The sequence below is a fragment of the Cervus canadensis genome, chromosome 1 (genome assembly GCF_019320065.1).
Source record: "Cervus canadensis isolate Bull #8, Minnesota chromosome 1, ASM1932006v1, whole genome shotgun sequence".
Classification (NCBI taxonomy): domain Eukaryota; kingdom Metazoa; phylum Chordata; class Mammalia; order Artiodactyla; family Cervidae; genus Cervus; species Cervus canadensis.
Window position 1 is genome coordinate 52241230 of NC_057386.1, and position 53623 is coordinate 52294852.

At 44.6% G+C, this 53623-nt stretch overlaps 1 protein-coding gene and 1 pseudogene across 1 annotated transcript; one reads left to right on the forward strand and one right to left on the reverse strand.

The window, feature by feature from the left end:
• Positions 1-3726: 3726 nt before the first annotated feature.
• LOC122436851 lies at positions 3727-4626 on the forward strand (annotated as a pseudogene).
• Positions 4627-19262: 14636 nt separating this feature from the next.
• SCPEP1 (serine carboxypeptidase 1) lies at positions 19263-50379 on the reverse strand. Its single transcript, XM_043483442.1, has 13 exons — positions 50252-50379; positions 47471-47619; positions 38068-38157; positions 35900-36055; positions 35433-35507; positions 31226-31298; positions 26023-26060; positions 25389-25517; positions 24685-24778; positions 23835-23948; positions 21769-21906; positions 20811-20974; positions 19263-19861 (listed from the first exon to the last, which is right to left on the reverse strand). Exons 1-13 carry the CDS (start codon positions 50313-50315, stop codon positions 19799-19801), a joined length of 1347 nt encoding a protein of 448 aa, XP_043339377.1. The 5' UTR covers positions 50316-50379; the 3' UTR covers positions 19263-19798.
• Positions 50380-53623: the final 3244 nt, after the last annotated feature.

Consider the following 53623-nt stretch of genomic DNA (forward strand, 5'->3'; position numbering starts at 1 on the left):
CAGGCTTGTCATTGCAGTGTCTTCTTTTTTTTTTTTCATTTATTTTTATTAGTTGGAGGCTAATTACTTTACAATATTGTAATGGTTTTTGTCATACATTGACATGAATCAGCCATGGATTTACATGTATTCCCCATCCCAATCCCCCCTCCCACCTCCCTCTCCACCCGATTCCTCTGGGTCTTCCCAGTGCAGAATTTTGGACTCTGCAGTGTCTTCTCTTGTGGAGCATGGGCTCTAGGCACATTCGCTTCAGTAGTTGCAGTGTGTGGGCTCAGAAGTTGCGGCTCAAGGGTTCTAGAACTCTGGTTCAGCAGTTGTGGCACATGGGCTTAGTTGTTCCATGGCAAGTGGACTCTTCCTGGGCCAGGGATTGAACCCACGTCCCCTTCATTGACAGGCAGATTCTTTACCACTGAGCCACCAGGGAAGCCCAGCAGCTGGTTCTTTGAGAAGATAAACAAAATTGATAAATCTTTAGCCAGACTCATCAAGAAAGAAATAGAGAAGGCCCAAATTAATAAAACCAGAAATGAAAAATGAAAAGTTAAAACCAACACCACAGAAACATAAAGGATCATATTATTAACAAAATTACTATGAACAATTATACAACAATAAAATGGACAACCTAGAAGAAATGGACAAACTTCTAGAAATGTACAACCTCTCAAGATTGAATCAAGAAGAAATAGAAAATATGGACAAACCAATTACCAGTAATGAAGTTGAATCAGTAATATTAAAACTTCCAATAAACAAAAGTCCAGGAGCAGATGGCTTCATAGGTGAATTTTACCAAATGCTTGGAGAAGAGTTAACATCTATCTTCCTCAAATAATTCCAAACAATTGCAGAGGAAGAAATGTTTCTGAACCCAATCAACAAGGCCAGCATCACCCTGATACCAAAACCAGATAAAGCTATCACACACAAAAAGATTAAAGGCCAATACCACTGATGAACATAGATGAAAAATTCCTCAACAAAATATTAGCAAATTGAATTCAACAATACATTAAAAAGATCACAGACAATGATCTAGTGGGATTTACCCCAGGGATGTAAGGATGGATCAATATTCACAAGTCAATGTGACACATCATATTAACAAACTGAAGAACAAAAATCATATACTCTTCTCAAAAAAAAAAAAAAATCCTATACTCTTCTCAACAGAAACACAAAAATTTTATAAAAAAGCTTTTGTAAGTTCATAATTTATGATTTAAATTTATGATTAAAACTCTCCAGAAAGTGGGTATACAGGGAACATACCTCAAGATCATAAAGGTGATATATGACAAGCCTACAGCTTAACACCATACTGAACAGTGAAAAGCTGGGACTTCCTTGGTGGTCCAGTGGTTAAGAATCTGCCTGCCAAGGCAAGGGGCATGGGTTTGATCCCTGATCCAGGAAGATCCCATATGCCATGGAGCAACTAAGCCCATGCAGCACAATTACTGAAGCCTGTGCACCCTAGAGCTCTGCAACAAGAGAAACCACCACAGTGAGAAGCCCACATACTGCAATTACAGAGCAGCCCCAACTCACTACAACTAGAGAAAGCCCATGCACAGCATTGAAGACCCAGAACAGCCATAAATAAATAATAAAATTTAAATGGTCAAAAGCTGAAAGCTCCTCTAAGATCAGAAACAAGGCAAAGATATCCCCTCTCTCCACTTTTATTGAACATAGCACTGGAACTCCTAGTCATAGAAATCAGACAAGAAAAAGAAAGAAAAGGAATCCAAACTGGAAAAGAATAAGTAAAACTGTCACAGTTTGCAGATGACATGATACTATACTTAGAAAATTCTAAAGATGCCATCAAAAAACTAATAGAACTCATCAATGAATTTGGTAAATTCCCAGGATATAAAATGAATATACATAAATCTGTTGTGCTTCTAAAAACTAATAGTTTATTTAGCTATTAGAAAAAGAAGTTAAGAAAATAGTCTCATTTAAAATCCCATCAAAAGGGCTTCTCAGGTGGCTCATTGGTAAAGAATTTGCCTGCCAATGCAGGGGTTTAATCCCTGATTTGGGAAGATTCCCACATGCTTCAGAGAAACTAAGCTTGTAGGCCATAAGTATTGAGCCCGGCTGTGCCCGGTCATCTTGGCCTCCATCGTGGACAGCTACGAGCGATGCAAAGAGGGAGCTGCCAGAGTTGTCTGGACCCTGTGGGACCCGTTGACACGCACTCAGGGGAAGTCATCAATTGCCTTTCAGGGCCACACAGTGAGCCTGTGGCCTGGGAGCCACAACTATTGAGCCCACATGCTGTAACTACTGAAGCCCCCACGGCCTAGAGCCCATGCTCCACAACCAAAGAAGCCACCGCAATAAGAAACCTGTGCACCTCAACTAGAGAGTAGCCCCTGCTCAGCACAACTAGAGAAAAGCCCAGGCAGAACAAAGACCAAGCACAACCAAAACTTAACTAAATAAATAAATGAAATCTTTAAAAAGTAAAACTGCATCAAAAAATAATAAAATACCTAGAAATAAATCTAATTAAGAAAGTAAAAGACCTATAGTTGGAAACTAGAAGATGCTGATGAAAGAAATTAAAGATGACACAAACAGATGGATGGATATACTGTGCTTATGGACTGGAAGAATTAATATTGTTAAAATGACCATATTACCCAAAGCAAGCTACCAATACAATGCAATACTTATCAAAATTACAATGGCGTTATTTATTTTTTACAGAACTAGAACAAATAATTCTATAATTTGTAGGGAAACACAAAAGATCTTGAATAGTCAAAACAATCTTGAGAAAGAACAAAGCTGGAGGTATCATGCACCCTGATTTCAAACTATACTACAAAGCTAAAGTGATCAAAACAGTATCATACTCTCACAAAAATAGACACGTAGATCAATGAACAGAATATAGATCCAGAAATCAGCCTACATTTATATGGGCAATTAATCTCTGACAAAAGAGGCAAGAATATATCATGGGAGAAAGACAGCCTCTTCAATAAATGGTGTTGAAAAACTTGACAGCTACATGCTGAATATGTTCTCACACCACAGACAAAAATAAATTCAAAAATGGGTTAAAGACTTAAAGGTAAGATCTGAGACCATAAAATTCCTAGAAGAAAACATAACCCATACACTTTTACATGAATCTTAATAATATTTTTAATATATAATCTCCTTGGGCAAGAGAGAAGGCAATGGCAACCCACTCCAGTACTCTTGCCTGGAAAATCCCACAGATGCAGAAGCCTGGTAGGCTGCAGTCCATGGGGTCACGAAGAGTCGGAGACGACTGAGCGACTTCACTTTCACTTTTCACTTTCATGCACTGGAGAAGGAAATGGCAACCCACTCCAGTGGTCTTGCCTGGAGAATCCCAGGGATGCGGGAGCCTGGTGGGCTGCCGTCTATGGGGTCGCACAGAGTCGGACACAACTGAAGTTACTTAGCAGCAGCAGCAGCAGCAGCAGCAGCTTCTTGGGCAAAAAACAGCAAAAATAAATAAATTAGGCTACATCAATAAAAAAGCTTTTCACAGTGAAGGAAACTGCCAACAAAATGAAGAGACCACCTATTGAGGGGAAGAAAAATCTTTGCAAACAGTATTTCCTATATGGGGTTAATATCCAAAATATACAAAGAATACACCCAACTCAACAACAAAAACGCAAAAAACAGCGCAATTAAAAAGTGAGCAAATACTCTCTCGACAAGATGGCCACACACCAGCAGTGCTGGCGAGCGCGCCTCCCGCCGCCCCACCCAAAGCCCTGGCTGCGGCCTCATCCCTGGCCCCAGCGCAGACCCCCCGCGCTGTCGCTGTCGGGCCCTGCCCTCCCAGGCCCCTTCCCCGGCGGCGCGTGGTCCGGCTTTGCCTGGTCATCTTGGCCTCCATCGTGGACAGCTACGAGCGATGCTACGAGAGAACTGCCCGAGTAGTCTGGACCCTGCTGGGACCCGTTGACATGCACTCAGGGGAAGTCACCAATTGCCTTTCAGGGCCACACAGTGAGTGTGATGAGGTGACTGCTGACGTGGAATCTAAGAACACGTGTCAAGTGCGCAGGAAAGTCTCTCCAGAGGAGCTCATCGTGGGCTGGTACGCTTCGGCCCACGACATCACGGAGCACTCCGAGCCGATCCACGAGGACTACAGCCCAGAAGCCCCCAACCCCATCCACCTCACCAGCGTCCAGAACGGCCGTGTGAGCGACAAGGCCTCGTCAGCACTTTAATGCGTGTTCCTCGGAGGCCGTGGGGGATGGTCACCCCTCTGATGGTGAAAGGCCCACGTTACACACCGCACGCGCTGGAGTTGACCTGGCCTGTTTTAGCCCCGACCGGGTGGTCGGCCTCTCCAGTGGCCTGCGGCGAGTCGGCGGCGCCCCGCGCACTGTGCTGCAGTAGGCGGAGGACTCGCTGTCAGGAATGGTGTCAGCCCACAGTACTTTGGGTCACTTCTTGATGAGTCTGGTTAGCCAAGTACCCAAAATAGTTCCCGAGGACTTCCAGACCATGCTCAACAGCAACATCAAAGACCTGCTGATGGTGGCCTATCTGGTCAGCCTCACACAGTCACAAATTGCCTGCAACGAGGAACTTGTGAATCTGTGAAGGCGCCACCGGCAGGCCCCCTGCCATGCTGGGCCCCAGCCAACCCTGGGACCCGGAATGGAGTGAGGGAGAAACGGTGTCTTTGTGGTGTGAGTCACACTGGGTCAGTCAACTGCTTGTGACTCTAAATAAACATAGACTACCTTTTGTAAGTGGGGGAAAAAAAAGTGAGCAAATAATCTAAATATTTTCCCAAAGAAGACATACATATGGCCAACCAGCATATGAAAAGATGCTCAACATCACTAACCATCAGGAAAATGTAAATCAAAACCATAAGCAACAAGGACCTACTGTATACCTTAGGGAACTATATTCAGTGTCTTGTAATAGCTTGTATGGAAAAAGAATCTGAAAAAATATGTATTTAAGTTGAAGTACTTTCAACTTTTCACCATTAAATGTATATGTGCATGTATGTGTGTGTATGTGTGTACACACATATCACTATACTATACACTTGAACACTGTAAATCAACTATACTTCAAAAAAAGTCCACAATGAGATATCACATCATAGCTGTCAGAATGGCTATTATTTGTTTTTTTAAATATAGAATGGCTCTTATTAAAAAGACAACAAACACCAAGTGTGGGTGAGGGTGTGGGGAAATGAGAACTCTTTTTTATAGTCAATTAATTTTTGTTTATTTATTTTTGACCATGTTGGGTTTTCATTGTGGCACATACGTCTTTATTGCTGTGCTTTCTCTAGTTGCTGTGAGTGGGAGCTACTCTCTAGTTGGGGTGCACAAGTTGCTCGTCGTGGTGAGTTCTCTTGTTGTGGAGCACAGGCTCTAGGGCACATGGGCTTAGCCGCCCTGCGGTATGTGGGATCTTAGTTCTCAGACTAGGGATCAAAGTCCCCTGCATTGGCAGGTGGATTCTTAACCACTGGCCCACGAGGGAAGTCCTGAGAAATGACAACTCTTATAAACAGTTGATAAGCATGTAAATTGTGTAGTCACCATGGAAAATAGTATAGAAGTTCCTCAAAAAGTTAAAAATTGAACTACCAAACGATCCATCAATTTCACTATTGGGAATTTATCTGAAGAAAATGAAAACAATAATTAGAAAAGATATGTGCATCCTATGTTTACTGTACCATTATTTACAATATTCAAAATACGGAAGCTACCTGAGTGTCCATCAATAGATTAATGAAGTTGTGATATATATACATATACATACACAAACACACGCACACAATGGAATTTTACTTTGCCATAAGAAGGAATGAAATCTTTCCATTTGCCACAGCATGGACAAACCTAGAGGGTATTATGCTAAGTGAAACAAATCAGACAGAGAAAGACAAATACTGTATGATTGCCCTTATATGTGGACTCCAAAAAACAAAACAAATGAACAAACTTAACAAAACAGAACAATAGATACGGAAATAAACAGGTGGTAGCCAGAGGGGAGGTGGTTGGGGGAGGAGAGAAATATGTGAGGAAGATTAAGAGGCTCATACTTTGGGTTGCAAAATAAATGAGTCATGGGTATGAAAATTATAGTGTGGGGAATATAATCAATAATTATATAACATCTGTGTATGATGACAGATGGTAACTACACATTGTGATGATCATTTTGAAACATATAGAAATTTTCAATCACTATGTTGTATAACATGAACTACCATAGCATTGTGTTGTAGGGTAATTATACTTCACAAACAATGAACAATCTCATAGAAATAGAGATCAGATTTGTGGTTACCAGAGGTGGGAGATGGGGTCAGGGAAACTGGATCAATTATAAAATAAATAAGTAAAAGGGATGTAATGTACAACATGGTAAGTATAATTAACACTGTTGTAGGGGGTTCCCTGGTGACTCAGCAGTAAAGAACCCACATGCAGTGCAGAAGATGTGGGTTTGATCCCTTAGTCAGGAAGATCCCCTGGAGAAGGGAATGGTAACCCCCTCCAGTATTCTTGCCCGAGAAATCCCATGGACAGTGGAGCCTGGCAGGCTACAAACCATGAGATTGCAAAAGAGTCAGACACAACTTAGCTACTAAACAACAATGTTTTACATGGCAGCTGTTAAGAGAGTAAATCTTAAGTGTTCTCATCACAAGGCAAATATAGCTTCTTTCTACTTCTTTCATTTTAAACCTATATGAGATGATGAATGTTCACCAAACTCATTGTGGTAATCATTTCATGGTACAGAGAGATCATTAAAGGCTGCAGACCTTTCACTTAAAGCTGGGAGGAAAGATTTCATTATGGATCAAAATTGGAAGAGATTATTCTTAATCTCAGTAGACCCATTTCCTCATAAATAAAATAGGGTGGTGTTTTTAGGTGCCCATTTCATGGGGCTGATGTAAAGAATAAATGAGATGAGGCATGTAAACACTTGCCCCAACGTTTCATACATGGCAATGGTTAGTTATTAGCAGAGTGTATGAAGAAATGTAAATCGCTGTAAGATGGAGAGACAAGAAGGGCAAAATACTTTTTTGTAAAGTTGTTTGAAGATCAACCAGTGATAAGAAAATAATTATAAGAAAACATTTTTAACTTAAAAAAATACCAAGTATCTGTTGGTAAACTGGAGTCCGACGTATCTCCAATAAGACTTGGCATGTTAAGAAACTCATCAAGACTCTAAGGAGATAACAGGAAAAAAATGCAACCCAAGCTAGGTTTCAAGTTGGGCCATGCTAAATGTCAAACAGACATAACGTAAATGTTGCAGTGAATATGCCCCAGGCAAGAGTCCCTCTAAGGTTATTGAGTGATATGAGAGACGAGTGAAAGGACTGCACAGTGAGGGGAAGTCTGACATCACCTAAGTCCCAAATGAAAATGGAAGCATTAAACTGGAGATGCACTTCTCCATTTCTTAAGTAGGTTCCAGGCTCCTGTGTGATGCTCAAATTTAATTTGTTTTGTCGAGTGTTTGCCATGTGTTCTTAGGTACTGGGACAGCTACAGGATCTGAAGATGAGTGAGAGGCATCCTGTTCCCAGAAGAGCTCTGGAGTCTGACGGGGGAAACACGTGAGAAAGTGGAGGAGGTACGAGGGAGTCAGTCTCTGAGCAGAGAGAACCTTAGTCATCTGGGGACAGGGTGGGAGTGGGCTATGGTCAGAGAAGACTTGCCCAGGTAGTTGAAGGAGCCTAAAATAGAAGGCAGATCTATTTTAAGACAGAGGGCTTCTTTTTTAAATTTCATTTTTCTTAAAAATAGTTGATTTACATGTTATATTAGTGTCAGGTGTATAGCAAAGTGATTCAGTTATAGTAACACATATACATATGTCCATTTTTTTTTTGAGATTCTTTTCCCAAATAGGTTATTACTGGAGTATTGAATAGAGTTCCCTTTGCTATGTAGTAGATCCTTGCTGATTATCTATTTTACATATAGTAGTGTGTGTATGTTGATCCTAATTTATCCCTCCCCCCCACAATTGTCCCCTTTGGCAGCCATAAGTTTGCTTTTGAAGTCTGTGAGTCCTTTTCTGTTTTGTAAAGAAATTCATTTTTACAATCTTTTTAGATTCCACGTATGAGTGATATCATATGATATTTGTCTTTGACTTATTTCACTTAGTATGATCATCTCTAGGCCCATCCATGTTGCTGCAAATGGCATTATTTCATTATTTTTTATATTCCATTGTATATATGTATCACATAATCTTTATCCATTCTTCTCTTGATGAACATTTAGGTTGCATCCATGTCTTGTCCATTGTAAATGAACATTGGGGTGCATGTTACCTTTCAAATTATGGTTTTCTCTGTATATATGCCCAGGAGTAAGACTGCTGGATCATGTGATAGTTCTACTTTTCAGTTTTTAAAGAAACCTCCATCCTGTTCTCCAAAGTGGCCATACAAATTTATGTTCCCACCAATACTGTAGGTGTAGGAGAGTTCCCTTTTCTCCACACTCTCTCCAGCAGTCTTTTTGATAATGGCCATTCTGACCAGTGTGAGGTGATTCTTCATTCAGAAAGTTTTTCATATTGGACAGTCAGCCTACAATCTGCCTGACTACCTACCCTACAGCATAGACTCCATAACGTGCAGCTAACCTTACAACAGATGGCCTTAAGTCAGGGGCACAATTCCTTGTGAGAAATGCGGTTCTCCTAGCTATCACTGAAGGTGTTGCTCCCCAGACGTCTGCCACAGTGAACTGCTACATCTGCCAAGAAACCTGAAAAGAGAACAGTGCAAAAGAAAAATGCCACATTTCTGAGATAAGAAAATGTGGCAAGAAACTCCCTGGTGGTCCAGGGGTTAGGACTCTGCCCTCTCACTGCTGAAGGCCCAGGTTTAATCCTTGGTTGGGGAACTAAGATCCCACAGGTCACATGGCATGGCCTAAAAAGAGAAAGAGAGAATGTGACAAATTTCATGTGCAGATAAGGCAAAAAGTGAGTATCACTGAATGGTGAATTCCAGAGAAATGGACTATTCCCTGCCATAGCAGTGGACAGAGGATGTCGAATTCATCTCTGATTGCAGCGAGCCAGTGAGCCCTGAGGGAACTCAGGGGTGAAAAGAATACCTGCCACCTAGCAGCCGCCAGCCTGCAGTCACTCCCTACGGTGAGCCCTGAGGAAACTCAGGGTGTGAAAACACAGGATCCTGGCTCCGGATAGCTGAGGTGCATATCCAAGGAATGCTTCTGTGAGCCCATACTTCTGCGTCTTCCTATACATAGCTTGGGTTACCTGGTTTCCTTTAATTAGCAATAATCTTTTGATGTTCAGACTACCCGCCCTTTGTTACAAAACTTCTACATAACTTGGCTCCTTGCCCCCATCTCCACCTCACCTCCTCAGAGCAGTTCTCTCAGGGTTACCTGAGATGCTGCCTCCCATAGCTTGAAGTCCTAAAAATTCCTGCCAAATAAAACATAACTCTCAACTTTTAGGTTGTAAATAATGTTTTCATCAACACCAGACAGAGCCAGTGACATAGGTAGGCACCTGCAACAGCAAACTCAGGGGCCACACAAATTGGAGGAGGTCCATGGTGTTTGTTCCTCATTCCCACCCTGGGATTGCCAGTCAATCAGCAAACTGGTGCACCTTGAAGGTCTGCTCTGTCCCAGGGCCACAGGAAGTAATCACCAGGAGCCTGAGGACCACAGAGTGCAGATAGAGGTGTGAGAGTGAGGAAGGGGACTTCTAACCCAGTCTGGGGGAATCAGGGAAGGCTTCTGAGAGAAGCTTTATGCTGAGACCTGAAAGATGAGTAAGGGGGAGGGAGGGCAGGAGGTCTTTCAGTAAGAAGGACGCATGAGAAGTTCAGTGCTGGGTGCTGAGGAGGGCGAGGGGAAAGGCCTCTTCCCTGTTTCTGGCTTTAAGTCTTCTCTGAAGACTCCCAGGTCTTGCCCTTCTTTAATCCTCTGCAAAGAGGAAGGCTGAGTTCCCTGATGGGTTTCTATTTTGTGTCAGTCTCAGCCTACTGACAGTGATGCTCTCTATCTGCGAGGAGTGCCTAGGGGCACTCACCCGGGCCCCTGCTACTTGTGACGAGTCTCCTCTCCCCCTGCTGGAGCCAGTTGTGGCTGGACCAGCTCCTATGGTTCTGATCATGATTGCACCTCACAGCAATACTCAGGGACATTTGAAAAGACAAGGTTTATTACTCACATGACCTGGAGGGTACAGGCATGCCTGGGGCCACAGTCTGAGATCATGGCTAAAGAGAGCACAAACCTGGGTTCTGCCTTTACTGAGGGTCAAGGTGGGGTGCCTAGGGTTTCATGAGTTCACTCTTTATTGAAAGTGAAAAGTAAAAGTTAAAATGCTAGTCACTCAGTTGTGTCCGCCTCTTTGTCCCCAAGGACTGTAGCCCACCAGGTTCCCCTCTCCATGGAATTTTCCAGGCATGAATACTGAAGTGGGTTGCCATTTCCTTCTCCAGGGGATCTTCCTGACCCAAGGATCAAACCCAGGTCTCCTGCTTTGCAGGCAAGAATTTTTTACCATCTGAGCCATCAGGGAAATCTCATTCTTAATTGGTGAATTTAAAACATAGGAATGGGAATGAGAAACATAGGAGCAGGAAGGGAGAAAGCAGGATCTCTCAAGTAGTCAGTTATCTAGGTCACCCAGAGCTCTACAGGTGGTGTGGTCTTGCTCTTTATGTAGTCATGTAGCTAGCAATGGGCTTACTCAATCAAAAGTTTAATGTCAGGCACCTATGATACAACAAATACGCTAATTGTCAGGCACTTACATTACAATATAATTCAAAGTTTAGTGCAGGAAATAGCACTGTAGATATTTTGGGCAGGGAAGGGTTTATCAGTTGTCAGTGCCCAGCACCTGACTGGAAAGACTGGAAGGAGGGAAGAGCTGGATCAAGGAGAGGGTCTCCATGGGTGAGTCTAAGAACATGGAAGAGCTGGTCCACAAGTGTAGCTCCTACCACTGAAGCCACTCATTTCACATAGATCTCCATAGTTTAATCAGGGACCAGGAGCCGTCAGGTAAGAAGTTGTCACCCCAGGGGAATTCTCTGGTGGTTAAGTGGTTAAGAATCGGCCTTGTGATGCAGGGGACACGAATTCTATTCCTAGTCAGGGAGCTAGGATCCCACATGCTGAGTAAGGCACAACTAAAACCATGGACAACAAGAGAAGCCCCTGCCCCACAACTGCTGAGCCCACACGCTGCAGTGAAAGATCCTGAATGATGTAATGAAGATACCGCATACTGCAGTTAAGACCTGAAGCAGTTGAATAAATGATATTTTTTTTTAAAGAAGAAGCTCCCACCCCAACGGATCCTTCATATACGCAGGAAAAATGGATGCTGGAACATTACTGCAGAAAAATCTCACGATTCCATAACCCAGCTTGCCAGATAAATAAATAAGGGCCACCATCTAATTTCCACCTTACTTACAACCAGAACCCGAGGTGCAAAGGCTTCTGTGAGTATAGTCTGGCTTTCTGACCTCTGCACTCAGGAAGGTGCCTCTGAGGGTGGGCTGGAAGGTAAAAGCTGATTTACAGTGTTCATTGCAGTGGGACACAGATGCTGGTCTACATTTCTTGACCAGGTAGAGCCTATTTAGCCTAGATCCTGGCTTAGGGGATTTGGTTTTCTTTTTTCCTCTCTACCAGTGATAGGGACAGAGTAAGAGGACAAAGCCTAGTGATTAAATCCTCCTAGAGGTCCCACTAGGGAACTGTGAGCAGAAAAAGTATGGGAGACCCCTGTTAGTTAATGATCACTCAAGAAAGCACGTTTGCTTGGGTACAAAACCAGGGAGGCTTGCTTAGCAACAAAACCACGCAACAGAAGCATAAGATGTGCCCCCAAACAATAAAAAAATAGTGACAGGAGACCTGTATCCTGCCCAGGGAGCTCAGCAAGTTAATAATCCCTAGGACACGCTCTCTGCACACTCGAAAAACAAGATTTGTGGACCTAGCTTGGCCATGCAGGGACAAGAAAACTGCCCTGGTCAACCTGGACGAGGAGCTGATGATGGAAGCATTATGTCTACTCAAGAAAGACAAGAAGTTCTTCTCCCCCTCCCCACTCTTCCACTGTTAATAAAACTGTAGCCCAGGAAATTCTTGGGGAAGCACCCCTTGCCCACCTGCTTGTAAGCCTCACAAGCCTCCTATTGTAATAAATCACTTCTTATCTATCACTTTGTCTCTTGCTGAATTCTTTTCTGCACTGAGACATAAAGGACTATGGTACTGGAGCTCTTTGGAGCCCCCGAAACGACACCAGATCGTTTCACCAGAATGAGCAAGAGGCAGGGTCTGCCCTATACACTGCACCGTTCCCTTGGATGGGCTGGTTCAAAGTCAATTAGCTTGTGCATTCTGACTCAAACACTAAGCTGTGTCCTCTAATCTATTTTGGTTTTCTTATTAGCTGACTTTATTGTGTTGTTTTCAGTTGTTTCAGAACTTGGGTGGGAACAGGATTAAAATTTATAGGGCCCTCCCAAGGAACACATCTTCTAATATGGCTGCAGTGAAAAGTGATGGGATAGAGAAACGTCAGTGAGGCTGAAGAGGCCCCTGGTTCTATTAGGTGTTTGAGTCTGGTTAAGGATCTTGGAGTGGAACCTATGAAGGGGAAGCCCCTTCTTCTACCTCAGGTGTGTGAGACTTGAGGAGATCCTAAAAGTCTACACATCATCACGTTTTCTCCTCTGCCCCTTCTCTTGACCAGAAGAGTTCCGAGGTGAAGAAAGATAGAGGGAGGCAGTAGAAAATGAGTGTTAAGCCACCTGGTAGACAGTCTCTCAATGGCTGCCAGGGATGTCTGCTTCCTGTATTCACATCCTTGTGTAATTTCCTTCACCTACACAGGGCAGGACCTACTGACTTGCTTCTTAAGACAGGTGACAAGACAGCACTCTGGATCAGGCTATGAAGGAAGGTGACCCCCATCTCGCTCACCTTCTCTCCCTGACTCTTCTCTCTCACTTGCTCTGATGAAGCAAATAAGGAGTCCCTAGGTCTCTCTGGACTTTGCTTTTTGCCAAAGTAGTTGGTCAAAAAAAAAAAAAAAAACCCAAACAAACAAAAAGCAAAAAGTGGTTGGTTCATCCTATAGCAGGGGACCACAGCAAAATCTAAGCACCTCTGCCATTAGTGAATAGGGCCCCAAGGAAGGTTCCCAATACAGATAGCCCATGACTTGCAACGGTTTGCCTTACAATCTTCTGGCTTTAGATGACGCAAAGCAAATTGCATTCAGTAGAAACCATACATCAGATTTTGCTTTCTTTTTTAAAATTATTTATTTATTTATTGACTTGTTTTCAGTTGCACTGGGTCTCTGTTGCTGCACGCGGGCTTTCTCTAGTTGCGGTGAGCAGGAGCTACCCTTTGTCGTGGGCTCCGTAGTTGTGGCTCTAGGCCCGTGAGCGTGCAGGCTACAGTGGTTGTGGAGTGTGGGCCCAGCAATCGCAGAATATGGGCTTTACTTGCTCCGTGGCAGGTAAAATCTTCCTGGACCAGGGATCAAACCCATGTCCCCTGCACTGGCACGTGGATTCCTATCCACTGCTCCAGGGAAGTCCCATCCTATGCTGAACTGTGATCTTTCCCTGGGTAGTGATATCGGTTACAACGCTCTCTTGGGATGCTGGACAGTGGCAGCAGCCACAGCTCCCAGTCAGCCACGTGATCGTGAGACACTGACAACCATTCTGGTTTTCACTTTCAGTACAGTATTCAACAAATCGCATGAGACAGTCTGTACTTTATTATACAATAGCTCTATTGTATTGTTGGATGATTTTGCCCAATTGCAGGCTAATTACACAAGGATGTGAATACAGGAAGCAGACATCCCTGGCAGCCATTGAGAGACTGTCTACCAGGTGGCTTAACACTCATTTTCTACTGCCTCCCTCTAAGTGTTCTGAGCTTGTTTAAGATAGGCTGGGGCTATGCTAGATAAGGTAAGTAAGTTAGGTATATTAAATGCAGTTTCAACTTATTATTTTATAACGTGTGGTGGATTTTTCAGGATGTAACCCCATCAAAAGTTGAGGAAGATCTGTTCTCATTGCTCAAGATCCCAGCATCTACCTCCCTAAGGCAGATAAACAACTAAACAGACCATATGGACCCACGACACCCAATCTTCCAGAATAAAAACTAAGGGAACAATCTAAAAGTTAACCAAACAAACAGGATGGGGAATGAGATTATTCTATAACTACCCTTATTCAAAGGGTACCCTCGTTCATATGCATAAACAAGCAAGCATGAAAAATACCCATGACCAATCTCAACTAAAATGGAGGAAATTAACACAAAAGACAAAGACAGATGAAATAGACAAGGAATAGTCCTTGGAAGGTTTGCACTAGGAAATGCTAAATACTTTGCTCCCACTCAAGGAAATTAAAGCAAACACAGAGTTCATGAAACAAGAAATTAAGAAACAGATGAGAAGACAAGAGTTAATAAGGTGAAACAGCAGCTCGCATAAGTAGGGAAAAATCAATTTCCACCCTACAAATGTTATAGAATCTCCAGTCTTGTGGGCCATTCTAATCAGAAACACAGAGGAAATTTAATTCCGGAAAACAGTTTGGCTGAAGTAAGTTGGAACATTACAAAGACTACAGTCGACCCCTTTTTAACTTGGTACCCACACGTTGCCTGAAACCACATTTACTCTCCAAATAGAGATAAAAACAAAGCCATGCTTCTGTTTAGCACGACACACTATCCTTTTTACAACCAAAAATATTCTAACATTATCCCCAGGAGAGCAGGGGATAATGGGTCAGGGGTCCCTTTTTTGCCTTTGGATAATGTTCAATCTTTTCCTAGCTGATTTACACTCCTGTTTTGACATCTTGTAACTTAAAATACTTACATATAAAGTGATTATGAGTCACCTCAGATTCAATAATAGAGAGAGGAGATAAAACAATTTTGGTTAATATTTATTAAAATATATTCACATCAAAGTAAGGAAGAAATAACTATTAGCGTCCTCATTCCAGAGCTGGTCACAAGGCCACTGCTAGTATTTACAACTACTATCATCTACTATTCTTTCCGTATTTCTTTTGCCCTCAGCAAGCACTTCAGTTGTGAGATTCTTGCCTGGTGGGATGACTCCAACCTTTTGTGAAGTCTGGGACATTAGCTGTCTAAACTGGGTTGTTGCTGTTTTCCATTTATCTTTTAGTTTTTAAATTGATGTTTAGTTGACTTACAATGTTGTATTAATTTCTGCTGTACAGAAAGGTGATTCAGTTATATGTATATAGAGATTCAGTTATATGTATATTCTTAAATTTTTTTTTGTTATTGTTTATCATAGGATACCAAATATAGTTCTCTGTGCTATACAGTAGGATCTTATTGCTTATCCCTTTTCCATTGGTCTTAATCAGAGGATATGGGAGTACTAAGAGGCACCCAAAGGGTCTCCTGCAGTATCCCTTCTCACCCGCATTGGGTAGTAGCAACCCATTTTCCCCTTACTAGTCCAGTCAATCACCCCAGCCAGTACTTTGCCTGTGGATTCAGTGCCCAAAGATGCCAGATGGCAGCTTCAAGTTCCAATTTAATGCAGTCTTTGCTGCGTCTCCCAGTGAAAGCATTTTCCCCTTTGTAATGAAGATCTCTAGACCAGCAGATGCTAAAGCTGCAGAGATGGGAAGCAAAACTTTGACTCTTGGATCATTAACACAGAGAAGACTGACTTTCATATTTATCCCTTGATTCCTGAACTTCGGAGTCCAGGGTATGGGAGAAACGAATGTTGATTTAGAGCATTCACCACGAACTGGTGGACACTGCCCCAGTCCTGCCTGGTGTCACCACCTACCAGGCAATATAGCTGAATCTTCAAAAAGCCATTCAATCAATCATCTGTCAAAGGGGTTGCTTCAAGATGATGGGGAATAATGAAGGACCAGTGAATCTAAGAGCAAGAACCCACGACTGTATTTCCTTTGCTGTGAATTCCACGATGGTGGAGGAGGCATTCTGGAAACCCACAGATGGCAGTTTTGGCAGAAGATTTGTGGGCAGTGAAACCTATGTCCAGAGCAAGTGGCAGTTCCAGCAGGAGCCGCTCGCTGCCTCTTCCATAATGAAAGTGGTTCAGGGTAATCAACCTAAGGCCAGGTGGCTGGCTGAGTCCTTGCAACAACGGAGCTACATTAGGTTCACTGCTGCCTCTGCTGCTGGCAGACTGGGCACTCAGCAGTGGTTGTAGCTAGGTCAGTCTTGATGGACACACGCTCTTGGTACTGAGTCCATACATAGCCCCCATCACTGTGGCCAGGGCCACTTCGTTCACGAGTTCACAGGAGTTGCTGGGGAAGGGGGGAGCGCTGTCTGATGTCTACCAAATGGGTCATCCCAACCGCTCGATTATTAAGCCCTTCCTCTACTGTTAAAGTGCAGCACTCAATATGCCAGCAAATTTGGAAAACTCGGCAGTGGCCAAAGGACTGGAAAGGTCAGTTTTCGTTCCAATCCCTAAGAAAGGCAATCCCAAAGAACGCTCAAACTACCGCACAATTGCACTCATCTCTCATGCCAGGAAAGTAATCCTCAAAATTCTCCAAGTCAGGCTTCAGCAATACGTGAACCAAGAACTTCCAGATGTTCAAGCTGGTTTTAGAAAAGGCAGAGGAACCAGAGATCAAATTGCCAATATCCGCTGGATCATCGAAAAAGCAAGAGAGTTCCAGAAAAACATGTATTTCTGCTCTATTGACTATGCCAAAGCCTTCGACTGTGTGGATCACAATAAACTGTGGAAAATTCTGAAAGAGATGGGAATACCAGACCACCTGACCTGCCTCTTGAGAAACCTATATGCAGGTCAGGAAGCAACAGTTAGAACTGGACATGGAACAACAGACTGGTTCCAAATAGGAAAAGGAGTACGTCAAGGCTGTATATTGTCACCCTGCTTATTTAACTTATATGCAGAGTACATCATGAGAAACGTTGGGCTGGAAGAAGCACAAGCTGGAATCAAGATTGCTGGGAGAAATATCAATAACCTCAGATATGCGGATGACGCCACCCTTATGGCAGAGAGTGAAGAGGAACTAAAAAGCCTCTTGATGAAAGTGAAAGAGGAGAGTGAAAAAGTTGGCTTAAAGCTTAACACTCAGAAAACTAAGATCATGGCATGTGGTCCCATCAACTCATGGGAAATAGATGGGGAGACAGTGGAAACAGTGTCAGACTTTATTTTTTTGGGCTCCAAAATCACTGCAGATGGTGATTGCAGCCATGAAATTACAAGACGCTTACTCCTTGGAAGGACAGTAATGACCAACCTAGATAGCATATTAAAAAGCAGAGACATTACTTTGCCAACAAAGGTCCGTCTGGTCAAGGCTATGGTTTTTCCAGTGGTCATGTATGGATGTGAGAGTTGGACTGTGAAGAAAGCTGAGTGCCAAAAAACTGATGCTTTTGAACTGTGGTGTTGGAGAAGACTCTTGAGAATCCCTTGGACTGCAAGGAGATCCAAACAGTCCATCCTAAAGGAGATCAGTCCTGGGTGTTCATTGGAAGGACTGATGCTGAAGCTGAAACTCCAGTACTTTTGCCACCTCATGTGAAGAGTTGACTCACTAGAAAAGACCCTAATGCTGGGAGGGATTGGGGGCAGGAGGAGAAGGGAACGACAGAGGATGAGATGGCTGGATGGCATCACCGACTCGATGGGCATGAGTTTGAGTAAACTCTGGGAGTTGGTGATGTACAGGGGGACCTGGCGTGTTGTGGTTCATGGGGTCGCAGAGTCGGACATGACTGAGCGACTGAACTGAACTGAACTGAACTGAACTACTCTGTGATGAGCATTCCATGGAACTGAAATATCTTCCTGCTCTGCCGTTCAAAGGGCTCTAGCCTCAGACCTCGTTTTCAGACCTTTCCATTTTCCCACTGTGCTCCTTCCAGCCCCATTCTCCAACCAAACCACGATTTGGTGCAGACCCTTTCTTCCAGCCACTTCTCCTTGCAGGCAAAGTGAACCAACAGGTGAGCTGCCCCAAGTTCTGCCCACCGGGAGGACTCCCCTTCACCACCATCTGGGCTGTCCCGGAGAGGAGCTTCAGAGCCAAAGCTGCTGACTTTCAGGTGATGCACGGTTATCATGCAGAACCATCTGAAAACCAACCTGAGACTCTTCTTCCTGAGTCCACTCGCAGAAAATCCCCATGAAGGCATGGGCACAGCTTGAGAGAGGATATAGCAGAAACAGAGAGGCCTTAGGCAAGTCTGGGAATTGGTTATAGGATATCAGGGCAAGAGACTAACCTCCTCAGGCAGCAATAGATGGGCTTCCAGTGGCAAAAAAGCTTTGAGGTCTCAGCTTCATTGGAATCTGCCACAAATATGACATATTCTAATGCTCAAACTTGCATTCCTTTCCCCAACATATCCTAATTTCTAACAAACAGGACTCTGTGTGGTTGGGAATTCAACTTGTCCACTTCAATGTCTCAAGGGCTCATAAGGCTCAGTAACTAGTTCTACTCATAGTTCAATTTTTTCCCAGCAAAAGATACCCAGCAGAAGCAACAGGAGACTGCCATTCATTGGTGGAGTCTAGGGGGACCCAGTACAAGGCTCTCAGTTCTTCCCGGTCCACACAGGAGTAAGGGAGCCCTCTCTCCCCAACAGCAAACCAGCTCACGGGGGAAAGTGTGGAGCACTGCCCAAGGAAGTCTGTCTTAGCATCAGGTCAGAAGGGGCTGGTCACGCAGGCGTAACCTGTTATAACTCTTTCCCCACACTCTGCAGGATAAGACTCTGGGTTGGGTTTTCAAAACCTCAGCCCCACAACTGTCAGAAGTGGTATTTGTTTCAAGGCTATCATTGAAGCTATTAGGTCCCTTTGCAGATCATAAGCCATGAATTACACTTAAAAGTCCCAAACTCATCATTTAAAAAAATGTTACAATTCTTTGATATAACGAGTATACATTTAGGGAATTTTTGTAATAAAATGATAAGGATGTGTGTAAAAAGGTAACTATGAGGGGAAATCACCAGAGCACCATTTATAAAAGCAACAAACTAGAAACTGCTTATGGAAAACAACTGAGTATTGAGTAGGTAAATTATGGTACACCTATAAAATTGAATGCTCAGCACACATCAAAATGTTATAGGAGAACAATTTATTGACATAAAAGGTGTTTAGGACATACTGATGTGTGAACAAAGTAGACCGTGACATAACATAGCAATGTTGGTGTTTTTGTAAAAAATACATATGTATACATAGCAAAAAAAGGTTTGTAGGAAGAACATTTAAGTGGTAACAGTGCTTTTCCCTGGGAAGGGAGCATATAGATATTTATTTGGTTCTTTGTTTGCATTTCCAGTTTTCTCTATAAGTCACACAGTTTGCTTTTATAATAAGAAAACGTTAAGCTATTTCAACTCTTCATTTTGATTAAAACAAACCCATTTTTTAAAAAAAGTCTTCACAAGCAGAAATGATTTGCAAGTTGCTACAGAGGCAATGATTCTGTTCTCTGCCAAAGCTGACGGGAACTTTCACAATCACAGCCCAAGTCAGATTCTCCCCAAGTCAGACCCGAGGGGAGAAGGGTGGTTCCAACAGCACCAGAATGCTCACAGGGGCTCCCGTGCCCTGACACCAAGCAGTTCACCTCCAGCCAGCCCAGGCCATCCTATTCTTGCTGAGTCACCAGCCTCATCATTTTCAGAGCCGTGTCCCCTTGGTCGGAAGGAACCTGGAAGCAAGTAGGATCCGCGTTAGTGCTCTCGTGTCCCTGCCTGGGGCTGGGGGTCAGGGCTGGCTTCCTGAGACCCTGCTCCCGGGAAGGGGACCAGCTTTGTGACAACAACTTGGGAGGTCAGCTGTACCTGGGTGCCATCCTCAAAAGAGCATCCCTTCTGTGAAACGACCCCGTGCTGGACAAAACTTTCCCAAGCTCCCATGCTGCTGGGCTGCAGGGGTCCAGAGGAGTGAACATTTAGAAAGGAAATGTGTCTCCTTCTCCACACTGAACTCTGCTGCTCACATGCACCCTCTGCCTTGCACCCTGCACTGCGCTCAGCTTACAGATGACTGAGCGCTAATATCACTCCCTCAAAAACGTCAGGGAGGACTTTCCTGGTGGTCCAGTGGTTAAAAATCCTCCTGCCAAAGCAGGGGACATGGGTTCAATTCCTGGTTTGGGAAGATTCCACAGGCTGCAGAGCAACTCAGCCCTTGTCACCCAGGCTACTGAGCTGGTGCTCTGGAGCCCATGGCCTGCAAGGATGGAAGCCTGTGTACCTGGAGCCCCTGCTCTGCCTGAGAGAGTCCACTGGTTTCTCTTGTGACCCGCAACTAGAGAAAAACCTAGCGCAGTCAAAAAATCAGATAAACACACAAAACGGTACAGTGGTTTTAAAAAAAAAAAGGCAAAAAACATTAGGGAAAGACAATTCCTCCCTCCCTCTCCTATTTGGGACAACTGTCCAGAGGAAAGCAACATTCAACTCATTTAACCTGAAGAGCAGAGGGTAGAGACCCCAGGATTCAATCTCTCAGCAGATTGACTATTTCAGTGAAGCACTAACGGAGCTTCAATAGAGACCCCCACATACCACCAAGCCCCATGCATCTACGAGCCCAGCGCATGTGGCTCCCTCCTCCCCCAGCGCCATGAATCCAGAACAGTCGCTGACTCTCACCATGTGTCCAGCTCTGAGAATCCAGTAGAAAGCCAGGTTCTTGTGGGACTTGACAAAGGCAGACGTTTCTGAAGATTTGGGGTCACTGTGCAGGGGCTTCCACTTCAGCTGGTTGAATTTGGGCAATTCTTCCCATTTCAGTTTTCGTATCCAGGTCTCCTGACCTGGTGAGAGGGACAACGCAGGGCCCAGCATGAAGAGCTGAGAAGAGCGGAAACTGAAGTCTGGGTCCTATAACTTGGCATAAAATTTGACAGCTGGGAGGCAGACAAAATGCACTTGGGATCCTTCTAAAATGCAAATTCCAATGCAGCACATCCAGGCGGGACCTGAGACTCTGCATTGGACTATAAAGAAAGCTGAGCACCAAAGAATTGATACTTTTGAATTGTGGTGTTGGAGAAGACTCTTGAGAGCCCCTTGGACTGCAAGGAGATCCAACCAGTCCATCCTAAAGGAAATCAGTCCTGAATATTCATTGGAGGGACTGATGCTGAAGCTGAACCTCCAACATTTTGGCCACCTGATTCTAAGAACTGACTCATTGGAAAAGACCCTGATGCTGGGAAAGATTGAAGGCAGGAGGAGAAGGGGACAACAGAGGATGAGATGGTTGGATGGCGTCACTGACTCAATGGACATGAGTTTGAGCAAGCTATGGGAGTTGGTGATGGACAGGGAAGCCTGGCATACTGTGGTCCATGGGGTCGCAAAGAGTCAGACACGCCTGAGCGACTGAACTGACTGACTGAAGACCTCAAAAGATGAACAGGCTGGACTTCTCTGAGGGGGTCACAACCTCGGGCAGCCCTGCCCTCTTCAAAGAGCCAAGGTCAGAGGTGAGCAGGTAATGGAAAATGGCCTTCCTCTTGCCACGTCAACGTCACTGCCTCTCCCTGCCAAGGGGCCAGCTCCATCCACGACACTGCCTCCTTGCTCCCCTCGGACCAGTTCCTACCCATGGTGTCCACGATGAGGTCTAGCTGTCCATTGTACACTGTCACGTTGACCCCGGCTTCCAGCAGCTCATCCACAATGCTGATGACCGGCTTCATGAAGTCCCCCTCCATGTTCAGGAAGACGCTGGTAGCCTGGCCTGTACAAGGGGAAGGAGAAAGAGAGAGCGGCTTGGAACCTGCCTGAACAAGAGGTACTCTTCAGTCCAGAGCCTCCAGCACCCCAAGAGTGACCGCCACACACCACATGATAAAGACTGAACACAAAGCTGCTTCCCCAACAGAACCCGCTGGCCCAGAAATCCGCGCCCCAAGCTGGCCGTGCAGAGGGCAAGCACTAACAGCGCACATGCTCTGTTCACGCAGGTGCTTGTGACGAGAGCAGATGCCGTTTGTCATGAGGGATGGAAGCCGAGAGAAGGCCAATGCCCAAGGAAACAGGACTGATCTCCTTTAGGATGGACTGGCTGGATCTCCTTGCAGTCCAAGGGACTCTCGAGAGCCTTCTCCAACACCACTGCTCTGGGGTTAGCGTTAGTTTTCCTCCTTTTCTGAGTAACACCAAGGCTAAGGTTTCTGATTTTTGTTTTCCCCCAGGGCCAGGTGTTAAGTTCTGAACAAGTAGAGCTACCTGAAACCATCAACAAACTGGCCCTGAACACAGCTGGAGCTTGTCCCTGGTATAGCCGCATGGATGACCAGTCCCGGGCAAGAGGGGGGGCGGTCTACACAGCATTCTTGTTGGATCCTTGACCACGGTGAAAAACAAGGGTGACAGCCACCACTGAATTTTATCTGCCAGTCACTGGGCTAAGTACGTCCTGTGTCAGCAACATCCCACGGCCTTCTTCCTTTATCAACTCCGAGCAAGGAACGTGAGGCTCAGAGAGGCTGAGAAACACGCCCTGGGCCCGTGGCAAGCTGGGACAGGAACACACAGCTGGCAGACTACAAAGTGGGCTCAGGACACAGAGGGTGCCCAGAAAGGAGGGTCTCCTTTCCAGACCCTACACAGGCACAGCCAGAGCCAGGGTGAGTTTGCTCTTAGCAGTTTTCACCTGCAAAAGTCCCTGTAACAAGAGAAGCTGGGGCCAGACGACACAGCCATGAGGGTAAGAGAAGGGGGCTGAAGACAAGGTGTGTTCCCGTGAGCCTGGCCTGCACCTGGCCTCCCAGGGTACTCACATCTGCTCCTCCTCAGCGCCACAGCCCCCCACAGCTGTCTGCACCCCTCATGGCTCTGAAACCACATTCTTTTACTTGAGCAAACTTTCCCTTCATTTCTAGAAAACTCCAGGGGGTGATGGGGACATGAAGACACCAGGTCTAGGATGAGTGCTCTGCTGACCGAGGGTTGGCAGGATGGCAAGGTTCCACCCCACGGAGCATAGCTTTGGGGGCTCTTGGACATGAACAAAACCCTCCTCAGCTTGGCGGGTTCCCCCTCCAGGAGCATGGGAGTCCCGCTTGCTCATGGCTTCCCCGTAAGATTGAGCAGGAACTTACGCTAGATTATTTCTCCCTGACCCTGGTCCCTGAGGACCCCAGTACTTCCCCACTATGACCTTTAGCCCAGAAGGCAACAGATGCCAGACCTCATTATCCACATCAGGACACCTGCAGAGGCCGGCCTGCTCAAAGCCTGTCCAAAAATGACTTTTTTTTTTTTTTCTTCAACACACTCACAACCAACGGTGGCCTTGGGCATGGCTTTTTAAAATCTCAAGTTTTTATTATGGAAAAGTTCACACTGACATAAAAGTAACGAGGAGAGGGTGATGATGATTCCCATGGACCCACTCCGGGCTTCAACAGTGATCAACTTATAACCAATCGCTTCACTTCTTTCCCCGCCCACTTCCCTTACCAATCCTTCATTCTGACCAGTTTTGGTATGCTGTCTCCGTATGTCTGCCCATCCATCAAACGTGAACGATAATAATGTTCTACCTGCAACTAAACACGCCATCACCACCACTAACACCCATTCTACAAATTAAGGCTTTGAATTGTCACCTCTCTCACCCCCGGCTCTACAAACAACACTTCATTAAGTCACACAAGTTACCTCCCCAGGTGCAATCTTCAGGAATAATTCTGAGCTTCTTCCTGATGGGACCATTCATGAGCTGACTTAAGGCATCCTGTTGTAGGTGTCTCACGTGGCGTTGGAAAAGAGGAACTAAAACAAACTGGTACACGGTGAGTCAAAGGACTGGAAACAAGACCAAGGGGCCCTCTTTTCTAAGCTGCCAGGGATGCTGAGAGGGAGGCTTGCACCTGGAAGATGAAAAATGGTCCCCTGATTCCCCAGATGGGGGGAAAGTCAGGAATCTGTTCCAAGTGGAGAGACTTTACTGGCTTTGACTGGTGCATTTTATGTCCTTTGGGGCCAGTAAGGTTCTGCAGCACGGCCTAAGGAAATCAGCTGAGTGGAACCTAGAGGTCTCCGGCAGCTTCTTATAAAGGGGGGATATCAGGCATTCAAGCACCCGCAGTGAAGACAACTCAATCCAGCCTTTAGGAGGCTTAACATTGTAATTCAATGTGTAGAAGCTGGTTTCCAAATTTCAGAAACACCATGTTAAGTGCAAGACTACCTCGTACATGATTCCATCTATGTGAAATGTCCTGAAAAGGCAAATCTAGAGAGACAGAAAGCAGGTTAGTGGTTGCCTAAGGCTGGAAGTGGGAAAAGAAACTGACTACAGACAGACATGTGGGATCTTTCTGGGGTGATGGAAATGTTCTAAAACAGGATTGTGGTAATGAAATGTTCTAAATACACTAAAACCCACTGAGTTATACAACATGGGTGAATGTTATGGTATGTAAATTATATATCAATAAAACTTTTCAAAAAATTGGTAGAGGCAGGGAGGTTGAGATATGGTCTCACAATGTCAAGGTCCACTCACCGAGGTGTTTCTGGGAGAATTCTAGACTCGACGCCACTGTAGACATAGGAGAGCTCTTAGTTAAGATGTTATAGAAGTTCACCCCATCTGTGTTCTGAAATACACAAGAAATGAACTGGGTTATTTGTTTTCTTTGTTTATCCATTACCAGAGTTGCAAAACAGTAAGGCACCTGGCTCCCCATCTCGTCTAAGGACAGCTTTAATTTTATACATTTGCTTGGACCAGAAAGAAATAAGCTCTGGAGGCCTAGGGACCAGCATGCCAGCCCAGTCTCCTGGGGGTAGCTCATCCAAGGGCGGCTCCAATGCCACAGGAGCAAACCAAGAGCCTGTGTGTTAATTTCCAGGAAGAACTGAGCTGCAGAGGGTCCTATACACTCAAGTCCTCAACCTGTGGATTCTTCCCTCCTGGCTCACTGCAGCCAGAATGCTGGCTGGCAGGGACCCAAACACTCACCTTGGCGGGACACATTCTTTCTTACAGAATCCATACCTTCAGCTGAGGGACAGGCAAGTCTTGCAGGCTGGGTGGCTTTCTGACCTTGTCACTGCTCAGACTGGTCAGATGTATCGTTTAGCTTGACATCATTTCCAGACTTGTGGGCAGTCTCCGGACAGACCCCAGCCCTGACAACACCAACCAAGGTCCCTTCACCCCCAGGGAAAAGCCAAGTAGGCTGGCCCACACGCGACCCCTCTTACCTGTTCAATGACCATTTCTGCTTTCCCCCAGAGCTCGGTGGCCTTTTGGTAGAGTTCCTTGCTCAGGGCATCCAGGACTTCCTCTGCAACCTCAGACACCTCTGCCAGACCTTGGTCATCGAGAAGAGACTGGAATGCAAACAAGAACACTCTGACTTTGCAAGAGACAGAACTCTGGCATCGCTGGGGGTAGGGATGGGTAACAGAAAGAGTGGGCGGCAGGAGCAAGAGGCATGTCCATAGGAAAGCATAGCATAACAAGCGCTGTGTTTACTGATGAAGGAAACACCGGAAAATGGCAACCAAGTCTAGGTGATGGGTATATGGGTGCTCACCACGGTCGTTCAACTCTTCTGCGTTCTGGAAATGTCTATAATAAAAATCTGGGGAGATTTTAAAATGCGCATGTCTAGTACCTGAAGCAATGGGATAACTGTGTTGATGTTTCTTTAAATTTGTCCCCAAGGCGGCTGTTGCTTAGGGTTTTCAATTTGATATGGATTATTAGATAGGTCCCTGAGGGGCTGTGTCAACCGCACAGACAAACCCAACTAGCTTGGTCCCTCCCGCAGACAGAGCCAGAGAGAAAGTCAGCTGGGCTGTTAGGGTGAGAGTTGGAGGCTCATCTACTTACCATACTGTATAGGTAAGGTCCCCAGGAGAGCACTGAATCTAAAGGAAACCACGTAAGGACAAAGTGAGTTTTCTGTGATTGTCCTCCCCTCAAAATACCTAACTAGCTTTCCTCCCAAAGCAGAAAGAGACAGAAGCAAGAATCACAATGGCTTTGGGTCTGAAGGCTCCTTAACCCACCAGGGCTCATGTCTTGGTGGCTGGGAGGTGGGGTGAGGATGTGGGACCCTTTCTGTTGAGTCAGGGCTAAAGGCCACACTAATTTGGCCCAGTCAGTGACTCAGTGCCAGGGGCGGGTCCACAGACAGGCCGTGCGTGTGTAGCGGAGGCGCTTACCTGCACGCTTCTAGACTATGACGGTTTAAGGTATTTCCCCACCCTCTGCTCCGCTCTGCTCTGCCCCTGCCCGCTCCTCCAGTTTGAGGACACAAGCTTCCGCCAAGGAGCTAATTAAGGACGAATACTAATGATTTCATCAAGTTTCTGGGGCTACACTGTCAATCAATTCATTTCAATTCCAAAAATACACTGAGAATTTAAAGGCGTGAGAACTGGCATAAAGCCAATAACGAGTTTTATGAGACAAATGTGAATAAGACAATACTTAACTTCACAGAGAACAGTTGGGCTTGGTTTGGACAAGTTCACAGTTATCATAACTAAGTAAGGCTAGTCCACTGATAGAAGTGCCAAGAAGGTAGCAAGCACAATTTTTTTTTTGCTTATGTGGTTTTCTTTTGTTTTCTGTAATTTTTCTTAAATTGAAGTACAGTTGATGTATACCAATGGAGAAGGAAATGGCAACCCACTCCAGTATTCTTGCCTGGAGAATTCCATGGACAGAGGAGCCTGGTGGTCTACAGTCCATGGGGTTGCAAAAAGTTGGACACAGCTGAGTGACTAACACACACTTTGACTTATATCAAGGACCATAACTTATACAGCACATTTGAATACATGGTGCTCATGTTCACTAACTCAGTCATATCTGACTCTTTGTGACCCCATGGACTGCAGCCCACCAGGCTCCTTTGTACATGGAATTTCCCAGGCAAGAATACTGGAGTGGGTTGCCACTTCCTACTCCAATCATTAGGGTAGGGTAACAAAATAGCTTCTCCAAAAAGAGAAAAGGATAAATGAAAACACAGCCCTTATTTATTCAATGTCTCTCTTTTATATCCCTGATAGCCATCACACTAGAGATTTTGAGCAACAGGAACATTTTTAACTTACAAGAGGGCATTAAGATAACACAATGGCTAACACACCACTCCTTTGCTACAAAGCCTTCAACAGTTCCCCCAAAGTCTAAGCATCTCAAAGTCTGTTTCAAATAACCTCACTTATGCAGGATGTTACCCTAGGTATTAACACAGAAATATGATTTGCTGGCTAAATACCTTTGAATGCAAAAGACAACACACTTTTTTTTTTTTAAACTGCAGGACTTATCAGAGCCTTTAATGTGCCTGTGAACCTTGAGGAGGTGGGGCCAGTATTTGGCACTTCCAAAACTTATCTGGCCGTGGAGCCCTTTGCATGGCACTTCACTGGGTTGGTATTCTTCAAGACACACCCTAAGAAATGCAGACACATCAGATCCTTCAGAAACTAGCTGTCATTCTCCTCTCCAGCTAAACCATCAAGTTTGGGCCTCAGTTTCTTATAAAGAATCAACTGCAGCCCTCCGAGGAATCCCAATTCCTGCTTTATCTAGACCAGGGATTGGCAAACCTTTCCTGTAAAGGGACAAACAGTAAATATGTTTGGCTTTGCAGGTCAGCTGGTCTCTGCTGCAACAACTCAACTCTGCTCTTGCAGCCTCCAAACAGATGACCTGTATTCCACAAATGAATGGGCATGACAGTGTCCCAGCAAAAAGCTTATTTACTAAAGCAGGGTGGCAGGACAGACTTGACTTGGAGGCCGTAGTTTGATCCTGGATGTGTACCTCTGATGTCCAAAAGAACTTTTTGCAGTGATGGAAACGTTCTGCATCTGTGTGGTCCACAAGTCCAGAACCACCTGCGGCCATTGGATACCTTCAAATGTGAGCAGTGCAGATGCAAGACTGCGATTTTTATTGCATTTTAATTAATATAAAGAGTCCTATGTGGCTCAGTTCAGTTCAGTCGCTCAGTCGTGTCTGATTTTTTGCCTAACCCTAACCCTAACCCTAACCCCGTGGACTGCAGCACGCCAGGCTTCCCTGTCTATCACCAACTCCTGGAGATTACTCAAACTCATGTCCATCGAGTCGGTGATGCCATCCAACCATCTCATCCTCTGTCACCCCTTCTAATCCTGCCTTCAGTCTTTCCCAGCATCAGGGTCTTTTCAAATGAGTCAGTTCTTCACATCAGTTGGCCAAAGTATTGGAGATTCAGCTTCAGCATCAGTCCTTCCAATGAATATTCAGAACTGATTTCCTTTAGGATTGACTGGTTGGATCTCCTTGCAGTCCGAGGGATTCTCAAGAGTATTCTCCAACACCACAGTTCAAAAGCATCAATTCTTCGGCACTCAGCTTTCTTTATAGTCCCACTCTCACATCCATACATAACTACTGGAAAAACCATAGCTTTGACTAGATGTACCTTTGTTGGCAAAGTAATGTCTCTGCTTTTTAATAAGCTATCTAGGTTGGTCATAGCTTTTCTTCCAAGGATCATGCATCTTTTAATTTCATGGCTGCAGTCACTATTTGCAGTGATTTGGAGGCCAAAAAAAATAAAATCTGTTACTGTTTCCATTGTTTCCCCATCTATTTGCCACGAAGTGATGGGACCAGATGCCATGATCTTTTCTGAATGTTGAGTTTTAAGCCAGGTTTTCACTCTCCTCTTTCATTTTCATCAAGAGGCTCATTAGTTCTTCTTCACTTTCTGCCATAATGGTGGTGTCATCTGCTTATCTGACGTCACTGATGTTTCTCCTGGTAATCTTGATTTTTGTGTTACATCCAGCCCGGCATTTTGCATGATGTACTCTGCATATAAGTTAAATAAGCAGGGTTACAATATACAGCCTGGATATAGTCCTTTCTCGATTTGGAAGAAGTCTGTTGTTCCATATCAAGTTCTAACTGTTGCTTCTTGACCTGCATACGGATTTCTCAGGAGGCAGGTAAGGTGGTCTGGTAATCCCATCTCTGGAAGAATTTTCCAGTTTGTTGTGATCCACACAGTCAAAGGCTTTGGCATAGTCAATAAAGCAGAAGTAGATGTTACTCTGGAATTCTCTTGCTTTTTCGATGACCCAATGGATACTGGCAATTTGATCTCTGGTTCCTCTGCCTTTTCTAAATCCAGCCTGAAGATCTGGAATTTTATGGTTCATATACTGTTGAAGCCTGGCTTGGAGAATTTTGAGCATTACTTTGCTAGTGTATGAGATTAATGCAATTGTGCGGTATTTGGCATTGCCTTTCTTTGGGATTGGAATGGAAACGGACCTTTTCCAGTCCTGTGGCCACTGCTGAGTTTTCCAAATATGTTGGCATATTGAGTGCAGCACTTTCACAGCATCATCTTTTAGGATTTGAAATAGCTCAACTGGAATTCCATCACATCCACTAGCTTTGTTCGTAGTGATGCTTTCTAAGGCCCACTTGACTTCACATTCCAGGATGTCTGGCTCTAGGTGAGTGATCACACCATCATCATTACTGGGACATGAAGATCTTTTTTGTACAGTTTTTCTGTATATTCTTGCCACCTCTTAATATCTTCTGGTTCTGTTAGGTCCATACCATTTCTGTCCTTTATCATGCTCATCTTTGCATGAAATGTTCTCTTGGTATCTCTAGTTTTCTTGAAGAGATCTCTAGTCTTTCCCATTCCATTGTTTTCCTCTATTTCTTTGCACTGATCACTGAGGAAGGCTTTCTTATCTTGCTTTGGAACTCTGCATTCAAATGGGTATATCTTTCTTTTCTCCTTTGCCTTTCACTTCTCTTCTTTTCTCAGCTATTTGTAAGGCCTCCTCGGACAACCATTTTGCCTTTTTGCATTTCTCTTCCTTGGCGATGGTCTTGATCACTGCCTCCTGTACAATGTCACGAACCTCCGTCCATAGTTCTTCAGGCACTCTATCAGAGGTAATCCCTTGAATCTATTTGTCACTTCTACTGTATTATCATAAGGGATTTGATTTAGGTCATACCTGAATGGTCTAGGGGTTTTGCCTACTTTCTTGAATTTAAGTCTGAATTTTGCAATAAGGAGTTCATGATCTGAGTCCCAGTCAGTTCCTGGTCTTGTTTTTGCTGACTGTATAGAGTTTCTCCATCTCTGGCTGCAAAGAATATAATCAATCTGATTTCGGTATTGTGGCTATGGTTACCATATTGAATGGTGCAGATCTTCTTGAAGGCATTGAAGCAGGTCTGTGTATCTTTCCTAGCACTGAGCACAACACCTGCTCCCTAGCAAGCAATTAATAATTGCACATGAAAGTGAACAGTAATTCTCCCCCAAAAGGGAGTATTTCTGGGGTGGAAGAGCGATGCAAAAGGTGCACCTGGAAGGAGGGATTCAGGGCTGGGCAGACAGACTCATAAGGTCAGGTGGGTCATGCGAGCTGAATTCGGGAGATTTTGGACCAGACGAAGAGCACGTGCAAAGCTGGAGGCTGACCTACTGGTCTCAAGGAGGAGCGCACGGTGACGGCTAAGTGCCTGCTGCCTTCATGTGCATCCTGGGTTTAGCTGTGTGACTTCAGGAAAATGGCTTAACCTGAATCTCACTTTCATCACCTCCAATCCTGGGATAATAATCCCATTCGTCCCATGGAGATGTTGTTAAGCTTCAGCAAAGTTAACACATATAAAGTGTTTAGTATTGTTAACGCAGCTGTGATGAGACCCTTGAAGGATGCGGGAGGCCAGTTCTGTCAATCTGAGAGAGACACTTGGCAGGAAACCAGCTGACCCCTTAGGTCTCGGGTCAAGGCTTCTGCAACGTCACGGTGTCCTCGGAGGTTCATCCGGGAAGGACACACAGAGGGCAGTCCTTTTCACAAGGTGGACTGAGGACATCCCTGGCAGTCCACGGGCTGCCAGTGCAGGGGGCCCAGGCTCCATCCCTGGTCAGGGAACTAAGACCTTGCACATCGTGCAGCTCAGCCCCACCAACACACCTTTCCCCACCCCTCCACCCCTGCCCCCTGCCAAAAAACAAATCTGAAAATGTCCTACTTACCGATGGGAGAGATCCAAGAGTCACCCAGAGCAACCCCGGCAAAGTTGCACCGGATGGTCCCTTGCTGAATGGCCTGAAAGAGAAGCCATGAAACATCTTTGTCAAGAAGACCCAGGGACCTCTCTCCCTTCCTCAACAGGAGGGAGTCACACTTTAATACACAGCCTTTCCTGAGCACAGAACGCTTCTGCCCACCTGGGATGCTCTGGGTACCCAAAGACCTCAGACATCCACTAGAGGGCAAGGGTAACTGTCCTGCCACCCACAATCTGCAAGACGAATAGGAACTGTGAAGTTCTCCCAAGGGTGTTGGCAGGATTTGTGTGGGGTCTGGTGCAGCCCCCGTCTTCTTTAGAAGGGACACAGGGAATATACAGAGTATAACCTTTACAAATTATAAATCATTATATTGTACATGAGAGTCTTCCCTGTAGCTTAAACAGTAAAGAATCTGCCAGCAATGCAGGAGACCCAGCTTTGATCCCTGGGTTGGGAAGATCTTATGGAGAAGGGAACGGCAACCCACTTCAGTATTCCTGCCTAGAGAATCCCATGGACAGAGGAGGCTGGGGGGCTACAGTCTGTGGGATCACAAAGAGTCAGACACGACTGAGCGACTAACACTACCACTACTATATTGTACATAGGGAATATATAATATTGAATATTAATTATACTTCAATGTATAAAAAAAAGTCATACAAATTCACTGTAAAATATTTACTCACAGAAGGAGGAAGGAGAAAAATGTGAAAAAAACTTTACCTCTGCCCCACCTACACCCTCACACCCATGAGTTAACCACAGTTAACATGGTATATATTATTCTAACTTCTTTCTTTGGTTTCATAAGCATATATATATTCATATGTACACAGATTATATATACACAGATCTACCCATTCTTTCTGATGGCTGCAAACTGTCCATCATGGAAGGATCCACGTATTTCACTTAAGTAATCTTCTATAGATAATAATGCCCAAAATTCTCCAAGCCAGGCTTCAACAGTAGGTGAACCATGAACTTCCAGATGTTCAAGACGGATTTAGAAAAGGCAGAGGAACCAGAGATCAAATTGCCAACATCCACTGGATCATCAAAAAAGCAAGAGAGTTGCAGAAAAACATCTACTACTTTTATTGACTATGCCAAAGCCTTTGACTGTGTGGATCACAACAAACTGTGGAAAATTCTTAAAAAGATGGGAATAACAACACCACTTTACCTGCCTCCTGAGAAATCTGTATGCAAGTCAAGAAGCAACAGTTAGAACTGGACATAGAACAACAGACTGGTTCCAAATCAGGAAAGGAGTATGTCAGGGCTGTATATTGTCACCCTGCTTATTTAACTTATATGCAGAGTACATCATGAGAAATTCTGGACTGGATGAAGCCCAAGCTAGAATCAAGATTGCCAGGAGAAATATCAATAATCTCAGATACGCAGATGACACCACCCTTATGGCAGAAAGCGAAGAAGAACTAAAGAGCCTCTTGATGAAAGTGAAAGAGGAGAGTGAAAAAGCTGGCTTAAAACTCAACATTCATCAAACTGAGATCATGGCATCTGGTCCCATCACTTCATGGCAAATAGATGAGGAAACAGTGGAAACAGTGGCTGACTATTTCTGGGGGCTCCAAAAATCACTGCAGATGGTGACTGCAGCCATGAAATTAAAAGACACTTGCTCCTTAGAAGAAAAGTTATGACCAACCTAGACAGCATATTAAAAAGCAGACACATTATTTTGCCATCAAAGGTCCATCTAGTCAAAGCTTTGGTTTTTCCAGTAGTCATGTATGGATGTGAGAGTTGGACTGTGAAGAAAGCTGAGCGCTGAAAAATTGATGCTTTTGAACTGTGGTGTTGGAGAAGACTCTTGAGAATCCCTCGGACTGCAAGGAGATCCAACCAGTCAATCTTAAAGGAAATCAGTCCTGAACATTCACTGGAAGGACTGATGCTGAAGCTGAAACTCCAATACTTTGGCCATCTGATACAGAGAACTGACTCATTTGAAAAGACCCTGAAGCAGGGAAAGATTGAAGGTGGGAGGAGAAGGGGATGACAGAGGATGAGATGGTTGGATGGCACCACCAACTCAATGGACATGAGTTTGAGCAGGGTCTGAGAGTTGGTGATGGGCAGGGAAGCGTGGCATGCTGCAGTCCATGGGGTCACAAAGAATCAGATACGACTGAGCGACTGAACTGAACTGAATAGGTAGTCACTGAGCTTGTTTTCCTTTTATGGACATTGTAAGTGATAATGAGCTAAACATCCTCTAACACACATGCATGTATAAGCATTCCCACAGGACAGACTCTTAGATATGAAATTATTGGGGCAAAAGGCACATACATTTAAAAAGCAGACAGATACAGCCAAACCGCCCTTTTAAAAATGATTTACCAATTTTCCTCCCTAGCAAACATGCATGAGAGCACTTATTTCCCTGCTGTTCAGTCACCTAGTCATGTCTAGCTCTTTGCAACCCCATGAACTGAGGCACGCCAGGCCTCCCCATCCCTCCTTATCTTCTGAAGTTTGCCCAAGGTCCTGTCCACTGTTTTGGTGATGCCATTCAGTCATCTCATCGTCTGATACCCTCCTCTCCTTCTGCCCTCAATCTTGCCCAGCATCACAGACTTTTCCAACGAGTCAGCTGTTTGCATCAGATACCAAAATACTGGAGTTCCAGCTTCAGCATCAGTCCTTCCAATGAGTAATCAGGGTTGATTTCCCTTAAGATTGGCTGCTTTGATCTCCTTGCTGTCCAAGGGACTCTCAGGAGTCTTCTCACAGTTCGAAAGCATCAGTTCTTTGGCAATCCACCTTCTTTTCGGTCCAGCTCTCACAACCATACATGACCACTGGGAAGATCATTGCCTTGACTATTTGGACCTTTGTTGGCAGAGTAATGTCTCTGCTTTTCAACACACTGTCTAGGTTTGTCATAGGTTTCCTGCCAAGAAACAAACATCTTACTAAAACTGGGGGTTACCAATTTTCTAAAATATTTGCAAATCTCACAGCTTTGATTTACTAATAAAAGCTGAACACCGTTCACATGTCCACAGGCTGTTTGCATTTCTTCAATAAATTATTTCCCCATTTTTTTTTGCCAATTTTATATGATGATATCATCCTTTTTAAAGTGGATTTATTGATATGAAGACTTTTTCTGTTATATATTTGTGAGTCTGTATACATATCTTTTAAAATTATTTATAGAACTCTAAGAAGTTTTAAATTTCTACAAGATCTAAATTATGTCAAAATAATCCTTTTTGGCTTTTCATCTTATGAAAGAAAGCTTTTCCTACCCAAGATTATAAATCTTTTCTACTATATTTTCAAGTACTCTTATAGTCCTAATTTTTACATTCAAATTTTTAATCTATCAAGAACTGATGTTTTGGACTTCTGTCGTGGTCCAGTGGTTAAGACTCCACCTGCCAATGCAGGGGACATGGGTTCGATCCCTGGCCTGGGAAGATTCTGCATGCCTCGGGGCAACTAAGCCCACAAACCACAACTGCTCAGCCCTGCAGCTCATGAGCTGTAACTACTGAAGCCCACACACCCTCAACCCATGCTCCACAACAGGAGAAGCCAACACAATGAGAAGCCTGTGCACTGCAACGAAGAGTAGTGACTGCTCACCCCAACTAGAGAAAGCCCGTGTGCAGCAACAAAGACCCAGCGCAGTAAAAAAAAAACTGATGTTTTATGCAAGGCAAGAATCTAACTTTACTATCTTCCAAAGTAATAGCCATTTGTCTCCAGACCATTTGCTGAACATTCTGTCTTTCCCACAGTGATTTGAAATACCATCGTATCATTTATATATGATCATATGTAAGTATGATATATATGTATCATATACATACAGTCACAGGCATAAACATACATATATGTAAGTACAGATAAAATATGCTTCCAGACTCTTTAGCCTGCTACATTTATCTGCGTTTGTTGCTATACCAGCACCAAATTGCTTTACTCAGCTGAATATTTGTTTAATATCGGACAGTGCCAATTTCACTATTCTTTTTGAAATTTTTTACGGTTATTACTACAGACTTACTTTCTATGTACAAGGTCCTATTCAAAGTATATTTAATTATCAGGTGAGTACAACAAGTAACATAATCAGTTTCTGTCTGGAACCAAACAACAAAGTCATCTTCCCTGTTACCTTATAAAGTTCTAGAGCAATGCCAGCAGCCATCTTTCCTCCATAGGACTCTGAGAAAATGTAGAACGGAATCGTCTAGGAAGAAAAGGAATTTACAAGGAATTAAATATCCTGAATGCCTTTTTTTTTTTTTTCCTGAATGCCTCTGAATGCCTCTCACATGAATCCATTTCAAGTTTCTACTGCATGTAATGACCAGGCAAAACAAAAACAAATCTGCTTCTATTGATCTTTCCTCCCATATCTGATTTTTATGTTTCAGTAGAATACTGGGTGCAGGGTCATTCTTTCAAGCTAAAACCATCTTTAGAGATGACAGAAACAGAAGCCCACAACCTGATCCCTGGGTACAAAAAGGTTTTCTCTGGAATGAGCTGGGCGTGTAACTCTTGTGGGTGTTTGCACCTGATGGATTCAGTGCTGTGACCACGAGCCCCTCGCTGAGCTGTTTCTGAGGCCCCGCTCACCTGGAATTCTTTGTGATAATCAAAGAAGGTCTTCAGGAGAACCATCATGTCTGATGCCACGGTGGCCAGGTCTTTGGCGTATGCATCACTCTTGTTCACATAACTGAATCCAGTGCCCACTGGGTTATCCACAAACAGGAGGCTGGCCGACTGGAGCTACACGCCACCCCAGGAAAGTCAAATGTTGCAATCAGCCAGCCAGTCCCCAGCTATCTTTGGATCATCTTTTATGAGCTCAACAAAAGCCACACATGTGAGGATATCAGTGTGGTTATGGTCTGTTATTAAAACGGGTTTAAAAAAAAAAACTGGACTAGGGACACAGACTAGTAGAGCAAAGGAAAGGAAAGCCAAGAAGGGAAGAGTCACATATACGTGGGGATCGAAGCATCTAGGCTGTCACTTTCACACAATACAAACGTTCTGGATGTAATACGTTAGCGCAGGGAGAACCATGCAGTGTCAGTCTGAGCAACAGCTCGAAGCAGTAGGAGGTCTGGACCACACATATATTTTCTTCAAGATGAATCCAGTTTCCACATTGGCTGGCTTTGCTGAACACTACAAAAACAGAATTTATTCTACCACCTTTCCCACAAAAGTTGAGAATTTTATATCCTGAAGGATCCCTAGTAATAACACAATCCAGCCATGTCCTTTACTGATTAGGAAATTAAAGGCCAGAAAAGGCCCAGGACTTGTCCAGGGTCACAAAGTTGGATAGGTAATGGCCGCATCAGGACCAAGGCCAGCATCTCCTCACTTCCTATTCAAGCTCTCTGCCCCAGTCACGTGACTGTTTGTCACGGGAGGCTTGGGGACAAGCCAGAGGGGGCACTCTGCTATTGCAAGTTGAAGTGATATTTCACCTGGAAGCATGTACAAGAATGTTCCGGCTGAGAGAACAGCCTGTGCAAAGACCCTGCATCAAAAGTAAAATCCACTGGTCTTCAAGTGGAGACAGACAAGAAAATGAAAGGACTCTGAGGGGAGCTCTGGGAGGAGGTGTTCCTGCAGTGAGTCTCAGAGGTGAACATGGTGAGCTGGGTGTGACTGTGTGGCCCAAGCAATGAAGTTGAAGCCCAGGAATCGCCCTTACAAAGGCCTGAAGGAAGAGGGCACTGGAGAGGAGCTGGGAGGTGTGCCTGGGGGCAGCAGGAGCCAATTTCTGTGTCGGAAACTGGATCTGATCTTCCGGGAACCTGCAAGACGGTAAACTAAGGAGGGACTGCCAGTGGAGCGTTTCACTCATGTGGCATGTGGATTACGGGGTGGGGCTGGGGGAGCCCTTTGAAAGCACCCCTGAAAGGCAGTGAAAGAGGCGTGGATGAAAAATATTAACAACCTTGGGTATTAAACACAGAGCTACAAAAGGACCCAGAAATTCCCCCCAAAACTGAAACTAGGGACCCAACCAGTATTTGTACACTAATGTTGCCTGCACTACTCATCACAGCCAAAAGGTGGAAATAACCTAAGGGTCCCTCAGCAGATGGGGGAGAAGCAGAGAGCAGAGCGTGGCCATGAGCCTAGAGCAATACCCCCACCCTGCCGAGCCCCTCAGCATCTGGCAGCCTGGGGGCAGGGGTCGAGCGTGGGGACAGCGGGACAGTCCCCAGACTGGAGGGAGAGGAACAAGGGAGCCAGGGATGGGGGCTGGTCAGAAAGGGGCTAGTGAGGAGGTGAAGCTAAGACTGAAGGCACAGGGCAGAGTCAGAGAACCAGAGAGGTATCAAAAGGGCAGAAGACAAGGGGTCTGAAATCTGGAGGAAGACAAGCATTGAGACAGGAGGGGAGGAGAAGAAAGGACGGACTGGAGGTCGTGGCCAGAGGGTGGGGCTCTGGGGTCTGAGACTGTAGGAAGGTCTAGCACCTGGGTAATGCCAAGGTCCAGGTGTCTGCTACAGCAGACGGAGGTTTCTGCAGGGAAGTGGAGAGAAAGGTCGCTGAGTTGGGAAGGTGACTGGTGTAGGACAAGCTGCCTTCAGAAATGGAAGTGGCTGGTGGAGTGGAGGCCTGTTGACAAGCGCCCAAGGTCCCCGTGCATACAGAGGAAGAGGGAGGGGGCGGGGTGGGGCCCCTCAACCTGGGGATGGGATGGGATCGGGTGGGGCTCAGTCTGGGAGAGGCTACGTGGCACCGACAGTTTGGGGCCTTCCTCACTGTACCCAAGTGGTCCTTCGTGGTTGGAGATCACTGTCAAGGGGCCCGATTTCCTCAAAGTTTCCAAAGCCAGTGCTGGAAGCACCTGGACCACCCTGTGGAAGAAAGAAAGAACCAAAAATAAACTCGGAGAAAATGTCTGTCAAAACTTCATCATGACAACAATGACCACATTCACGGTAAATGATTTATGATTCAGTGATGGCTCGGTCCGCCTCACACACAGGACACAGCTGGTCCAGGGAGCCAGGGATGCTGAAAGCTCAGCTCCTCTGAGCAGCGGTGCTGAATCACATCTCAGAGACAGCTGAGAGTGAAGCAGAACAGGGCAGCTTTATTATTTCGCCAGGTAATGGGGGACACAGCAGGCTAATGCCCTCAAAACCAAGCGTCACAACTTGGGGAAGACGGTGACAAGTTTTATATTAATAGAAATTGTTCAAAGAGGGTGTGATCAGCTCACGGACATTCTTCTCATGGGTTGGTGGTGAGGTAAGGAGTCAACCTCAGCAACCTTCAGATCCACCTGGTCTGGGGTCTACATGCTGGTGGGCGGCACATTATCATTAATCATTAACTTCTCCTACCTGGCGGGGGGGTGGGTTTCAACATAAGCAAAATAGCTCAAAGACACTGTGGTATGTAATCTTTGATGACGCCTTCATGAATCAAAGCCTTGTCGTGGCAAAGGGGTCTGTGTGACTCAATGAAGCTATGAGCCATGCCAGGCAGGGCCACCCAAGACAGGTGGTTCATAGTGAAGAGTTCTGATGAAATGCGTTCCACGGGAGGAGGAAATGGCAAACCAGTTCAGTATTCTTGCTGAGAAATCCATGAATAGTATGAAAAGGCAAAAATATATGACACTGGAAGATGATCCCGCCAGGTCAGAAGGTGTCCAATATGCTACTGGGGAGAAGTGGAAAGCAATTACTAATAGCTCCAGAAAGAATGAAGAGACTGGGCCAAAGTGGAAATGATTCTCAGCTGTGGATGTGCCCGCTGGTGAAAATAAAGTCTGATGCTGTAAAGAATATTGCATATGAACCTGGAATGTTAGGTCCCTGAATCAAGGCAAATTAGAAGTGGTCAAATATGAGATGGCAAGAGTGAACATGGACATCTTAGCAATCAGTGAACTAAAATGGATGGGAATGGGTGAATTTGATTCAGATGACTGTGGGCAAGAATCCCTTAGAAGGAATGGAGCAGCTCTCACAGTCAACAGAAGAGTCCAAAATGGGGTAATTAGATGCAATCTCAAAAAGGCAGAATGATTTCAGTTCATTTCCAAGGCAAACCATTCAAAGTCACGGTAATTCAAGTCTATGCCCCAATCACTGGTGCCAAAGAAGCTGAAGTTGACTGGTTCTACAAAGATCTACAAGACCTTCTAGAACTAACACCAAACAAGGATGTCCTTTTCATCTTAGGGGACAGGAATGCAAAAGCAGGAAATCAAGAGATATCTGGAGTAATGGGCAAGTTTGGGCTTGGAGTACAAAATGAAGCAGGGCAAAGGTGAGCAGAATTTTGCCAAGAGAACACACTGGTTACAGCAAACATTTTTATCTAACAACACGAGAGTTAACTCTACACATGGACATCACCAAAAAAGGTCAAAACCTAAATCAGACTGATTATATTCTTTGCAGCCAAAGATGGAGAAGCTCCATACAATCAGCAAAAACAAGACTGGGAGCTGACTGTGCCTCACATCATGAGCTCCTTATTGTAAAATTCAGACTTAAATTGAAGAAAGCAGGCAAAACCACTAGGCCACTCAGGTACGATTTAGATCAAATCCATTATGATTATAAAGTGAACACAATGAATAGATTCAACGGATTGTATCTGGAAGAGAGAATGCCTGAAGAACTATGGATGGAGGTTCATAACATTGTACAGGAGGCAGTGACCAAAACCATCCCCAAGATGAATAAATGTTAACAAGGCAAAACGGTTGTCTGAGGAGGCCTTACAAATAGCTGAGAAAAGAAGAGAAGTGAAAGGCAAAGGAGAAAAGGAAAGATATACCCATCTGAATGCAGCATTCCAAAGACGAGCAAGGAGACAGAAGAAAGCCTTCCTCAGCGATCAGTGCAAAGAAGTAGAGGAAACCAGCAGAATAAGAAAGACTGGAGATCTCTTTCAGAAAACTGGAGATATCAAGGGAACATTTCATGCAAGGTTTGGGCACAATAAAGGACAGAAACAGTAAGGACCTAACAGAAGCAAAAGAGATTAAGAAGAGAGATCAAGAATACATAGAAGAACAATGCAAAAAAGATCTTAATGACTCAGATAACCATGATGGTATGGTCACTAACCTAGAGCCAGACCTCCTGGAGTGTGAAGTCAAGTGGGCCTTAGGAAGCATTACTACGAACAAGGCTAGTGGAGGTGATGAAATTTCAGCTGAGCTATTTGAAATCCTAAAAGATGATGCTGTTAAAGCATTGCATGCAATACACCAACAAATTTGGAAAACTCAGCAGTGGCCAGAGGATTGGAAAAGGTCAATTTTCACTCCAATCCCAAAGAAGGACAATGCCAAAGAATGTTCAAACTACTACACAGTTTCACTCATTTCACTTGCTACCAAGGTTATGCTCAAAATCCTTCAAGCTGGGCTTTAGCAATACATGAATCAAGAACTTCCACATGTACAAGTTGGATTTAGAAAAGATAGAGGAACCAGAGATCAATTGCCAACATTCACTGGATCACAGAGAAAGCAAGGGAGTTCCAGAAAAACATCTACTTCTACCTCACTGACTACGTTAAAGCCTTTGACTCTGGGGCTCACAACCAACTGTTGAAAATTCTTAAAGAGATGGGAATACCAGACCATATTATCTGTCTTCTGAGAAATCTGTATGCAGGTCAAGAAGCAACAGTTAGAACGGGACATGGAACAACTGACTTGTTCAAAATTAGGAAAGGAGTATGACAAGGCTGTATACTGTCACCCTGTTCATTTAACTTCTATGCAGAGTACATTATGCAAAATGCCAGGGTGAATGAATCACAAACTGGAATTAAGATTGCTGGGAGAAATATCAACCACCTCAGAAATGCAGATGATACCACTCTAATGGCAGAAAGTGAAGAGGAACTAAAGAACCTCTTGATGAGGGTGAAAGAAGAGAGTGAAATAGCAGGCTTAAAACTCAGTATTCAAAAATCTAAGATCATGGCATCTGGTCCCATCACTTCATGGCAAATAGAAGGGGAAAAGATGGAAGCAGTGACAGATTTTATTTTCCTGCATTCCAAAATCACTGCAGATGGTGACTGCAGCTATGAAATTAAAAGATGCTTACACCTTGGAAGGAAAACTATGACAAACCTAGACAGCATATTAAAAAGCAGAGACATCACTTTGCCAACAAAGGTCTGTAGACTCAAAGCTATGGTTTTTCTTGTAGTCATGCACAGTGTAAGAGCAGGACCATAAAGAAGGCTGAGCACTGAAGAATCACTGCTTTCAAACTGTGGTCTGGAGAAGACTCTTGAGAGTCCCTTGGACGGCAAGGAGTCAAACCAGTCAATCCTAAAAGAAATCAATCTTGAATATTCATTGGAAGGACTGATGCTGAGCTGAAGCTCCAATACTCTGGCCACTTGAAGTGAAGATGTATTTTATTGGAAAAGACCCTGATGCTGGGAAAGACTGAAGGCAAACGGAGAAGGGGTTAGCAGAGGATGAGATGGTTAGAGAGCATGACTGACTCAATGGACATGAATTTGAATAAATTCCGGGAGATAGTGAGGGACGGAGGAGCCTAGTGTGCTGCAGTCCGAGGGGTCGCAAAGAGTGGGACAGGACTTAGTGACTGAAATGTAACAACATCCTTTGATGATGAAACAGGATGTTACCCCAAGGCTGCTCTTGATGGTTTGTTTCTCCCTAGTCTCGGACCCCCTCCCTTGCCTAACTATCAACTGCTTGACTCTGTCCACTGGAACTCAGAGAAGGTTATGGAGGCTGAATGAAAGCAGTCTCCTATAATCAAAGAAACAAGGAACACAGGAAGGCCCCGAAGGGGCCCTGCACAGGGTCACCAGGGACGTGCGGACTCACTGAGCCCCTAGTAACTGCTGAAGTCTTGCTAATAGGAAGTGCCCAGGTCAGGCATTCCCAGGGGGTACTTTCCTCTTTGATTTCTGAGCTTGAGCCATGGCCTGAGGTGGGGCTCGCTGACTTCAAGACATCTCATCCAAACCCTCTTCTTCCTTTGAAGAAGAGCAGTAGGGCCCATGGAGAGGACGTGTAATTAGGGCTGCCACCAGGACTGGCCCTGGGGCCTTGTGACTCCCCATCACCTGCCCCTCAGTGACCCTGAGGATTTACAAGGGACCCAGACCAAGGGGCAGTTTGATCAAGATGATCTCCAGGATATAATGCAGCAAACACAGAAGTCCCAGGGCAGGAAGCACTCAGTCCCCTGGGTGGCTGACACGAGGCAGGATTCAGGGCAGAAGCTCAGTGCTGGAGCCTCAGAATACAAGAGGCAGAGGTTCTAAGGTCTAAGAGAAGGGAGGACGCCCTTCAGGAGATGGTGAGGGGAAAAGGATGGTCAGTGCTTTTCTGGATAAAACCTCAGAGGCTGGGAAGACCAACAGGATAAGCCTCAAGTAAAAGGATACTGTCTCCCTGTGCAAGATGGATAGGAAAGGGAGATATGCAAAGATGGAAGAAAACAGCTCAGCAAAACAGAAGCCAGGCCAATCTATAGAGGGAAATCTGAAGGAGAAAAAGGACAACATAGAATCTGGGCTCAGGGGTATGTAAAGGACCCCGACAGGGAAAGACTTTATGAAACTATCTAATGTGCTGAAACTATGCCAAGCTAACTATCACAAAACTGAGAGGCTATAAATCTCTCTAATTATATGCACTCTATATCTTAAGATTTCCTAATGCAGCAGTAAAAAGCTCACAAGTCAGAGGGAGCTGTTCATTAAAGTCATATCTAGACCAATGTCCCCCAGCAGGGCAAGGGGTTAGTAATCCACGATCACCTAAACGATGGAATGTGACACGAGTGTCACAAACTATGAGAAACTATGCGACAACGTTGAAAAATGCATACAACACACAATGAATTGAAAGCAAAGGTCCTCACCACTGACAATGAAAAGACCTACTGAATGGGAGAAAATCTGTGTGAATGACATAACCAAGAACGGGTTAATACCCAACATATATAAACAGCTCATACAACTCAATATCAAAGACAAAACAACACTGATTGAAAAATGGGCAGAAGAACATTATGGACATTTTTCCAAAGAGGAAATGCAGATGGCCAGTAGGCACATGAAAAGATGCTCAGCTAATTATTGCTAACAATCATGGAAATGCAAATCAAAACCACCATGAGATATCACTTCATACCTGCCAGAATGGCAATCATCAAAAAGAACAAAAATACAAATGTGGAGAAGAGGGAATCCTTGTATTCTGTTGGTGGCAATGTAAATGGGTTCAGCCACTGTGGAAAAGAGTATGGAGGTTTCTCAAGAAAACTAAAGCTAAAGCTACCACATGATCCAGCAATTCCACCCCCAGGTATATATCTAAAAACAACAAAGACACTAATCCAAAAAAACACATGCATCCCAATGTTCATAGCAGCCTTATTTATAATAGGCAAGATATGGGAGCAATGTAAGTGTCCATCAACAGATGAATGGATAGAGAAGATGTGGTCCATATATACAATGGAATACTGCTGCTGCTAAGTCACTTCAGTAGTGTCCGACTGTGTGCAACCCACCAGGCTCCTCCGTCCCTGGGATTCTCCAGGCAAGAACACTGGAGTGGGTTGCCACTTCCTTCTCTAATGGAATACAACTCAGCCATAAAAAAGAACAAAAATTTGCCATTTGCTGCAACATGAATGGGCTCGGAGGGTATTATACTAACTGAAATAAGGTAGAAAGAGAAAGTCAAATACTACATGATGTCACTTATATGGGGAATCTAACAATGCAAAAAACTCTTGAATGTAACAAAAAGAACCAGACTCACAGCTATAGATGACAAACCAGTGGTTACCACTGGAGAAAGGGGAGAGGAGAGGGGCAATGTAGGGGAAGGTAATTAAGAGGTACAAACTACTACATATGAAATAAGTAAGCTACAACGATATATTGTGGAACACAGGGAACGTAGCCAATATTTTCGAGAACCATAAATCGAGCATAATCTTTAAAAATTGTGAATTACGGTATTGTATACCTGTAACTTATATAATATTGTACACCAACTATACTTCAATTTACACACACACACAAAAGAGTAAGGGTCCTTTGAGTGAAAGCTGGGCCCCTTTTTCCTAGTGGACTTGCTAGGCTGGGATTGAACCAAAATGAAAGGGAGGCAGGCTGGAATCTTAGGGGTGTGGTCTTTGTGGGACAAATCCCATTTTCCTGTTTTGTTTTACTTGAGACTGTACTACTGCAAAATCATTTCTGCCTAGGACTTTGCGATGGGGCACTTCCATGGCCCAGGGCTACGCAGTGACTCTGGCAAACTTGTCACAGGAAAAACTGAAACGCTTTAAATGAGTTGAAAGTGTACTTTAAGTAGCACACTACATCACTCAGAGCTACTCCACTCAGAAGACACGACCTCAGTTCTCAAAGACCCACCCAGAGAAGCTAGTGTCCATGTTCCCAGCAGGCTGCTGAAACAGATTGTCTTTGAACCTGCATTAATTGTCTCTTTCTCACGCCTACTCTTTTCCGCTTCCCTCAGGTTTCTGGGGGATGAAGAGCCAGTTCATTAGCCAGTTGAAGACCATCAAATAGCATCTCAGCTCACAGTAATCAAAGGTCACAAACCGGATGGTTTCCAGGGGCCAGAGGCGCACCTCGGGGAGCAGAGAGGTCAGGTGTGGCCCCGCGCCAGGAGCTCCTGCTCGTCCGTAAGGGGGGGCCACCGCCACTCAGCTTTGGGACTGCAAGTTCAGCCCCCAAGTCATTACATTTTTGGAAAAAAGAAGGAAATGTCTTGATTTTTAAATGAGTGGGTGGACTTGGCATTCCCCCTACCACCTCCGCCCAGCACCGCTTTCTTCTGCTTCGGTTGGTCTGTAAGCTTTCACTTGGACATGGAAACAGTTCTGCCAATTAATAAAACGTTTGACAACCACTGAAATCCCCCAGATTAGAAAACCAAAGCCCAGAGAAGGGAAGTGTCTCTCCTCAGCTATGCGGGGCAGGAAGGCAGACCCGGATGAACCCAGCGCACGGAGTGCCCTGCCGGCCCTGCCGTGTGTGTCTCCATCTCCCACCTCCGGGAGGCGCAGAAGTCCCCTGGGCCACAGACGCCTTCTTCTTCAGAGGCCTTTTCCTACCGCACCGGAGGCCGAGCTCTCAGAGAGGATACTTGCCATAATCCTGAAAGAGAAAGGCCCCTCCCTGCAAACTGCTCATCTTCAGTATCTCATCAGCAAGTGTGCATCCCAGAGGGTTAATAAACACATGAAGAGATGCTCAGCATCTCGTCATCAGAGAAATGCAAAAGCAAAACTACAATGAGAGATCACCTCACACCAGACAGAATGGCCCTCAACCAAAAATCCACAAACCACAAGAGCTGGAGAGGGTGTGGAGAAAAGGGAACCGTCCTGCACTCCTGGGGGGAACGCAAGCTGATACAGTCACTATGGAAGGCAGTACGGAGACTTCTTAAAAAACTAAGAATAAAACCACCATGTGACCCAGCAAGACCATTTCTAGGCATATTCCCTGAGGAAACCAAAAGTGAAAAAGACACATGTACCCCAGTGTTCACGGCAGCACTATTGACTACAGCCAAGGCCTGGAAGCAACCTGGATGTCCATTGACAGATGGATAAAGCAGCTGTGGTACACATACACAACGCAATACTGCTACTGCTAAGTCACTTCAGTCGTGTCTGACTCTGTGTGACCCCATCCCTGGGATTCTCCAGGCAAGAACACTGGAGTGGGTTGCCATTTCCTTCTCCAGTGCATAAAAGTGAAAAGTGAAAGTGAAGTCGCTCAGTCGTGTCTGACTCTTCGCGACACTACTCAGCCATAAAAAGGAACACATTTGAGTCAGTTCCAATGAGGTGGATGAACCTAGAGCCTGTTATACATGAGTGAAGTCGGACAGAAAGAGAAAGATGAATACCATATATTAATGCATACATATGGAATCTAGAAGGATGTACTGACGAATCTGTTTGCGGAGCAGCAGTGGAGCTGCAGACAGAGAGAACAGACTTACGGACAAGGGTGGGGAGAAGAGGGCCAGGGTGAGATGAATGGAGAGAGTAGCGTGGATGCATACACGCTAACACATGTAAACAGACGGCCAATGGGAATTTGCTGAATGACTCACCGAACTCAAACAGGGGCTCTGTAACAACCTAGAGAGGTGGGAATGGGTGGGAGGTGGGAGGGGGAGTCACGAGAGAGGGGACACATGTACACGGATGGTTAATTCATATTGGCTATGACAGAAATCAAACCTTTACAATACTGTAAAGGAATCATCAATCAACTAAAAAAAAATGTCTGTATCCATTGGCAAAGCTGGGAGAACTGGGAAGCTGCTTAGGAATAATAACATTTGGGGATGAAGTGACATTTAACTCTCATGGGGATGAGGACCAGGGCACCCTACATACTGGTAAGCAACCTGGCATCCCAGCTGGGATGGACCTGTAGTTTCCAGAAGGTGAAGCAAGACTGCGTTCCTCAACCCCTCCCTAGATCGTGGATTCCACATGGGCGTGGGCCAACTTTTGAGAGACATTTTAGGAATGGAATGAAGGATCCTCTGCCTGCCCCTCAAAGACCTTTCAACCAGTTTCTAGTCTTCAATCCTACCACGAGAGCTCAAGATTAAAATGCAAATACACTTTAGGGAGAAGGAGAAGGTCCAACACTCAACACTGATACAAAAGGCTGAGTTCTTTCAAAATATCAATTTTTCTAGGGGCACGGAATTCAGGTCGAGGAAAGGACTGGGAGGGCAGGGAGATGAAAGACTGGTCAGGATAGCTCAGTTTTGCTTTGGAACCTTCCAGAAACACTTTGTATCAGCATACTGTCAAAAGTGACTTCAGGAACATCTAGTAAGGGTTCCTGCCCATGTCTGGTTTGGGCTTAGTAGAAAAGGACCCCAGCAAAAGGTCAGAACCTCTCACTCTCTGATTTGGCTTCCTTGGCAGTAACACTGCCTTTGTCTGCTTCAGAAGGATGCTGAATCCTTCTGAGGATGCTGGGTCCAGGAGACCCCTACCGTGCTGCTGGACCACATCAGTTCTTCACTGCTGAGCTGTGAGCCTTTAAAGGTGAGCAAGGTGGTAAGTGGGGGAAACCTGGCCTCAACCTCAGGTCAGGCAGTAAAACCACTTTTACCTGAAGCCACATGACCAGGGGCAGTTCTGAGTAGTTCTTGTAGGGGCTGGTGGCATAATAGAGCCACCAGAACATGTGAGCATCGTTCCGGACAGTCACATAACCCCAGACTTCCTTGCTCTCCTCCGTGGGCCAGCTGATGACAGCTCCTGAAACACAAGCACCATTGTTTTCCTGAAGAAGGTCCATGTTCAGGTAAATCCCAAGCCTAGGAGTGATGGCTGGGCTAGGCTGCAGGTGATTTGGTTTATGTTTATGTATTTACTTCAATACATTGTGGAGATAAAGAAAAACAATTCAACTTAGATTGAATAAATTCTAACTTATGAAAAAACAAACCCAACGTAACAGAGGCCCAGGGGGCTGAAAGCTTTCACATTTTCCTCTACACCCTCTGCAATGTTTGGATTTTTAACAGGAAAGCATTAAACTTGCTTATAACTGTTTAAAAGAGACAGAGATTTACATTTAGGGGAAAAAAGAAAAAAATCTCAAAATGCATCACATTGATTTTTGTTTCTCATTTAGTACACAATTAAAGAGGCATCGACAAGTTAGTGGGGCAAAATTACTCAATATATTATGCCAGGGCAACTGTTAGCTTTCTTGAAGCAAAAAAAATAGAAATATATATCCTCTCTTAACACTATTAACCAAAATGAATTCCAAGTGGATCAAATATTTCATTTTTAAAATTTAGATGTGAAAAAAATATGAAAATAGAATTGAATGTTTTTTTGACCTCTGGATGGGGAAACGATTTAAGCAGACTCCCAGAGACTATACAGCAAAATATCAAGAGTTGAGAACAGAAACTTGTTACATTTCTATACAATGAAAATAAAAGGCAAAACAACAAATAAAGATCAGAAATAAATATGAAAAAGGGTACTTCCTTAATCATTAGATCAATTAAAAAATATAAGATCTTTGCAAGAAGCAAGATAGCTGACAATGCCTAGCACTTACTAGGCATTCAATAAATAACAGTAGTCATAACAACAACAACAAAAGTAAGATTAAATGGATAAATGCCACAAGAAAATAATTCATGAAAACAGAAATATGAATGTCATAAATACGTGAAAAAATCACTAATATTCAAAGATACGAAAATTAAAGCAATAATGAGGTCACTAAAAATTTTTTTGCTTATTTGACAGATGGCAGAGGTTCTATTTGAACAAGACAGGAGATTGGCTTCAGGGCTGTGGGCAAAAGTGCATACTGGCACATAATTTTCTGAGAAGGCGACTTGGCAGAAAATTTATAGAAGCCATACATATATTCTTTAATCCCACAACTTTCCTCCAATTTACAGTTAACCAAAGTTAACTTTTTTAGCATCTGCAAAATATGTATCAGAAAAGAGTAGGTTAAATACATTAACTATGTCACCTTTGCTAAAGTAACAACTTCCAAGCTGTGATACCTTTTCTTTTCTCAAATACCACTCTGTGAGTAAAAAACGCTAATGTTAAACAGTGACAAAAGCATGATCCTTGGTTACCAGAGTTTTCTGCCTCTACTTCCTCTTTTTTGAATTTCATGCCTCTGTGGCAAGTAAAAGGACAAAAACTGGTCCCCAAAATAAGAGACTAGGAGAGGAGACAATGTTGTTTTGAAACTTAATAAGGATGGAGATTAAGGCAACCAGAAAGTGGTCTGATGAGCAAAACAGAAAGGCTAGAATGTTTATTATAGGTATGGCTGTAAGATCATACATACCAAGTAACACAAAATTACAGTCTCCTTGAAAATGGCAGATAAGGCTTGGTTTGTTTTAACTTAAACTCTGGTACTCCTCCCTTTCCTGATAGTGTCTGTTGTTGCTGTTTAGACCCTAAGTTGGGTCCAACTCTTTTGGGACCCCATGGACTGTAGCCCCCCAGGCTTCTCTGTGCATGGAATTTGCCAGGCAAGAATACTGGAGTGGGTTGCCATTTCCTTTTCCAGGGGATTTTCTCAACCCAGGGATCGAACCCGCATATCCTGCATTGCAGGCAGACCCTTTACTGCTGAGCCACCAGGGAAGCCTCCCTGCCAGTGACCACTGTTAAAATCTGGTGGGCAACCTATTGCATAGTTCCCAGGCACAAGCAGAAGGGTCATATGATCCCCATTTTACAGAAGGGAAAACAAGTTAAGCAACTGGCCTCAGATCACAAGACAAATCTGTGGCCAGTTCGAATTCTCAGTTCTTGATTCAGATCAGGAGTCATTTTGCTTGAAGAAAAGACTGAAAACCAACTTGCAAGTCATCATATTAAACACGAATAGGTTTTTGTCAAAAAGGACTGCAATGAGGGAAGATATTATCTTGCCTTTTCAGATTAGGTACAAGGAGAAAGTCTTACTCTCAATAAAGTGTCCCATTCGTGGTATTATCTTTTAGTCTTCTGGACAGAGCGTTTCAGCTTTAAACAACAACAACAACTTTATAATCTCATTTTGCAGCCAATCACGCCAGGAAGAGGGAGGTGGCCCTTAGATAGTAGAAACCTCATTGATCATCGGCTTCTCCAAACCTTACATCTTGCAAAACTGCTTCTAACTACGCGCAGGGAAGAAAGGAAGCATCAGAATACCCAGAGTCAGAAAAAAGTAGAAAAAGAACTCTTAATTAAAAAATTGAGTGAGTTTCAAAAGCAAAACAATTCCACAAGGTATAAACAGGGGGAAAGGAATATGGTTTAAAAAGCACAAACCCACTAACTGATTCTCATCCCTGGAGGAGAGAAGGAGGCACCGGCCGCTGAAGCATCTTTTGCCCGAACCTACCCGAGCTCAGGCCCAAAAGCAGCAGCAGCAGTGGCACGGGACAGCTTCGCGGCGCCAGCTCCATGACGAATACTTCGCGGCTGCATCAGCTACCGGCTGGTCTCGGCTCCTCACCACGTGACTGTGGCGGGCGGAGCAAACCAGGCCGGGCGGGGGCGAGGCGTGGATTCGGGTGGGCGGGGCTAGAGAGAGGCTTGGGCGGGGCTTGGGGAGAAGCTTGGGCCAGCTGAGCCGCTCGCAGCAACCCGGGCGCCCTCTGCAGATCGGTCCCAGCGGCATCCCTGCAGCCGCGCCCCGGGTGTTCCTTTTCGTTCCGCTACGCCTCTTTCCGTTTTCGGGACAAGCAGAAAGGAAGAGGCGCTTAATGCATTGATTTGACTTGGATTGTACGACAGGACTGAGACGCTACAGAGAAATAACCAGAGGACCGTTCTTCCTGCCCCGCCCATCTCCCTTCCCCAACAAAAGACCTGGCCTTTCAAACGGCTGCATCTGCTCCAAATCAGACTAGGAATGGTCAGATGGTCATTGGAAGCTGTGGGCTTCCATTTTCACAGATTTGTTCTTAAAATTATTTTTCCTTTAAAATTACGTATATTATGGACATATTGGAAATTTGGAGAAAATTTAGACATTACGTAAACATTGTTAGCATTTGAGATTTTTTTTTTCCCCTGTAGTGCTTTACGTCATCTTTTAAAATACAATAGTAAATGTTTTTATTTTGTTTTTTTCTCGGTAATTTGTCATCAGCTTAATTCTGTGTTGTTAACATGACAACAGTCATTTCAAACAGGCAATTAGTGTTTTGGGAAGGGATTAGAGAAAGGGGAAGGGAAAAAAGGATGCGAGAGAGTGTGTGTGTGTGTGTGTGTGTGTAGGCCATTTTTATCTCAGGGTGTACCAAATAACTCCCCTTATAGCTAGGAAACAAAACTGTGCAGGGCTGTATGAGGGTCAGGTTACTTCTAAATCAGTTCAGTTCAGTTGCACAGTCCGGTCCGACTCTTTGTGACCCCATGGACTGCAGCAGGCTTCCCTATCCATCACCAACTCCTGGACCTTGCTCAAACTCATGTCCATAGAGTCAGTGATGCCATCCAACCATCTCATCCTCTGTCATCCCCTTCTCCTGCCTTCAATCTTTCCCAGCATCAGGGTCTTTTCCAATGAGTCAGTACTTCGCATCAAGTGGCCAAAGTATTGGAGTTTCAGCTTCAGCATCAGTCCTTCCAATGAATATTCAGGACTGATTTCCTTTAGGATGGACTGGTTGGATCTCCTTGCAGTCCAAGGGACTCTCAAGAATCTTCTCCAACACCACAGTTCAAAAGCAATCAATTCCTCAGCACTCAGCTTTCTTCACAGTCCAACTCTCACATCCATACATGACCACTGGAAAAGCCATAGCTTTGACTAGACGGACCTTTGTTGGCAAAGTAATGTCTCTGCTTTTTAATATGCTGTCTAGGTTGGTCATAACTTTCCTTCCAAGGAATAAGCGTTTCTTAATTTCATGGCTGCAGTCACTGTCTGCAGTGATTTTGGAGCCCAGGAAAATAAAATCTGTTACTGTTTCCATTGTTTCCCCATCTATTTGCCATGAAGTTATGGAACCGGATGCCATGATCTTAGTTTTCTGAATGTTGTTTTAAGCCAAATTTTTCTCTCTCCTCTTTCACTTTCATCAAGAGGCTAAATCTTTAGTGCTTCTTTGCTTTCTGTCATAAGGGTGGTATCATCTACATATCTGAGGTTACTGATATTTGTCCCTGCAATCAAATAATGGAAACAGTCACAGACTTTATTTTTTGGGGCTCCAAAATCACTGCAGAGGATGACTGCAGTCATGAAATTAAAAGACGCTTGCTCCTTGGAAGAAAAGCAATGACCAACCTAGACAGCATATTAAAAAGCAGAGACATTACTTTACCAACAAAGGGCCATCTAGTCAAAGCTACGGTTTTTCAGTAGTCAGATATGGATATGAGAGTTGGACCATAAAGAAAGGTGAGCACCAAAGAGTTGATGCTTTTGAACTGTGGTGTTGGAGAAGACTCTTGAGAGCCCCTTGGATTGCAAGGAGATCCAACCAGTCAATTCTAAAGGAAATCAGTCCTGAATATTCATTGGAAGGACTGATGCTGAAGCTGAAGCTCCAGTACTTCAGCTTCCTGATTTGAATCAGGCCACCTGATTCAAAGAACTGACTCGTTGGAAAAGACCCTGATGCTGGGAAAGATTGAAGGTGGGAGGAGAAGGGGATGACAGAGGATGAGATGATTGGATGTCATCACCAACTCAAAGGAAGTGAGTTTGAGTAAGCTCTGGGAGTTGGTGATGGACAGGGAGGCCTGGTGTACTGCAGTCCATGGGGTTGCAAAGAGTCAGACATGACTGAGTGCCTGGACTGACTGCTCATCATAATCGTTTTCAAATAACCTTTTGTGCAGTTATTTATTTTAATTTTCTTTTCCTCACTAATCTGTGGACTCCATGAGACTGGGGATCAGGCTGTACTAGGTGGTTGGCCAAATAGGCTCATAAGGTCGTATTTGAGAGTACCCTGTGAGAGCCATGTGGGCCTGTTGAAACTACTCTGCCATGATGTCAGGGAGGCAAACAGCATTTTTCCTTTTTCCAAGTTTAGGATAAATTATACTTTTACTGTATGCAAGGCCTCAGAGGCCACAGCACATTCAGGGAGCTACAGTCTGGGCCTCCCTGGTGTCTCAGATGATAAAGTATCTGCCTGCAGTGTGGGAGACCTGGGTTTGATCCCTGGGTCGGGAAGATCCCCTGGAGGAGGGCATGCAACCCACTCCAGTATTCTCACCTGGAGAATCTCCGTGGACATAGGAGCCTCGCATGCTACAGTCTATGGGGTTGAAAAGAGTCGGACACAAGTGAGCGACTCAGCACACACCAACACACACATTCATGGGGGACTGTTGGAGAAAAAGTACAAGGCGACTTGGGTAAGTCTGGATCAGAAGGTGGGATTCTGACTACTGCTGCTGTTGTTTAGCCCTCCTGGCTCCTCTGTCCCTGGGGCTTTGCAGGCAATAATACTGGAGTGGGTTGCTATTTCCTTCTCCAGAGGATCTTCCCAACCCAGGGATCAAACCTGCATGTCCTGCATTGACAAGCGTTGGCAGGTGAATTCTTTACCACTGAGCCACCAGGGAAGCCCCTGACAAGCTACCAATTCACTGCTGGTGGTGTGAAATCTGAAGAGGTGTAGGCAGGCAGTCTCATTACCAGATCTGTGTGGCAGGCAATTCTGTTGCATAATTGCAACAAAAGTGTCATTTCTCTTCTTCAGGGCTAATTTTCTGAAGGAATAGGGCTAAAGGGTACAGCAATTGATTT

Bases quoted from the DNA above. Each gene is read 5' to 3' on its own strand.
- SCPEP1 (XM_043483442.1), bottom strand. From the start codon at position 50,315: ATGGAGCTGGCGCCGCGAAGCTGTCCCGTGCCACTGCTGCTGCTGCTT. The intron at 23,949-24,684 runs GTGAGTGGACCT...AGTTTGTTTTAG, and splicing joins ATTCTCCCAGAAACACCTCG to TTCCTCTTTTCCAACGCCAC. The intron at 20,975-21,768 runs GTAGGAACTGGT...CCCTCTCACCAG, and splicing joins CCTCATCGTGGACACCATGG to GTCAGGAGACCTGGATACGA.